Source organism: Trichosurus vulpecula, chromosome 8, assembly GCF_011100635.1.
Source record: "Trichosurus vulpecula isolate mTriVul1 chromosome 8, mTriVul1.pri, whole genome shotgun sequence".
Taxonomy (NCBI): Eukaryota; Metazoa; Chordata; class Mammalia; order Diprotodontia; family Phalangeridae; genus Trichosurus; species Trichosurus vulpecula.
In genome coordinates, this window is record NC_050580.1 from 41,087,788 (window position 1) to 41,159,876 (window position 72,089).

Sequence of the window (72,089 nt, forward strand, 5' to 3'; positions counted from 1 at the left end):
GGAGGGCAGATAGGGGGAGAAGGTAATCAAAGGCAGACACTTTCTAAAAGGGACAGGTTCAAGGGAGAAAATTGAATAAAGGAGGACTGGATAGGAGGCAGCAAAATATAGTTAGTCTTTCACAACATGATTATTATGGAAGGGTTTTACATAATGGTACACGTGTGACCTATGTTGAATTTTTTTGCCTTCTTAGGAGGGTGGGTGGGGAGGGAAGAGGAGAGAGAATTTGGAACTCAAAGTTTGAAAGCAGATGTTAAAAAAAGTTGTTATCGCATGCAACTGGGAAATAAGGTATACAGGCAAAGGGCAATAGAGATCTATTTCGCTCTACAAGAAAGTAAGGGAAAAGGGCATGAGGGGAGAGTGGGGTGACAGAAGACAGGGACGACTGGGGAATGGGGTAATCAGAATATTTGCCAGGTTAGAAATGGGGAGAAAATTTGTAACTCGAAATCATGTGAAAATCAATGCTGAAAACTAAAAATGTTAAATAAATAATAATAATTTAAAAAAGAAAAAGAAAAAAAAATGACTATTGTGGAAATAAGTTTAATGCAAAGGTATATGTAGAACCTATATTGGATTACATGCTGTCTTGCATGGGGGAGGGGCAGGAAAGGGAGGGGAGAAAATTTAGAACTCGAAAGCTTATTGAATTGATTGTTGTAAACTATAAATAAATAAATGTATAGATAGACAAATGAAAGAATCGATATTTTTTTCAAAAGAGGAATCTATCCAAACAAGCATATTAGTGAGAAAAAAATGATATGCCCCATTTCCACCTCTGAAACTGTAGACTTGGATGCCCTCATTTTGTTTCAGGAACTGTTTGTAAAAGCTCCTTGATGAATGGAGCTTCTATGTTCACAGATATCTTAACTCCTAAAATGAGTTTATCCACAATGTGCGCCTGGGCACAATGTCTCAGCCAAACTAGTTGATCTGTTGAGTGATTTCTTAGATTCTCCATTTCTAATCAGTTCCTCTGCTCAAATTGACTTACCAAACAGCATCTATAGTATACATCACTGAGAGATTTAAGTTCAGCTGATGAAGTTCTGAAATATTTCCATTTATCTCTTTCTATCAGTATTTTTTATGGATTCAGACTCTATAACCTCACTGCAAATGGTCCCACTTTAGCTTGAGATTAGGACTAATATCCCCATCATTTGTCTATGGTCAGGTAAATTCTATTTCTTCTATTTCATAGAAATGTTCTGCTATACATATTACTCCAGCATACCACTTCTTGGCACTTTCAAAATGAACAACTGTCTCAGAGCGCTGAATAAGAGTAACTATTACTTTTGAAATTTTGAACACACCTGTATACATACAAGTGAGTTTCAAGGTGTACTTAACTCAGCAGCAAATTGCTCCACATGAAAGAAGTGAAATTTGAAGGGATAGTATTATACATATGGATAGCATGCCTGCCAAATTTCTGCACAACAGTTATAATGTGTGGCTTTCCAATGCAGAAAAAGTACATTCTTGAGGAGGAATTTTCCGCTGGGGTAGGATTAAGGAGAGGTGAAGGGCATGTAAACAAAGCCTAGGCTTTGCCTAGAACTCCTCCCAGGCTCATCACTTTAACCAGAAAAGGATTTTGAATTGCCCAGAGGATGTTGGATGCCCAACTATCTTGCAAAATACCACCCAGGGCAGTGTCAACACCATTGGGAGACAAGACAAACTAGAATTATGCCTCTGTAATGAACCCAGTGGAGACTAAAATATACTCAAGGGGAATTTGATTAATCTATTAATGAAAGAAAAGAACTTCTAGCAACTAGAACTTTGATTTATCCACTTGACCACAGATATATTCAAAGCTTGACCCCACTTTCCCCTAAACTGTGTACCTCTTTGTAAGTTAGTTTGTCATAGATTTGCAGAATGCTGTGTATTTGATACAAACTACTCTTCTTGTGACACCTCAGTAAATACTCCTTTATAAATGCAATTTAAAAGTGGATGCTTTAATTGCTTTAAACTGATGATCTTAAGAGGAAGCACGGTGGTAGGATTTTGAGTCAATGGCATTACATAAAAATGCCTAACCACTCATGAATACCCCTAGAATCCTGAAGGGGATATAACTAGCTGAGATCTTGGGATCCAACTCATCAGTGGGGGATGGTGTTGGAAGAAGGATGTCTCAGTATTTGTACAGGCTAAATTTAAACCCATAGTTCACCACTACCTTGAGCCTAGGAGAAAGCCATCAATCTGTCGATCAGAACATTGCATTATTGGTGCAGAACTTGTCCATTTTCCTGACTTTAGAGATGAGTAATCTAAGCTTTAGGGAAGTGGTATGATTTCTCCAACTTTGTGGTTATTCAGTCATTTCATCTGTGTCAATCCCTTTGTGACCCCATTTGAGGTTTTCCTGGTAAAGATACTGGAATGGTTTGCCAATTTCTTCTCCAGTTCATTTTACAGATGAGGAAACTGAGGCAAATATGGTTAAGTAACTTGCCCAGGTTCAGAGAGCTGGTAAGTGTCTGGGAATGGATATGAACTCAGGTCTTCCTGACTCGGTGTTCTATCTCCTGCACCACCAAGTTGTCCAATTTTATACAGGTAGTTAAGATTCAAGTTAAAGTCATTTTTTTCTCTTTTATTCCTTAAAACAAAGTTTTTAGACCTCATACACTGTGCATAGCAGACATCGTGCTAGGCTCTGGGACTGCAAAGACTAATTTTAAATGGTCACTACAATCTTGAGATTTACATTCTATACCATGTGGTGGGGAGAGAGAAAGACAAATGTAATTTATAGAGATAACATATACATATAATAAATAAAATTATATTAAAAGCAAACATAAAACCATGGATATATGAATGTAATGGAATACTATTGTGTTATAAGAAATGTCGAGCAGGTGGACTTCAGAAAAAACTGGAAAGATGTATATGAACTGATGCTGAGTGAAGTAAGCAGAACCAGGAGAACATTGTACACAGTAACAGCCACGTTGTGTGATGACTCACTTTGATAGACTTGGCTCTTATCAGCAATGCAAGGTTATAAGACAATTCCAAAAGATTCATGATGGAAAATGCTATCCACATCCAGAGAAAGTATTACAGAGTCTGAATGCAGATCGAAGCATACCATTTGCTCTCTTTCTTTTTTGTTTTGTTTCTTCTGTCTCATAGTTCATTCCATTGCTTCTAATTCTTCTTTGAAACATGACTAATATGAAATATGTTGCTGTCAATGTATATGTAAAGCCTATATTGGATTGCATGCCATCTTGAGGAGGGGGAAGAAAGGGAGGAGAAGGAGGGAGAGAAAATTTGAAACTCAAAAGCTTGTGGAATTGAATGTTGTAAACTAAAAATAAATTAATTAAAATAAAAAAGAGAGAAAATAACAACAACAAAAAGTAAATACAAATTAATTTGGTTATGGGGATATTAACAACTTGGTTTCATTACAGATTTAAAGCTAGAAGGTATATTAGAGCCATCTATTCCAACTCCCTTATTTTAATGATGAGGAAATTGATACTGAGAGGCTAAATGCTTGAGTGACATATCACAACTAGTAATTATCCAAGATGAGCTTTCAAGACTAGTCTTCTAGATTTCAAGTCCCACAGTCTGTCTGTTATGCCATGTTTCCTTTCCAGATAGGAGAGGATTGATGCAAAAAGTAGCACTTGAGTCTTGAAGGGAGATAGAAGTTTCAAGAGGGAGAGGTGAAGAAGAAGACCATTCAAGGCCTATATAAAAACAGAAATAGAAGATGGAGTGGCATGTCTGGAGAAGAACTAGTTAAAAAGTTTGACTGGGGTGTAGAGCGCATGAGTAAAGAAACAGCAAGTGCCCTTCCTATTGTGCCATACTTTTCAATCTCTCAAGAAAAGATGGAGTCAAATTAACTTTTAAGCGCCCTAAACTTAGCTAGTTATGAACCAAGAAGCAAAATATGCAATAATCAAGTATTACCAAAGTGAGATATTATGAGTTAGGAGATGCAAGGTAAGCAACATTAGTAATTTTCTCAGGAACATGAATAATCTCTTCCATGTATTGTCCTGCTAGTCTAGTTTTCCTAACACCCTTTCCAATAACCATCCCTTTTTCCTTTTTACTGAGTTCCAGAGATTCACATTGTCACATCCCCATCCTCTCTCCCCCTGTCTTTTAAAGCTTGTCTTCTTTTAGATTCTTAGATTTTGTGCTATCTATTGTTATTATCCTTGTCTCTTAATCAATATATCCTAGATAGGAAGGGGTATGCCAAGCTCCACATACAAGGCTTGAGTCCCAACCAAATGCCACTCATACAAAGAAATATCATAAACAGAATAGAAATTGATATTTTTGTTCAAGCCAATAGCAAATGGAAATAAGAAAACTTGAATCAAATATGTGTGTAAAAATGCTTAGCACAGTGCCTGCCACATAGTAGGTACTATAAAAATGCTGTTGCCTATCTCCCTCCCCCAAAGTGTCTAACATGGTAAGCTGGCAGTATCAACATAATGAAGATGCTGGCTCATCTACATATCATCTTCTTCTTGCAGTCTTTAATTGTCTTTAAAGATCTTTTTGAATAAAATCTAGAACAATGTATCTTCCCTCTCAAAGCTGGAGCCAGAAGAAGGATTTCTCCTTTCCCAAGCTCTCACCACCTCCTCCTGTCATTCAAGCACAGAGTATGAAGTACTCAATCTCCACCAGTCTAATTCAAACTGACTTGAACCCCAGGTTATTCCACTTAATAGCTCATTAGCAATAAAGCACCACAAAGAGAATCTTAAAGTACCATTTCTATATATTAATTGGTAAAGACATTTCCTGAAAGGAGTTGCAAATTTGGACAAACATTTCTCTTATAGGTTTTCCCTTTTTTGAAGTTTCTGGTCATCCTAGATAGATTATGGATAAGAGCCAATATTTCAAATGAAAGAGTTTCCATTAGGCATTTATTATATGTAAGACACTGTCCTGCATGTCAAGGAGACAAAGATAAAGAGTGACATAATGTTACTTGTATGAAAGGATGTGATGTGCACAAATAAGTATAGTTAGTACAAGTTAAAGCAAGATGGGGGCAAACAATGATCCTAGACAAAGTTGGCAAAGAAATTTTAAATACAAAAAGAAGGCATTCCTCTGTCCAGCTGAAAGGGGAAGGGAGAGAAATCAGGGGAGGTTTCATAGAGGGAGGTAGCACCTGACTCAAGCAAAGGGGAAGATTTTGAGAAAAATAAACATTTAAAGAGTCAGCCTGCTGTAATGAAAAGACCAACCGATTTGTTGTCAGAGTGGCTAGGTTTGGGACTCCAGTCTACCATTAACTCTCTCTGTAATTTTGTGAGACATCCTTTTTTTTTTAAATGACAATCTCTAAGGTCTCTTTAACTACTAAACCATGTGGCATAGGAAGATGAGGAAGGGATCCATTCTATTATAAAGGATAGAATACGCAAATGTAGGGAGTCACAAGATGTCATAGAGAGTTTGGAAAATGGCCAGTAGTCTAATTTGGTGTTGAAAGGGGCACATAAAGGAAAGTAATGTGAACTTGCTAGAAGAGTAGGCTGGGGACAGATTGTTTTAGAATTTAAATGTTAGGAAAGACATATTTTAAAATTATCCTATAAATAATAAGTAATCCCTGAAAAAAAAATCAAGCAAGAGGGTGACATATTCCAGAATTAAAAACAAAAAAAAATAAATTAGAGTTGAAAAGAATTCAGCAGTGATTTAGCTCAACTCCTACCCCTAAAAGAATCTGCACAAGCAACAGGGCTAACAAGGAATCTTCCATACTCTGTCTGAAAACTTTCAGTGAGAGGAAACTCATTGCTTCTCAAAGAAAGCCTTTCCTCTTTGGGACAATTATGAGGAAGATTTTCCTAACATCCAGTCCAGATTTGCCTCTTTTTCAATTTTCTCCCACCACTTTGAAGGGAAGTACAGCAAGGAAAATGTTTCTTCCATATGATGGTATTTTAAATACCTACTGAGAGTTCCCATGTGCCTATTGAGTATTGACTTCTCCAGAATAAACATCTCCAGTTTCTCCAACTGATATTCTTACAACATAGACTCAAAGTCCTTCCCTGTTCTGGTTGTTTCCCTCTGGATACTTTCCAGCTTAGGTAGGAGGTCAAAACCATGCATTAGGAAGATTATTTTGGCAGTTGTATGAGGAATAAATCAGATAGGGGCACACTAAAGGAAACTAGTAGAGAAGCTATTACAATTTCCTGTAGAGTAATAATGAGGTCAACTTGAACAGGGTAGTGGCAGTATGTTTAGAGAGAAGATGATATGTGTTAACTATATTTCTGAGGTAGAATTTACAAAATTTGGCAACTGATTGAATGTGTAGGGAGGAGGGAAGAAAGGGAAAGAGTACATTTTTTCAGGGCTTCAACCTTGGTTTACTGGGAAGATGATGGTGCCAGCAACAACAATAGGGAAGTGAAGAGAAAGTGCAATTTTAGGAATGGAAAATGATTAGTTCAATTTTGAACATGTTTGCATTGAGATGGAGCAAAGGCACATAACTTTAAAGTAGAGCTATTTAGCATGAAGTTGTAGCTAGAGGGAGCAGACCGTAAGGGAGAAGTTGGAACAGGTTATATTTTATGGTCACTTTAAGCCATTTGGGCTACAGGTCAAATTCCTTTACTAGAGACTTCATAATGACCAAATCTCTGTGTGATAAAGCAAGTCTCATGCCCCCAGAATATGTTCTAGTTTCTCTAACAACACTTTAAAATATCAAAATAATTTGGTGATCCCTAGAAGAACATCATATTCAATGATGATAGGCTAGTGTGATTCATCACATACCATTGAAATTTTCATGGAAATCCAGCTGTGGTGTTTAGCTTGAAATGGGAAGCAATGAGTTTGAAAAAGGATGGGGACCAGAAAGTACAGGTATGAGTGATTTGGATTCTGCCCTTTTCCTAATTGGTTTATGGGGATAGAATCAGAATAAGGCATCTTTGGATGAGACTGAAATGCTTATTAACCTATGCCCCCTGCTGATCACCACTTAAATCTGAGTTATTAGCTGGACTGTAGTCACTTAGAACAAAGACAAATTTGGTCTCTGGCTCTAACCTCCACAGGCAGTCAAGAAGCATCTCCTATCATGTGTTGTGACAAACCATTTGGTACAAGCCTGAAACTGTGGCATGTGCTATTGTCAAACAAAATCTATGTAGTGCCCTCTTCTTCATGTTCTTGTTCAGTTACGTGATTTTCTGCCCTCAGGCGATCTGCTTCCACCAAAGACAGGGGCACCCATCTTCAGGGATCAAATGTCACTTTATTTATAAACTGACAAGAAGAGTATAATGGATCAAAACATTTCAGCACAGAAATGATTCACTGAATTTCCAAGCTATTCTGTCAGCAAGCAGCTGTGACAGGAGCAGTAGCAGCCTCCTTGAATACATAGGGCCATAGGAAGATTTAGAAACCACCAGTCCCTGAAGAGGCCAGACCTGGGAAGGGATTCTACTGATTTGGCACTGATCTTTATAATAGTTTATAGCTAAGGTATAAAGTAGCCTACCTCAGGGCTACCAGGAATAGCTCTACCAGGAAACAATATAGCTGAAATGTAACAATGAAGAGAGAAGGTTGTATTGATGAATCATCCCTAAATATGAGCATTTGATAATGGATTATAAGATTTCTAGAAGTTGCAAAAAAGGTTTCCTACTAATGTATGAGTTAGACTAGATTTCCTCTGATGGTTCATCCAATTGTGAAAGTCTGTGAAGTTGCCTCTGTTCTTATTTTTGAAGCAATTGAAAAACAACCCATATGTGCAACTGCAGGGAGTGGTCCACAGTGACGCCATGGTTCAATACTGGTAGTATTGAAGCAAAGATTAGATGATGACTCTGTAATTATATTATAGTAGACATTAGTTTGGACAATAAGGTCATCCAGGTGACTGGTAAGGTCTCTTCTAATTATAAAATTCTGTGATTCTGTTGTAAAGTGGATTTGATTTCAGGTACAGGCTGGACTAAATGGTCTTTGAGCTCACTTGCTACTAGTTTTGAAATTCTATGCATATGTGTTCTGAAGCTTGGAATGACCTACTAAGAGGATTGTACAACAAGGCATTTGCTCCAAGGTTAATTGCTTCTTTTTCATGCCAGATTTTTGACTCAGGACCTGAATGGAAAGAATCCAATGTCTATAAGAGAAGCCATGGCTTCAAATGACTAGAACATTCTAACCTCAAAAAACTTTCAATGTTATTTTATGATTGTCTCTACACACTAACATTAAGTGTTTATAAAACCCTCTCTAGACATTTACTGTATCTTTTCCCCTTTTTAATATTCTAAGCTATGTGGAGCCAAAATTTGGATTTTTTTAGGTAGTTACACAGAGAGGTATTTGCATGGACTATTTTCATAGATGTCAGCTTTATCAAAATACAAATAAGTACAACTGTGTTTTGGTCATTGTGTTTGAACTGTAGCTGTCCAAGGCAATCACTTCCTCCCTTCAACTCCATTGTTAGTCTCCTGTGAATTAGCTGTTGTGCTATTTCTGATTGTGGAACTGCAAGTGAATAACATCATAAGGTAGGAGAATATTTCATGTGCCTTCTTTGTCTTGCTACCTTATTGTTTAGTGAACTCAGCTACACACTTTTCTTACTAGTACTGAAAATCTTATAGATATTTAAATGGGGAAGAAGAAGAGGGGGATTTTTCCTTCCTCTTGCCAGTACATTAATTTGAATTGGAGGGAGGTACCTAAATACCCTACCCTAACTCTCCTCTACCCATACAGAGATGATGTGTAATGAGTAATAGGTTTGAGTAAATGGGTTTTCATCATAAACATGGGGAAAGGTTACATTGATTTAGTATTGTAGACATTTGAAGAGAGCAATACCTATCAGAAATGGATCTCTGTTCACTTAATAAAGGGTTGGAATCTCTTTATTGAGAATGGCTGCTGCCAAAGCCTTCACAGTGGAAAGTGTAAATGATCTAGAGCTCTAAGGGAACTCAGAGATGATATAGTCTAATTACTTCATTCTGGAGATGAAGAAACCAAGGCCCAGAGAATTGGAATGACATCTATAATCACTTGTAGAGGAAGTAAGTCAAAGAGCTGGCCTTCCTGCTGAGGGGTGTAGCTGAAGAGGAAAATTGACCAATGACCTAAGACTTTTTTTGACCAAATATAATAAAGTAATAGGAAAAGCTTTTGCTCCCTCTCTCATTTTTGTCTGCTTTTCTTCCTTCCTTCCTTCCTTCCTTCCTTCCTTCCTTCCTTCCTTCCTTCCTTTCTTTCTTTCACTCTCTCTCTCTTTCTCACTTTGTCTATCTCTCTCTATCTCTCTGTACCTTTCTTTCTGTTTTTCTGTCTGTCTCTCTTCCTCTGTATTTATCTTTCTTTCTCTGACTTTTACCTTTATTTCTAGAGGCTCAGGTGAGTTCTGGACCTCAAATATCCCCAGTTTTATTGAATACCCTAAATGTGTTCTGACCTGGATTTCAGTCAAAGACCAACTTTGAACTCCTTTTTTCTATTGCTTTTTTTGCACTCTCTGTGAGGAAAGTTTGTGTGATTGTATTTACAGCCAGCTGAGCCCATAAGAGGTAATCCAGATTAATGATTTTTCTTTATAAAAGCATTTTTTCCTTTTAGCATTTTATTGTTGATTTATTTTAATATTCTTTTCATTTTAAATTGTGATTTCCAAATTCCCCTTTCTCCTTCCCATTCATTTCCCCAACCACTGAGAAGGCAAACAATATGATATAAATTATATATATGAAAACATATTTCCATATTACCAAATATTACCAGCCAAAAACAACTGATAAGGTCAGCAAGAAAGGCCTGTAGCACCAGAGTGAGAGGAGAGCATGGTTCAGTGCAGGCCATGCAAGCCCACACTTGGTCCCAGCAAACAGTGAGTAGGCCTTGGGAGTGACTGAACCAGCAGCATCAGAGACTGTTTCCAGAGTTCTCAGCTCACAGATGGCAAAGGGAATTGAACCACTGGTTAGAAAGAGATTAGAGGGGTCTCTTTACTGGCACTGGGGGCAAGACTCTATTGTTTTGCCAATACACAAATCCTGGTAACAGTCATGGGTTGCAGTCTCAGAGCAAGAAGGAGCATTAGTATATCAGAGCTGTGGCAGCTGGAAAGTAGGAACTCTCCTCAGAGTTCCAGGGCAAGAAAGAGTGCTTGTGGTCATTAACAGACAAAAGTATAGGCCAGGAACTGAAAACATATAAGTCCCTAGAAGTGTCTCTGAAAACAGCTGCACAAAATCCCTGAAACTTGGGACAGTGTGACCTCCACCCTGAACACAGAACCCCACTATAACAAAGAGTTAAGAGTCAAGAAATAGGCTCAAAAATGAGCCAAGAATAGAAAAAAATTTTGACTATAGAAACGTATTATGATGACAAGGAAGATCAAAACACACACTCAGAAGGAGCTAGCAAAGTTAAAACTCCTATATCTAAAGGCTTAAATTAAAATACGAATGAATGTCAGGTCATGGAAGAAGTCAAAGAGTATTTAATATTCAAGTAAGAGAGATAAAGGAAAAAATGGGAAGAGAAATAAGAGCAGTATAAGAAAATAATGAAAAAATGATTTAACAGCTTGACAATGAAGGCATAAAAATATTGAAGAGAATAATGCTTTAAAAACAGACTAGGCCAAATGGTAAAAGACATACAAAAATCTAAAAAGGAGAAGAATGCCTTAAAAGGAGAACCAATCAAATAAAAAAAGAGGCACAAATATTCACTGAAGAGAACTCCTTAAAAGAAATAGAATTGAGCAAGTAGAAGATAACGACTCCATGAGATATCAAAAAAAAGTAAATCCCGGAGAGAGAATTTTAAAATTATATAACTTCCTGAAAGCCAAGAATAATAAAAAAGGGATAGACATTATTTTTCAAGAAATTATGTGTATTTTATTATGAATTTATATTAATCTTAAATACTAAAACTTAAATACACAATAACAAAGGAAAAAGATCCCTAATGAATATTGACACAAAAATTTTAAATAAAGTATTAGCAAAGAGATTACAGTAATTTATCATGAGGATAATACAGCATGAGCAGATTGCAATTTATACCAAGAGTACAGGGCTAGTTCAATATTAGGAAAACTGTGAGCATATTTGACCATATCAATAATAAAATTAGCAGAAATCATATGATTATCTCAGTAGACACAGAAAAAGTTATTGACAAACTACAGCACTCATTCCTATTTAAAACACTAGACAGTATAGGAGTAAATGGAATCTTGCTAAAAATGATAAGTAGCATCTATCTAAAACCATCAGTAAGCATTATATGTAATGGGGATAAACTAGAAGCCTTTCCAATAATATCAGACGTGAAAAAGGATGTCCATTATCACCCATTATTCAATATTGTACTAGAAATGCTATATTTAACAATGAGGAGAAAAAGAAATTGAAGGAATAATAATAGGCAATGAAGGCACAAAGCTATCACTCTGCAGATAATATGATAGTTATTTAGAGAATCCTAGATGGCATACTTAGCGAATCCTAGAGAATCGACTAAAAGACTACTTGAAATAATTAACAATTTTAACAAAGTTGCAGGTTATAAAATCACTCCGTATAAATCATTAGAATTTTTATACATTAACAAAAAAGCCCAGCAGCAAGAGATAGAAAGGGAAATTCCATTTAAAGTAACTGTAGACATTATAAAATATTTGGGAGTTTATCTGCTGAGACAAACACAGAAACTATATGAACACAATTACAAAACACTTTTCACACAAATAAAGTCAGATCTAAACAGTTGTAAAAACTTCAAGTGCTCATAGGTAAGCCAAGCTAATATAATAAAAATGACAATTCTACCTAAATTAATTTACTTATTCAGTGCCACACCAATCAAACTACCAAAAATATTTTGTAGAGCTAGAAAAAATAAAAACAAAATTAATCTGGAAGAACAAAATGTCCACAATATCAAGCGAGTGAATGAAAAGAAGTGCAAGGGAACGTGGCCTAGATATACCAGATCTTAAATTATAAAGCAGTAATCATCAAAACTACTTGGTAGTGGGTAAGAAATAGAGTGGTGGATCAGTGGAGTAGGTAAGGTGCACAAGACACAGTAGTCAATGACTATAGTAATCTACTGTTTGACAAACCCAAAGACTCCAACTTCTGGGATAAAAGCACACTATTTAACAAAAACTGCTGGGAAAACTGGAAAATAGCATGACAGAAACTATGCATAAATCAACATCTTACACCATATACCATGCTAAGGTCAAAATGGGTACATAATTTAACCATAAAGGGTACTACTATAAGCAAATTAGGAAATCAAGAAATAGTTTACTTGTCAGATCTATGGATAAGGGAAGAATTTATGACCAAACAAGAGATAGAGGACATTATGAAATTCAAAATAGATAATTTTGAGTATGTTAAATTAAAAAAAGGTTTTGCACAAATTAATCCCATGTAGTCAATTATAAGGGAAGCAGAAAGCTGGAAATAATTTTTAGAACCAGGGTCTCCAATAAAGGCCTAGTTTGTAAAATACATAGAGAACTGAGTGAAATTTCTAACAATACAAGTCATTCCGCAATTGATAAATGGTCAAATGATATGAACAGGCAGTTTTCAGATGAACAAATTAAAGCTATCTATAGTCATATAAAAAAGTGTCTAAATCACTATTGATCATAAAAATGTAAATTAAAACAACTCTGAAGTACCACATTACACCTATCAGGTTGGATTATATGACAAAACAGGAAAATGATAAATGTTTAAGAACATGTGGGAAATTTGGAACACTAATGCTTTGGTGGAGTTGTGAACTAATCCAAACATCCTGGAGAACAATTTTGACCTATACCCAAAGGGCTATACCCTTTGCATACCCTTTGATCCAGCAATACCAGTACTGGGTCTGTATCCCCAAGAGATCATAGAAAAGAGAAAAGGGACTCACGAGTACAAAACATTTATAGCACCTATTTTTATGTAAGCAAAGAATTGGAAATTGAGGGATGCCCATCAATTAGGGAATGGCTGAACAAGTTGTGGTACATGATTGTAATGGGATGCTACTGTTCTGTACAAAATGATGAGCAGGCAGATTTCAGAAAAACCTGGAAAGACTTACATGAACTGATGCTGAATGAAGTGAGCAGAACCAAGAGAGCATTTCCTCACCAAAATAAACATTGTGTGATGACTACCTTGATAGACTTAGCTCTTTTCAACAATGCAATGATCTAAGATAATTCCAAAAGATTTGTGATGAAAAATACTATCTACATGCAAAGAAAGAGCTATGGGGTATGAATGTAGATTTAAGCATACTATTTTCTCTATTTTTCTTTGTTTTATTGTTTCCCTTTTGTTCTGGTTCTTCTTTCACAACATGCCTAAGGTCGAAAGATGTGTAATATAATTACCTATATTACATCTGATTTATTATATATATAATATTATATTGTATATCATATAAGATATTATATATCATATTATTATTATAATTACATACACATCTGAAAATTATATCAGATTGCAGGCCATCTTGTAGATTGGGGAGTAGAGAGAGGGGGAAAATTCATAACTCAAAATCTTATAAAATTGAATGTTGAAAACTAAAAATAAATAAATTAATGAAAATCATCTAAATCTGGACAAATAAAATCAAAATTAAAAATAAACTTATTATAAACTTAAATATTAAAACTTAAATACAAAATAAAAAAGCATTTCCATGTGCATAGCAGAATGAGAGGGGATTTAAAATATATAGCAATAAATTTCCATAAATACTGTTCATTGTGTTCAGAACTGTCCATCTTTCCTTTGCTTCATTGAAAGTTTTCTTTTGTTCTCTGCTACACAGTTTTTTACTTTGTTCTTTTTTTCCCTTTTCTCCCCTATCTAAGAAGGCAACAATTAAATGTAGATATACACACACATTTACAAATGCACAAACACATATATACATGCATACATGCATAGGTGCGTGCACATATACATATATACACACAAACATATACATGCATACATACAAAGATGTATATGTGTGTACATATAATGCGTGTATATATATATATATATACATACACACACCTACACACATACATATACTTAGATATCTATGTTCATACTCATATATAGACACATGCATTCATATACATCTATGGAAGACCATACTATTCTTATTTGTTTCTATAAGGGCAGATGACTTCTTTCTTCATATGTCTGAGTCTTTCCATATTTTTCTAAGTCTACCAATTCATCATTTCCTAAGCCACAAAAGCATTCCAATCTTATACTGTTTAGTTATTTTAAATAGTCTAAAACTATATTGACTACTATGGCCAAAACATAGTGTAGTTTCCCTATTTTTCTCTTTTGATTAAGTGTATTTTAGCTTTAACTTTCTCTGAGGTCATTTTTACTACTCCTACTTTTCGTCCCTAATAAATTCAACTCCTGATCTTTATTTTATCTTTGTGTGTATCTCATATCCTATAACCCCTGACTCCTCTACTTTACTTCTACCTGCTACATTGCCCTCCATTACTTAATCTAGAGACCTCCTTTCATTATCTTCCCATTCCCATTAATCTAAAAAACATTCTATTTCCCCCTCATCTTATTCCCTCACCCTCCCTTCTAAAAATTCCTTCCTTCTCCTCTTCTCCCTCCGTATCCAATTAGCCTTTTTATTTTCTTCTGAATTTCAAAGACTTTTATACATAAATAAACATATACATATATGTGTATATATATATGTATATGCATACATATATATCTTTATATACACATTCTTCCCTTTTAAACCCATTTGTGATGAAAGTAGGGTTCCAGAACTATCATCCCTCCTCCCTCATCTAATTCCTGTGTCAGTTATTCTTCTCATACATCATTTGTATAAAATGATCATTCTTTTTACTGGTTACTACATGGATGTACTTTTTAAAATCATATCATACTAAGATCTACCCCAATCTTTCTTCAGAACTACCAAACTACTAACAACTACCAAAATACTAATAACAATCTTAGACATATGTTTTACATTTCCTCATATGAAAGGTAAACAGCTTGTCCTTATTGAGTTCCTTGTAATTAGTCTTTGATATGTATCTTATATTTCTCTCAGATCTTATATATCAATTCTTCTATTAAGTTCAGGTTTTTTAAACAAAATCCTCACAGTTTGATAAGTTGTTGAATATCCTTTTTTTCATTGAGGATCATGCTTAACTTTGCTGGGTATGATATTTTTGGTCACAACCCTAGTGCTTTTGCTCTTCAATATATACTTTTCCAAAGCCTGTGGTCTTTTAGTGTCACTGATGTTAGGTCTAATGCTATTTGAATGGTGGCACCACCATATTTAAATTGTTTTGTTTTTTCCCTGTTGGTTGTATTGTTTTATCCTTGTATTGGAGGTTTCATAATTTGACTGATATTCCTGTAGGTTTTCCTCATAAGTTATCTTTCAGGTGGTGATTGGTGGAATTTTTCCTATTGATACGTTCCCCTCTTATTCTCATGCTTCAGCATGGTTATCTTCAATTATTTCTTATATTAATGTATCAAGATTATTTTTTATCATAGTTGTCAGGTAGTCTCATTATTCTTATGATTCCTCTTCTTTATATCTTCTCCAGATCAGTTGTTTTTCTTTTGAGATGCTTCACTTTCTCTTCTATTTTTTTTTCATTCTTTATATTTTCTTTAATTATTTCTTGGTCTCTTATAATTCTGCTGGCTTCCCCCTGTCCAATTCTGATTTTCAAGGAATCATTTTTCTTCCTTAAGATTCTGTATCTCCTTTTCTAATTAGATGACTTTCTTTTAATAATTTTCTTGTTTTTCTTAGATTGTTTTTTTTTAATTTTTTCCTCAATCACTCTTATTTGATTTTTAAAGTCTTTTTAAAATTATTCTATCAATTCCTTTTGGGCAGGGAACTATTTGACATTACTCTTTGGGGTAGGAGGTGTATTTTTTGTTTTTGTTTTTAACTTCATTATCCTCATTTGAAGATGAACCCTGGTCTTCTTTATTCCCATAGCAATTTCTGTGGTTGTGTTCCTTCCCCATTGCCCACTCTTTTTTGTTAAATTTAGCAGATGATTTTTTGTAATCACCTCTAGTCCTGGGGCATGTGGGAGGGTGCTTCTGGCCTCAGATCCTCCTTCAGTTTTCCCCTCTACTCTGGAACCAAACCTAAGGACTCTGCCCTCCTGTAAGTGCCCACAGCCAGCTGTTTTCCTGCTCTACTGCTTCTGCACTCATCGGTAATGTGCTGGTTCCTTCTCACCCAGGGCCATGTCTCAACAGCACAGCTGGGTCTGAAACATTTTTTCAGCAGAGGTTCCCTCAATCTTCCCTAACTTAGATTTCTAAATCCCTATACAGTCTTGGACATTAAAGTTCCTGTGTCTTGGGCCAAGGATACTTCCCAATCCAGCTAGCCCCAGGGCTTTCCCCTTGATGTTTCAGTGAAACTAGCCTAGATGTGTTTATCCTTCACTAGGACCAAATCTCAGTCCTTGAATTTTTCTTCAGATCTTCTGTGATAGTCCTAGGAGGACCACTGTTCTGTCCCAACTCTTGTTTATTTTTACCACTCTATATTCACCATGAGGCACTATTTTATCTTCTTTGTGAGGGAAATCTGGAGAGCTTAGAATTTTCTGACCTACTCTGCCATACTTTCAAAATCCTCCCTCTTTCAGGAAATTGTTACAGAAAATTGTGCTTATATTCTAGAACCAGAGGGTAATATAGAAATTAAAAGAGTCCACCAATTACATCCTGAATATGATCCTAAAATGAAAACTCCAAAGAATAATATAGTCAAAGTCCAGCCAAATGTAGAAAAGAGGCACTCTTAAATTGACTTTTCCCAGACCATAATAAACTAAAAATTACATTCAACCTAAGTGCTATGGAAACATAAATTAAAAATAAATTGGAAACTAAATAATCTAATCTTAAAGGATGAATGGGTCAAAAAACAAATCATAGAAATAATAAATAAGTTCATTAAAGAGAATGTCAGCAAAGAGAGAATGTTCTAAAATTTGTGGGATGCAGCCAAAGCAGTACTTAGGGGAAAATTTACATCTCAAAATGTGTACCTCAATAAAAGAGAGAAACAGCAGATGAATGAATTGGACTGCAACTAAAAAAAAAGTAGGAAAAGAAAAAATAAAGCATCCCAATTTAAACACCAAAATGGAAATCCTGAAAACCAAAGATGAGCTTAAGAAAAAAAAATCTTTAAGAATGAGAAGAGTTTGCTATATTTTGTATGTCCCATAGCACTTCAAATAGGTCATGATGCCCAAGAAACATTAATTAACTGATCAAGTGACTGATTCAATCAAAACACACACAAACCCCTCCAAATCTCACATAGGACACTGAAAATTATTTTTTTTTCAACTTGACTTCCATATTTACTGTAAGGATTAATTAAATCTGTAGGTATCTTTGAGATCCACTGAAAGGAGCAAAGATCTAGGGAAATGTGGCTTCACTGGGAATACAGAAGAGGGTGATAGGGGATTGGGGGGGACATGGGCTTACACCTGCAGTTGACAATCATGAGTAAAGATGACTTTAGGAAAGGAGAGAGGAACCACATTCTCCTGGATACTGCTGATAAAGGAAGAAGTCCCTGGGCTGTAACTGAAGAGGCCAGTGGAGGGGTGCACTCATTTCCATTTCTAAAGAAACTGGGGAAGTGAGGAGAGGAATTGGCTTATTGGCAAGGACACATGTCAGTGAGCCTGGGGGCTTGTACAAGGAATCCTAGATATCTGTTTGAACTCCAATAAGGTGGAAAGTATGTCCTAGAATCATATCAAATCTGCCTTAAACATCTTTTCATAAATAATAGCATCATCTCCATTTGTCCTCTGCATATATATCCATTTAGATTGAATATTAACAAGATCTTCTGAGTGTCTCTGAGTACAAAAGGAAACACTTAGCTCTTGATCTCCCTTACACAAACACATTTGATTTCTGCCTAGTTAAGTCTAAACGCAAATTGATTAATATAAATTAGAGTTGGAATAGACCCCCCCAAAAGGATCCTATTCTTAGGCCTGGCAAAGCAATACCTCCTTTGATGTGGTTTCATTGAATTTGTAATGAATTATACTACTCAATGGTACCTATTGACCAAAAACTGAGTAACAAGATTTTAGTATAATTGAGATCCCATTAAGTAACCTTTCCTTTTCTTCCTGGAGAGCATACTTGTACAAATGACAAGGACTTTTCTCTATCTTTGGTTGTTTTTTAGTCATGCATTGGACATGATAGTCCAGGACATTTTATGCACAGCCAAATCTTGCAAATTTATTTTCTCAAACCTTATTCCTACAAAATTGTTTTATTTTGTAAGTCATTTTGTCCTACAGATTCTTTCAATCATCAGAGGTCTGTATGTATTTTTAATGGATTTTGTTCACATCTACCTAGGGGAAACTAGATGAAATAATGGATAGAGTGCTCAACCTGAAGTCAGATTAACCAAAGCTCAGTCTGGCTTCAGGTCCTTACCATGTGTCTCTAGGCAAACCACTTAATCTCTGTCTACCTTAGCTGTCTCATCTGTAAAATGGATATAATTATAGTACCTCACTCCCAGAATATTTATGAAGATAAAATCAGAAAATATTTGTGAAGTGCTTTGCAAAATTTATACCACTATATAAATGTTAACCATTACTATTACCAGAAAAATTAGTTTCAAATAGAGGATAACTTCTCCATTAAAAGCTGAGTGTGCAAAGATGAAATGGGAATGGACAAGCTGTTCCTAAATCTAGCTTCAAATTTCATTGAGGTCACAAGAGGTGTGCTAGTGTTAGTCTCCATTTTTTTAATAAATTGACACCAAAATCAACAATGTTAGGGGAAAGATACTTGTTAAAAAGTTGGACAAATATATGTCCTCTGCAAATAATGAAAGATGATCAGAAAAATACTATAAGCCACAGTATTTGATAATTTCCAGTTCTTTCTTCAAATTTTCTTGGCAGCACTTCCCAGTTGTTTTTTAGTCATCTGCTCATGTCTGACACACTGTGCTTCCATGGACCATAGTATGTCAGGCCATTCTATCTCCCAAATTTTGCCCTAATTTTCATTGCTTCCATGAGACCATTTATTTATTTCATTCTGTCACCCTCTTTCCTTTTTGCCTTAACTCTTTTCCCAAAGTAGGGCATTTTCCAATATTCCCTGTCTTCTTATGATGTGACCAAATTATTTAAGCTTCAAGTTCAGTATTTAACATTCCAGTGAATAGTTTGAGTTAATTTCTGTAAATATTGGCTGATTGGATCTCTTTGCTGTCCAAGAAACTCTCAAAACTCTTCTCCAGCACCACAATTTGAAAGCATTGATTCTGTCCTTATAATCCAGCTCTCATAGCCACACATTGCTACAAAAGCCTTTGATTATGCAGACCTTTGTCAACAAGGTGATGTCTCTGCCTTTCAGTATGATGTTCGGAGTTGTCTTAGCTTTCCTTCTAATGAGCTAGTGTTTAAATTTCATGGCTGAAGTCACCAACTGCAGTGATCTTTAATCCCAAGAATATAAAATCTGACAGTGCTCCCATTTCTTCTCCCTCTTTTTGCAGGAAGTGATGGAACCAGTTGCCATGATCTTATACATACATACATACATACTTTACACACACACACATATACATATGCATATACATGCATACATACACATGCACATATATGTTTATGTACATATATATGTACAGATACACACATATGTACATATACACCTACAAACATATACCTATATACATGTGTGTACACACATATATTAACATATGTGTGCATATGTGTGTGTACATATGTATTGTCTGTATAAATATATATGTATGTGTGCATGTATGCATGTTAAGCTTCAAACCAGATTTTACACTCTCTTCTTTCACATTCAGTTAGATGCTTCCTAATTCTTCTACTTTTCTGCCATCAGTGTGGTATCATCTGCATATCTGAAATTGTTGATATTTCTCTTGGGAACCTTAATTCTGGCTTTTGATTGGTCTAGACAGGCATTGCCTATAAATTACTCTGCATAAAAGTTAACTAAATAATGCAACGATATACAATCTTGTCATACACTCTTTCAATCATTTGTTCACATTTCATTCTGTTTCTTCTTGGCCTGCGTACTGGTGTCTTGGGAGAAAAGTAAGATGATCTGTCTCTTTGAAGATTTGGCACATTTTGTTGTGATTCACACAGCCAAGGCATCAACGTAGTCAATGAAGCAGTAGATTTTTTTTTTCTGGAATGTCCTTGCATTGTTTATAATCCAGTGAATGTTGGCAATTTGGTCTCTAGTTCCTCTGCCTCTTTGAAAACCATCCTGCACTTCTGGTAATTTTCAGTTGATATATTGCTGAAGCTTAGTTTGCAGAATCTTAAGTGTAACCTTGCTGGCATGTAAAATGACCATAATTGTTTAATAATTTAAACATTTTTTCTCATTGTCCTCCTTCAGGATTGAGAAATAAACTGATATGTTCCAATTCAGTGGCCACTGTTGAGTTTCACAGATTTGCTGGCATACTGAGTGCTTTACCAGCACCATCTTTTATGGTTTTAAATAGATCAGCTGGAATTCTGAAATCTCCATTAGCCTTATTCTTATCAATGCTTCCCAAGATCCATTGATTTCCTTCTCCAGTATATTTGGTTCTTCATTAAAAAACACTATCATGATTTTGATGATTATTTCTTTCTTTATACTTCTATATATTTTTTATTACCTCTTCTTAATCTCTTCTGCTTCTCTTAAATTTATACCACTGTTGTCTTTTATCATGCCCATTTTTGCATGGAACTTTCCCTGAATATCTCTAATTTTCTTTAAGAAATCCTTTACCTTTCCCATTCTAATGTTTCCTTCTACTTCTCTGCACTTCTCATTTAAGAAACACTTATGTCTTCTTCATAATTTCTGTTACTCTTTTTTTTAAATTTTAATTTATTTATTTAATATATTTCATTTTCAGCGTTGATTTTCACAAGAGATTGATTAACAAATTTTCCCCCCATTTCTACCCTCCCCCCCACTCCAAGATGGCATATATTCTGGTTGCCCTTTTCCCCGTCAGCCCTCCCTTCTGTCACCCCACTCCCTTCCCATCCCCTTTCCCCTTCCTTTCTTGTAGGGCAAGATAAATTTCTATGCCCCATTGCCTGTGTATCTTATTTTCTAGTTGCATGCAAAAACATTTTTTTTTGTTTTTGAACATCTGTTTTTAAAACTTTGAGCTCCAAATTCTCTCCCCTCTTCCCTTCCCACACACCCTCCCTAAGAAGTCAAGCAATTCAACATAGGCCACATGTGTATCATTATGTATAACCCTTCCACAATACTCATGTTGTGAAAGACTAACTATATTTTGCTCCTTCCCAACCCATCCCCCTTTATTGAATTTTCTCCCTTGACCCTGTCCCCTTTCGAAAGTGTTTGTTTTTGATTACCTCCACCCCCATCTGTCCTCCCCTCCATCATCCCCCATTTTTTTACCCTCTTCCGTCTTCTTTCCTGTGGGGTAAGACACCCAATTGAGTATGTATCGTATTCCCTCCTCAGGCCAAATATGATGAGAGGAAGATTCACTCATTCCCCCTTACCTTACCTCTCCCCTCCTCCCACAGAACTGCTTCTTCTTGCCACCTTTATGCGAGATAATCCACCCTGTTCTATCTCTCCCTATCTCCCTCACTCAATTCTTGATATATTCCTCTCTCATCCCTTAATTTGATTTTATTTCTTTAGATATGTTCCCTTCATCTTCAACTCACCCTATGTCTGCTCTCTCTCTCTCTCTCTCTCTGTCTCTCTCTCTCTGTCTCTGTCTCTGTCTCTCTGTCTCTCTCTCTCTCTCTCTCTCTCTCTCTCTATATATATATATATATATATATATATATGTATATATATATATAGATAGATAGATAGATAGACACACATACATACATACACACATACACATTCACTTATATATATGTGTATATATATATATACACATAAACATATATATATATATATGCATATTCCCTTTAGCTACCCTAATACTGAGATCTCATGAATCATACACATCATCTTTCCATGTAGGAATGTCAACAAAACAGTTCAACTTTAGTAAGTCCCTTGCAATTTCTTTTTCTTGTTCTTTTTCTTGTTTATCTTTTTATGCTTCTCTTGATTCTTGTGTTTGAAACTCAAATTTTCTATTCAGCTCTGGTCTTTTCACTAAGAAAGCTTGAAAGTCCTCTATTTTATTGAAAACCCATATTTTGCCTTGGAGCATGATACTCAGTTTTTCTGGGTAGGTGATTCTTGGTTTTAATCCTAGCTCCATTGACCTCTGGAATATCGTATTCCAAGCCCTTTGATCTCTTAATGTAGAAGCTGCCAGATCTTAGGTTATTCTGATTGTGTTTCCATAATACTCAAATTGTTTCTTTCTAGCTGCTTGCAGTATTTTCTCCTTGATCTGGTAGCTCTGGAATGTGGTGACAATATTCCTAGGAGATTTCTTTTTGGGATCTATTTGAGGAGGCAATCGATGGATTCTTTCAATTTCTATTTTGCCCTGTGGCTCTGGAATATCAGGGCAGTTCTCTTTGATACTTTCTTGAAAGATGATATCTAGGCTCATTTTTTTTTGGTCATGACTTTCAGGTAGTCCAATACTGTTTAAATTATCTCTCCTGGATCTATTTTCTAGGTCAGTGGTTTTTCCAATGAGATATTAAGCATTGTCTTCTGTTTTTCATTCCTTTGGTTCTGTTTTATAATACCTTGATTTCTCATCAAGTCACTACCTTCCACTTGCTCCAGTCTCATTTTTAAGGTAATATTTTCTTCAGTGGTCTTTTGAACCTCCTTTTCCACTTGGCTAATTCTGCCTTTCAAGGCATTCTTCTCCTCATTGGCTTTTTGGAGCTCTTTTACCTTTTGAGTTAGTCTATTTTTTAAGGTGTTGTTTTCTTCAGTATATTTTTCAGTATTTTTTTGAGTCTCCTTTAGCAAGTCATTGACTTGTTTTTCATGGTTTTCTCGCATCCTTCTCATTTCTCTTCCCAATTTTTCCTCTATTTTTCTAACCTGCCTCTCCAAATCCTTTTTGAGCTCTTCCATGACCTGGGATAAGTTCATGTTTTTCTTGGAGGCTTTTGTTGTAGGCTCTTTGACTTTGTTAACTTCTTCTGTTTGTGTGTTTTGGTCTTCTTTGTCACCAAAGAAAGAATCCAAAGTCTGAGACTGAATCTGGGTGCATTTTCGCTGCCTGGCCATATTCCCAGCCAACTAACTTGACCCTTGAGTTTTTCAGTGGGATATGACTGCTTGTGGAGTTAAGAGAACTGTGTTCCAAGCTTGGGGGGGATGCACCAGCTCTGCCACACCTGCACTCCTCCTTCCCCAAGAACCCCCAACCCTGACTAGACTTAGATCTTCAGTAGGCTCTTCACTCCTGCTCTGATCTGCCACTTAACTCCTCCCACCAGGTGGGCCTGGGGCTGGAATCAACTACAGCTGTAGTTCTGTAGCTGCCCCACCTCCGCTGCCCCTGGGGCAGTAGCCAAACTTCGAACTCCTTCCACTCTCTCAGCTTTTCCCACTAACCTTCTCTGTTGTCTTTGTTATTTATGGGTTGAGAAGTCTGGTAACTGCTGTTGCTCACTGATTCAGGGCGCTGGGCCCCCTCTTCCAGGCTCCTGGTCTGGTTGGTCTGCGCTGCTCACACTGGGCTGTGCTCCGCTCTGCTCTGCTCTGCTTCCAGCTCTGTGTGGGATAGACCTCACCCAGAGACCATTCAGGCTGTCCTGGGCTGGAGCCCTGCTTCCCTCCACTGTTTTGTGGGTTCTGCAGTTTTAGAATTTGTTCAGAGCCATTTTTTATAGGTTTTTGGAGGGACTCGGCAGGGAGCTCATGCTAGTCCCTGCTTTCCAGCCACCCTCTTGGCTCCCTCATTTTCTGCTATTCTACGTGCAGTTGTGTATATCTTTCACTTTATCCTTTCCCTTTCCTTCTTTTTTCAACAATTTGTAAAACCTCATCAGGCAGCCATTTTGCTCTCTTGCTCTTTTTTTCTTTGGAATGTTTTGGTTGCTGAATCCCATGTAATATTATGAACAATTATCCATAGTTCTTCAGGCACTTTATCTATCATATCTAACCCCTTAAATCCATTTATTACATATACTTTATATTCATAAGGTATGCTATTTCAGCCATATTTCTCAAGGTCTTCACTACTTACTTCAATTTGGTTATTAAATTTACACTAAATTCATGATCTGAGCCACAGTCAGGTCCTGGTCTTGTTTTAATGGGTTATATAGAGTTTCTCTACTTTTGGCTGCAAAATAAATAATCAGTTTCATTTTGATATTGACCATCTGGTTATGTCCATGTGTAGAGTTACATTTTGAGTTGTTGAAAAAGAGTGCTAGCTATTACTAGTGAGTTGCCTTGATATTCCTGTTAGTCTCTCCCCTGATTTATTGTGTACTTCAAGGCCAAACTTATCTATTATTCCAATGATTTTTTGATTCCTCTTAATCATCCCCTATGATAAATGTGACATCTTGTGTGTGTGTGTGTGTGTGTGTGTATGTGTGTGTGTGTGTATGTGTTTGTGAGTGTAATTTTCTACAAGATGTTGAAGGTCTTCATAGAATTAATCAATTTTGGCCTCTTCATCCTCAGTGTTTGGAGGCTAATTTTCTATTACTGTGATGCTGAATGATTTGACTTGGATTCAAATAGATATTATGCTGTTATTTTTGAGATAGTAACTTAGCCCTACCTTTTCAACCTTCTATTACCTCTGAAGATTATTCTGGTTTTTTTCCTAAGAGATTCTTTCCACAATGGCATAACTAGTGATCATCTGGATGAAATACACCCATTTAAATTTACTGACACCCAAGAACTTGATGTCCATCTCCTGTTTGACCACATCTAGCTTACCTTGGTTCATAGTTCTTACATTCCAGGTTCCTATGAAATATTGTTCCTTTCAGCTTTGGCCCAGATGTTTCATTAGTACTGGAGTTGTCCTCTGCTCCTCATAAGTAGAAGTTGGATATCTTCTGACCTCAGGAGCTCATCTTCCATAGTAGTATCTTATCATTTTAATATCATCAATAGGTTTTTCCTGACAAAAATAATGTAATGGTTTGTCATTTCTTCTCCAGTGAATCACATTTTGTCACAACTCACCACTCTGATTCGTCCATATTGGGTAACTCTGCATGGCATAACTCATAGTTTCATAGAGCTACACAAGCCTTTTTGCCATGACAAGGCAGTGATACAGGATGAGGCTTTATCCAATAGCTGAACATACAACTAGATTGTAGTTAATGTGAGGTCAAAGGGAAATTCAATTTTAATGTAAATCCTTTTAAAAAAGGTCACATTTAATGTGAACCAAAAGTCACTTAAGGATTTTATCACACTGTTATGTACTCAGTCAGCTCTTCCTTCAAATGGAATGAGATATGCTATTGCATACCATATTAATACAAGTTGCATTGTTTTTGTTTAAAAGATTGCTAAACAAAATGGACAAAACAAGGAATACTTCATACGGAAACACTATCAATGGAAGGAAAAGAGACTTGCTATAATGTTAGAACAAATATATGATGCAATTGAATGACATGGACATGGTTATAGTAACTCTAAAATGGGATGACATGTTTGAATACCTAAATCTATGGTATGAAATATCATAAAACAAGAAAATAAAAATGCAAGGTTATATCATCATTTGGTGGTTTGCAAAGAACAAAGAAGTGTTTTAACGATAAGAAAGCTGTCTCTTTTCACTACTTGGATTGAAGATTTAAATAACAAATATTCCTTTTAACAGAAAAGCCATCCAAGTTTATTTAAGGCAGTGAAAGGAACTATAAATAAAGATGATAGTGGAGAAACATTTACTGAAACTTCATTTGGCTTCATCATTTTAAAAACTGAGTTCAATTGCATAATTTTAAGTTTATGGACAGGTAGCTAGTGTAGATAAGGATGTGGCAGCTTAAGATCCTGATCACTTTAAGAAAATATTTGAAAAAGTGGATATACAGATCAAAAATATTTAATGTGGAAGAAATAGGATTATTCTGAGACAGGATGTCTTCTAGAACTTATCTTTCTAAATTAAAAAAAATCATTTTGGTTTTAAAATATTTAAATATTGCCAGATACAGTTAGTGGGAAGTAACGCAAAAAGCAATGCTGGATTAAAACCAATGCTTGTTTATCACTCTCAAAATCCTCACTTTCTTACAGGCTACAATCATTAACTACCTTCAGTTCTTTGGTAATCAATTCAAAAAGCATGGATGTTTAAAGCTGTTTTTGGACACTGACTTTTCAGTGACTGTAGCTGTTGAAAATCTTGCAAGGGCAATATCACATATGAAATATTACTGATTTTAGATATTGTTACACATAATCCAACTACACTTGGTTCACAATGTGGGATTATAATAATTATTTTGGGTTTTGTCACCAAAAATATCTTTACTGCAGCTCATAGAACAAGGAACCATTGCAATATGCAAGACATTTACTATCTAGACAACCTTTTGAATAGCCAGTTGGCAAAAGTATAGGCAATGATGTAATTTTCTTAACTGATTTTCAGGGAAAAATATAGTGTGAAAGATGCAATCAAAATATTCACAATTTTTGCAATAAATATCCACATGCAACATGTCTAGTGAGGAAGTGAATATTGCCATATTGTACAAAAACAATTCTGAGAATTTTCCCTGTGAAAAAATAGATTTTAATAAAATAACAAAATTGAAAGAAAATTTCATTTTGATTCACTAAAAAATATGGTATCCAGCATTTGCTAGATGTACACATGGAAAAATTGACTGATAATAATCTTCTTAATTTAGATCGAAAGCAAATGTTTAAAGAAACCAGGAATAATGATAAAGAAGAAAGTAACAGGAAAATGAAGGAGTTGATTCTCAAAGAATTCAAAGATATCTTTTGAGCCATCGAAGTCATGAAGGAAAATAAAAACATCATGGATGTTGACTCTAACATAGATAAAAACATGCAAATTTGCCAAATGGATAAATTTTTCTGGATCTACCAACATAACTATGACATTTGTTTAAGAAGAAAATAGTTAATTCTATGCTGCTAAAATATTTTAAACAACAATAACAATATTTCCATTTTATTGTCAGAATGGGCTTCTATTTAGGTACAATGTTTATTTCCCATTTTTAAAAATTTGTCGCTCTAGGTGGGTGGAGCCAAGATGGCACTGTGAAAGAAACAGACTACCGGAGCTGTCTCACAAATTATGTCAGATACTTATAAAACAGTGTATCTAAGCAGATTTGAGAGAGTTAAGAAGCCACTAGTAAGCTGAGAGGGGCAAGAGTGCCGGGCACACACAAGGGCACCAGACCAAACCAACTGGGAACAGCAGAGGAATCCAGCCAGCACACTGGTCGAGGAGGTGGCTGGGTGAATGAAACACCAGAGCAGGAACAGGCCCAGGGCAGAAGCACCTGCTACAGCCTAGATCAAGCCTCAGGCCTCTTAACTCAGGATGGGAGTCTCTTGGAGCCCAGAGCCTGCAACTGCGGGAGCAGATAGCCCAGAGGCATCCAACACACAGTCTAAAGGTTTGAAACTCTCCTTCTTGAACTTCCAGCAGCCATGATGGCCGGGTAAAATGGCTCTCATCACTTTCTTGAATAAACCCAGAGAATACTACTTCAGGAAAAACAGAAAGGCCAGAAGGGGGCTTCGGTAGAGAGAGAAGATGGTGAGAGGGCCCTTCTTGTGGTGGCAGAAGGAGACTTGTGCAGGAAGACAGGTGTCCCAACAGCCCCCACCTCATGAGAACAACTAGAGTAACTAAGCCCCAGGGGGGTATAGCTAACAAACATCAATGCCAGGCCCCCAGACATGGCTTTGCACAGCCAGGGGTAGTGGCAGACATCAGCACAAACAACAGCTGAGACCACCTATTCTGTACAGCAGTCCTGGAGAAGAGGAGACTCCCAGAAGCCAGAACCCCTGTCTCCTACACCTCACAAAACCAGAGGCCATAGAACATAAAGCTAGATCCCAACACAAGAAACTTGAGACAGAGGCCCCTGTCCTCTATAAGCAGAGATCCACTTTAGAAGCCAGGAGGGAAAAAAAAAACACCATGAAAAACCATGCTAAAAAGCCAAAGACAATTGATTCATATTATGGAGACAGGGAAGATTAAAACACCAATTCAGAAGAGGACAGCATGGACACTACACCCACATCTGAAACCTCAAAAGGGAAAGTGAACTAGACTCCAGACCAAAAAGCATTTCTGGAAGAACTGAAGGAGGAATTTAAAAACCAAATTAGGTAGATAAAAGAAAAAATAGAAAAATGGAAAAAAAATCAATGAGGAAAACAAATATTTAACAGGTAAAACCAGTGAAATGGTTGAGGAAAATCAGAATACAAATGGAGAAAATGTCTCACTGAAAAGTAAAATCAACCAAATGGAAAAGGAGATAGAGAAGATAAAACAAGAAAGTAATATATTAAAAATTAGAATTGCACAAGTAGAAGCTAATAACTCTATGAGACATCAAGAATCAGTCAAACAAAACCTAAAGAATTAAAAAATAGAAGAAACTGTTAAATATCTGATTGGAAAAACATGTGACCTGGAAAATAGATCCAAGAGAGACAATCTAAGAATTATTGGTCTATCTGAAAATGATGATGAAAAAAAAGAGCCTGGACAGTATCTCCCATGAAATCCTTAAGGAAAATTGCCCGGAGGTCCTAGAACCAGAGGGTAAAATTATCATCAAAAGAATCAATCGATCAACCCCTGAAATAGATTCCAAATTGAAAACTCCAAGAAATATCGTAGCCAAACTCCAGGACTAACAGGTCAAGGAGAAAATTCTGCAGACAGCTAGAAAGAAACAATTCAAATGTCACAGAACTACAGTCAGGAACATGCAGGATCTTTCAGCTACTACATTAAATGAAAGCAGAAATTAGAATATGATATTTTGACATGCAAAGGAGCTTGGACTACAACCAAGGATCAACTACCCAGCAAAACTGAGCATAACTTTCCAGGCGAGGAGATGGACATTCAAAGAAATAAGGGAATTCCAGACCTTCCTGATGAAAATGCCAGAGTTCAATGGAAAATTTGATCTCCAACTACAAAACTCAAGAGAGACAGGAGAAGGCAAAGAAGGCGAAAAAACCCTAGTTAATCAATAAGGTTAGTTAATTACATGCTTATATAGGATTATTTTGTTTTATATTTGATTGATATATATATATATACATATATTATATGTCAATCTTGAGAATAGTATATTCATTATGACAATTGAAAGGGATATTCATAGACAGTGGGTATCAGTATAAAATAACTGATATAATGATAAAAATAAAATTAAGAGATATGAAGGGATGATTCTGAGTGAAGAGGTAAGGAGAGAGTAGTGAAGGATAAATTACATCACATGAAGAGGCACAAAAACATATTGTAGTAGAGGGAAAGAAGGGAGGGAGAAGAGCAGTATATGAGCTTTATTCTCATTGGATTTGGTTCAAGAATGGAATAACATACTCTAATAAGTACAGAAGTCAAACTTGTTCTACAGGCAGTAGGAGGGAATAGAGAAAAAAAGGGAAGGGGTGGTAAGAAGGGAGGGAGGAAGTAGCAAGGGGAAAAAGGTAAGAAAAGGGAGGGGAAACAAGAGGGAGGGTAAATTGAGGAAGGTGGTAGTCAAAAGCAAAACTCTGTTGAGGAGTGGAAGGGAAAAGAGAGAAAAAAAAAGCATAAACAGGGGGAAATAGGATGGAGAAAAAGACACAGATAGTAATCATAACTGTGAATTTGAATGGGATGAACTCTCCCATAAAATGGATTCAAAACCATAATCCTACAATATGCTGTTTACAAAAAACACATTTGAAACAGGGGAATATACACAGGGTAAAGGTAAAAGGCTGGAGTAGAATATATTGTGCCTCAGGTAAAGTAAATAAAGCAGGGGTAGCAATGCTAAACTCAGGCAAAGCGAAAGCAAAGATAGATTTAATTAAAAGAGATAAGGAAGGACACTACATCCTGCTAAAAGGCACCATAAACAATAAAGCAATATCATTATTTAACATATATACACCAAGTAGTATAGCATGCAAATTATTAGAGGAGAGTTTAAGGGAGTTACAGGAAGAAATAGACAGCAAAACTGTAATAATGTTCTCCTCAAGCTCCCCCTCTCTGAACTTGATAAATCTAACCTCAAAAAAAAGAAAGAAGTTAAGGAGATGAACAGAATTTTAGAAAAAGCAGATATGATAGACATATGGAGAAAACACGGCACATACTCAAAAATTGACCATGTACTAGGACACAAAAACCTCACAATCCAGTGCAGAAAGGCAGAAGTAGTAAAGGCATCCTTTTCACATCATGATGCAATAAAAATTATTTGTAATAAAGAACCATGGAAAAATAAGCTAAAAATTAATTGGAAACTAAATAATCTAATTCTAAAGAATGAGTGGGTAAAGAACGGGTGGGTAAAGAACAAGCCATAGAAACAATGAATAACTTCATTCAAGAGAATGACAATAATGAGACAACATACCAAAAACTTATGGGATGTGGCAAAAGCACTTCTTAGGGGAAGTTTCATATCTCTAAATGCTTACATGAATAAAATAGAGAAAAAGGAGATCGATGAATTGGGAATGCAACTAAAAAGCTAGAAAAAGAACAAATTGAAAATCCCCAATTAAATACCAAATTAGAAATACTAAAAATCAACGAAGAGATTAATCAAATTGCAATTCAAAAAAACTATTAAATTAATAAATAAAACCAAGAACAGGTTTTATGAAAAAAAACAATAAAATTGATAAATCTTTTGTCAATTTGAGTAAAAATAGAAAGAAGAAAACCAAATTACCAGTATCAGAAAATTAAAGGGTGAACTCACCTCCAATGAAGAGGAAATTAAAAAAAATAATTAGGAATTATTTTGCCCAATGGTATGCCCATAAATCTGACAAACTTTGGGATGTGGATGAATACCTACAAAAATATAAATTGCCCAGCTTAACAGAAGAGAAAGTAAAATTGCTAATGATCCCATCTCAGAAAAAGAAACTGAGCAAGCCATCAATGAACTCCCTAGGAAAATATCTCCAGGGAAAGATGGTTTTACATGTGAATTTCATTAAACATTTAAAGAACAATTAATTCCTGTAGTTTATAGACTATTTTGGGAAAACAGGTGAAAAAGGAGTCTTCCAAATTATTTTTCTGTCGTGAATATTGTACTGATACCCAAAACAGAATCAGTAAAACAGAGAAAGAAAATTATAGATCAATTTCCCTAATGAACGTTGACGCAAAAATTTTAAATAAAATATTAGCAAAAAAAGATTGCAGCAACTTATCACAAGAATAATACACTATGACCAGGTAGGATTTATTCCAGGAATTCAACCCTGGTTCAACATTAGGCAAAGTATCAGCATAAATTATCATATCAACAACAAAGCTAGCAGACACCATATGATCATGTCATGTTTGCTGCAAGAATACACCCACAAATTTTTACTGCATTTAGGTAAATGGAAGACAGTGATGGTGATGAAAAGGTGATGAGATGCACAAGTTTTCTATGGTAAGTGACCATTGCTGTAGCTATTTCCAACTCCATTACTCATAAGAATTCCCTGCCATGTCTGGCATTCTGAGCCTACTCTAGCATTAAAGTCACACAGAATTATAAGCTTGTCCTCTTTTGGTACATTGATGATAAGGGTCTCCAGGTCTTCATACAATTTTTCTTTTACCTCATCAGGGTGTCTCATGGCAAGAGCATAGGCACTGATTGTGGTGGCATGACATTTTCTTGAAAGTGGCAATAGCATTGTCATGAGCCTGTCATTCACTCCTTTTGGTACACAGCGAAGGTTGTTGACTCAACTTCACATCATTCTCCTTCACTGTGGCCACTCCAGAACAAAAATGTGTATCCAGCTCCAATTTCAATAAGTTGGCCATTATTTGCCAGTTTTGTTTCACTCAGTGCTGTTCTTTGGATGTGATACCTGCTGAGTTCTTTCACAACAAGAGCTATTCATCTTTCAGGAATACTAGATTCTCTGTTATCTATAAGTGTTATCTATATAGTGTTATCTATTGCATGTATCAATGGTGGGTGGAATCATCTTAGCAGTTTTTGTATATTTGTGTGTGTGTGTGTTTATGTGTCTCTGTGTGTGTGTGTGTGTGTGTGTGTGTGTATTTTGACCATAATGTGGGATCCTCCCTTGCTGTGGTAAACAAGACAGCACTGGATAAGGAGACAATTTTAGGGCACCTTTTCTAGCCCATTCCTCATGTCAGGAAGAGTGCAGTGTGGTCCTTAAATAGCTGCTTAGGCTCCTAGGGGGTTTCCATCCCACTGCTGCTTCCAGTGAGAAGATGACTCTATGGGCTCCCTGTATGCAGGGTTGTGACTACAGCTTCCATTGTATCCCCACCTGTTGTTTCATCACTTGTCTCTTGCTATAGGACTTTTAGACAGGAAAAGTGCTAAAATGGTATGGGTGATATCTTCTGATTCATGCATAAATTGGATTTAAGTGAAGTAGAGTAGCACGAAGTCATTGGCCTCATCCTCTCTCCCAGAATCATCATGGTCCAGTGGCAAGATAGAGTCAAGATGACTGGTGATAGCTCAAGATGCAGTGGATGACCCTAAAATCTTTGATATCTAAGCAAGTTATAAGTGCTTCACATTACCTGCTTCAGGTGCCGTCATGGTAATTGGAACAAATTGTTCTCATCTACCCATTCCACCAGAGGAAGACTTTACATGCTTGGGGTAGACACCCCCGCTCCAGTTCACTAACAGGTTTGAGACCTCTCAGTTATTGTCAACCTGGATTAGTCCATCTTCAAAAATGGTTTGCTAGGTATGTCCACTGCACATGCTATAGTTCCTTGGAGTCACAAGTGAGAGTTAGGTGGATCTGATAGACCAAAAATGGGAAGCAACCCTGGAAAAGGCTCATCAAACCTCACACCAGAGGTAGTAGTCTTCCCTGAATACATCCTACATCTCCTAATTAGATGCTGGATTTGAACCCAGGTCATCTTACTCCAGAGATAGCTTTCTTTTCACTAACTTAACAGAATTTTGGAATACTCTACTATAGTTATTATAGGTATTGGGGTTAGAAATATATAAATCATATAGTCCTTGCCCTCAAGGAACTTACATTTGACAAGGAAGTAAGAACATGTGCACAGGTAAGTAGATCCACAATATAGACAATGTAGAATGATTGGTTCAGAATTAGGAGAATACTCCAACTGGGAAATGAAATCCTGCAAGGCATCCTTTATTATGTGACACTTGGCTCATGCTTTGAATGAAGTTAGGGATTCTACAGGGCAGCTTGGTAGCATAGTGGAGAGAGTGCCAGACATGGTGTCAGGAAGATTCATCTTCTTGGGTTCAAATCTGGCCTCAGATACTATGTCACCCTGGACAAGTCACTTAACCCTATTTCTCTCAGTTTCCTCATCTGTAAAATAACCTGGAGAAGGAAATGGTGAACCACTCCAGTAACTTTGCCAAGAAAACCGCAATTGGGGTCACAAAGAGTTGGACATGAAATGATAACTGAAAATAACAGAAAAAATAACTAAACAATAACAACAGGGATTCTACAAGGTAGAAATGAGTAGGAACAATATTCTAGAAATAGGAGTGGTTACATCCTTTGCAAAAGGTTTGTTAAGTAAAGTAACAGGAAAGGTCTCTAGGAGGTAACAGGCATATTACACATGACTACTTGTCAACAATGAGATAGAAGGGATTCCCATTCAGGTTCAAGTTGGCCAAGATGGCGTCTGTTATTGTATAACTGGATGGACTTCATTGTCCATTAGAGCTCTAAGTTCCATGATCCTGGGGTAATTAATCTCCATGAATTGGGAATCTTTTCAAAATAATTCTTGCCAAATTCCATGTATTCTGGAAATCATCATGATAGGATAACATATATGACATGAAATGCAATATAGCTGAGGTGTCTTCATCAATACTGAGTGCTGGCTCTGAGGCAAAGAAAACTTGCAATGAACATAGTCACAGTAATAAGTTATAATAATTGTTCCCCAATTCCTATTTGTTCACCCATTGCACTTCTGTGCTTTTTCAACAATTAAATTTTCTTCAGTTTTTCAGGCCCTTCGATCTCCTTCAGAAATAACAGTCAAGTCAGCTTTGCCTTGAAAGTCTTCCCCTACTGCCACCTTCCCCTCAATCTTGAGTCTTTTGATGAAGTGAGAAGTCTCAGAAAGTGTTATTCATTGTGTAAATTAACTGAAGGCCAGAGGTCCTTGTTGGTAGTATAAGCCATGAAGGATGGGTGGCTGTTCCAAGACACTACTGAAGAGTGCGAAGTTCATGTACATGCTCCCCTAAAACAATTAATATGAGCAATTTGATTTCAAATACCTCCTTTCTTGTGCACTGCTGGATCATTAACCTTAAAAATGTCAACATGTCAATGCCAATTTGAAATGAGTTACTATCTCAGGCAACACTGTAAAATACATTTGGATTATTGATGTACCAGAGTGCAGTGTTCTGTGGTTAGCTTAAGGGCACTTGGCATGAACACCAAGATTCTTTGTTGGAGCAAGATCAGAAGGAAAGACAAGGAGATGGCTAGGGCACATGCTATTATACCTGATAATTCTGGCTGCATCTCACCTTGGGGTGGAGGAGAATCACAAAATTCATATGAGAGTACCAAGAGAAAGTCCTTTTTTCATCTTCCTCCTTATTTTCTTTACTGAAGATTTCTTGTTTGCCAGAGGTGTGGCAACAAGAGCAATAGGTTTGGACACAGAAGGTCTATGTCCTCCTTTTTAGTCCTGGCTCAGACAATTATTCTCCATATAACATCCATAACATTGGATGATGCCATCTACCAAAGCCATTACCCATCCTTGGAATACACTTTCTCATCATCTATGCTTGTCAGAAAACTTATCATTGTTCAAGGGTCATTTATAGTGATTCCTCTTTAGTGAAGTTTTCCATGAAGGACCCCGGCCCATCTAAAATATTGTCTAGTCCTCTATCCTTATTCAAATCACCTTATCTTATGTGTAACAGGAAGAGGCAGCATGGCATTATGGCTGAGGGATGCTGGCCTTGGAATCTAGAAAACCTAACGCCAAGTCCTATTTCTGAGCTATGGTAATCATGTGACCATGGGCAAGACAACTCTCAAGAGGCAAAAGAGTGTAGCATATGAAGTTATGACTCTAAGTTATAACTAAGAGTCAGGGAGCCCTGAGATCAAATGCTACCTCAATTAGATTTGTGATTCCTTCCTTTCGATTTTAGGCCTTCCATTTCCTGTTTCACCATTCATCAAGGGGAAAAAGGAGGAGAAAAGTTGATTGGGAACGTGACTTCTTTCTCCTGCCATTCAAGTTCAACTTCTATTTCCAGCTGTGTTCATTTTCTGCCTATTCTCTAGTCTTTGGACTGAATTGTGAAGCATGTTCTTCCGTCTGACCATCTGACCATGTGCATCCCATATCATATTGTCTTTGTCTCCAGTCTAATCTCCAACATCCAAGAGGAAAGGCACTGACCACTCAGTGTTGAACATTCTTCCATCTATAATAGATTGCACATCTCAGTAATTTTGAACTCCTGTGAACATCATTCAAACCTTATTCTCCATCTCTCATACCCAGATTCCTCATTTCTATCCCTCCTCAACACTCCCACCTCAAAGTTCCAACCAAACTCCTTCTGACCTTATACCCTACCCTCTGAAATACTTGTTTCATAGGCAATAAATCTCCCTTCATGTTAAATATTTTTCCTGTACCACTCCTTTCATTTAGGAGCCATTACTGAAATACAACTCCCCATTGTGAGGTCTTTATGATACATTGCTCTACACTCCTTGAAATTATTTTATATAACCTTTTTACATTGATACTTATTAAGAAAATTGGTCTACAGTTTTTTCTCTATTTTTTTCTCACTGGTTTAGGTATCAAAACAATATTTATGTCATAAAATGAATTTGGTAGGACTACTTCACCTATTTTTTTCAAATAGTTCATGTATTACTGTGCTTGATTGTTAGAATTTACTTGTAAATCTCTCTGGTCCTAGAGATTTTTATTTAGAGATCTCATTTGTAGCTTGTTCAGTTTTCTTTCTCTAAGACAGAGTTATTTAGGTATTCTATTTCCTCTTCTGTTTATCTGAGCAATTTATATGTTTGTAAATACTTATCCACTTCACTTAGATTGTCAGTTTTGCTGGCTTATAACTTCTAATAATTGTTTTCACCTTCATTGGTGGTCCATTCACTCTTTGCATTTTTATACTGATAATTTGGTTTTCTGCTTTTAAATCAAATTAATCAATGGTTTATTTTTTATTATTTTTCATAAAACCAGACTTTAGTTTTATGTATTACTTCAATCTTTTTTTCTTTCAAATTTCCTAATCTCTCTTTTGATTTTTAGGATTTCCATTTTGTTGGTAAATGGGGGTGCTTAATTTGTTCTTTCTCTAGTTTGTTTTTTAATTGTATGCCAAATTCATTTAACTCCTCTTTGATGCACATATTTAGACGTACTTTTTTTTCACTAAGTACTGCTTCAGTTGTATCTCACAAATTTTGAAATGTCATGTCATTGTCATTCTCATTAATGAGATTATTGATAGTTTCTATGATTTGTTCTTTGACTCAATCCTTCTTTAGGATTTGATTGTTTAGTTACAAATTAATTTTTTTATCTATGCTTCCACAGTCCTTTATTAAATGTAATTTTTATTGCAGTATGACATTCAAAGTATGCAATTAGTAGTTCTGCTTTTGTACATTTGGTTGTGATGTTTTATGCCCTAATACAGTCATTTTTGAATTAAAGTTCTATTTACAGCTAAGAAAAAGCTATACTCCTTTCTTTTCCCAATCAGCTTTCTCCAGAGGTCTATCATACCTAACTTTTTAAAAATCCCATTCATTTTATTAAGGTCATTCTTATTTACTTTATGCTTATCGTTAACTATCTCTGAGAGGGGAAAGTTGAGGTCCCTCACTAGTATGCTTTTGCTGTCTTTTTCTTGTAATTTATCTTTGATTTTCTTTGAGAATTTGCAGGCTATGCCATTTGGTGCATATATGTTTGGTATTAATATTTCTTCCTTGTCTACAGTTCCTTTGAGAAAGATGCAGATTTCCTCCTTGTCCCTATTATTTTGCTTTTGCTTCATCTGAGGGCATGTTTACTACTCCTGACTTTTTTACATCAACTAAAGTATAACAGATTCTGCTCCAGCATCCCCCCCAACACACACATTTTTTTTTTTACCTCTGTGGGTGTCTCTCTTCTTGTAAACACCATATTGTTGGATTCTGATTTCTAATCTATTTTCTATTCATTTTCTTTTTTTTTTTTTGTAATTGTACTTTATTTTATTTTTAATTTATGGAATAGAAGAAGCATTTCCATAACATAGTACAATAAAAAAGATGATTGCACATGAAACTGCAAATCTACTGTGCACAACGATGCAACTCCTTTTAAATATGTCACAAAATTTATCATGTAAATTTCTTTTCCCCTTTTTTTCTTCCCTCCTCCCCCCACCCTAGAGATGGCTATCATTAGACAAATATAGGTATCTATCTATCTGTATGTAGGTATATATATATATATATATCTATATATATATATATATATATATATATATATATATACTCACACATATATACATCCACATATGTACATGCACATATACACAAATATATGTAAAATTATTCTATACATACCCTATTTACCAGTCCTTTCTCTGAATGCAGATAGCATCTTTCTTCATATATTCTCTATAGTTAATTTGGGTATTAATAATAGTCAAAATAATGTATTCATTCAAAATCATCCTTAAGGCAATACTGCTGTTACTATATACAATCTTCTCTTGGTTCTGCTCATTTCCTCCTTCATCATTTCGTGCAAGTCTTTCCATGTTTTTTCTAAAATCATAGAACATAAACTTCTTGAGGGCAGGGACTATTTTTTCTTCTTTTTTAACTTCAGAGCCTAGCACAGTGCCTGGCATATGACAACAATAATTCATTAATGAAGTATTAAGTTGATGAATTTGAGTTAATGAATTTTTTTTAATGCAATTTATTTATTTAACATATTTGGTTTTCAGCATTGATTTTCACAACAGTTTGGATTACAAATTTTCTCCCCATTTCTGCCCTCCCCCCCCACTCCAAGATGGCGTATATTCTGGTTGCCCTGTTCCCCAGTCAGCCCTCCCCTCTATCACCCCCCTCCCCTCTCATCCCCTTTTCCCTTCCTTTCTTGTAGGGCAAGATAAATTTCTACGCCCCATTGCCTGTGTATCTTATTTTTTAGTTGCATACAAAAAGTTTTTTTGTTTTTGAACATCTGATTTTAAAACTTTGAGTTCCAAATTCCCTTCCCTCTTCCCTTCCCACCCACCCTCCCTAAGAAGTTGAGCAATTCAACCTAGGCCACATATGTATTATTATGTATAACCCTTCCACAATATTCATGTTGTGAAAGGCTAACTACATTTTGCTCCTTCCCAACCCATCCCGCTTTATTGAATTTTCTTCCTTGACCCTGTCCCCTTTCCAAAGTGTTTGTTTTGATTACCTCCACCCCCAGTCAGCCCTCCACTCCATCATCCCCCTGCCTTTTATTTTTTTTTTTTATCTTCCTCCCTCTTCTTTCCTGTGGGGTAAGATACCCAACTGAGTATGTATGGTATTCCCCCTCAGGCCAAATCTGATGAGAGCAAGGTTCACTCATTCCCCCCTCACCTGCCCACTCCCCTCCTCTCCTAGAACTGCTTCCTCTTGCCACCTTTATGGGAGATAATCCACCCCATTCTATCTCTCCCTATCTCCCTCTCTCAGTAAGTTACTCTCTCATCCCTTAATTTCATTTTATTTCTTTTAGCTATCTTCCCTTCATCCTCAACTCACCCTGTGTCTGCTCTCTCTCTTTTACATATATATATATATACACATACATACACATACATACATATACACATAGATACATGCATACATACACATTCACTTATATATATACATAAACATATATATATGCATATATATATATGCATATTCCCTTCAACTACCCTAATACTGAGGTCTCATGAATCATACTCATCATCTTTCCATGTAGGAATATAAACAAAACAGTTCAACTTTAGTAAGTCCCTTGCAATTTCCGTTTCTTGATTACCTTTTCATGCTTCTCTTGATTCTTGTGTTTGGAAGTCAAATTTTCTATTCAGTTCTGGTCTTTTCACTGAGAAAGCTTGAAAGTCCTCCATTTTATTGAAAGTCCATATTTTGCCTTGGAACATGATACTTAGTTTTGCTGGGTAGGTGATTCTAGGTTTTAATCCTAGCTCCATTGACCTCCGGAATATCGCATTCCAAGCCCTTCGATCTCTTAATGTAGAAGCTGCCAGATCTTGGGTTATTCTGATTGGGTTTCCACAATATTCAAATTGTTTCTTTCTGGCTGCTTGCACTATTTTCTCCTTGATTTGGGAGCTCTGGAATTTGGCAACAATATTCCTAGGAGATTTCTTTTTGGGATCTATTTGCGGAGGCGATCGATGGATTCTTTCAATTTCTATTTTGCCCTGTGGCTCTAGAATATCAGGGCAGTTCTCCTTGATAATTTCCTGAAAGATGGTATCTAGGCTCTTTTTTTGAACATGGCTTTCAGGTAGTCCAATAATTTTTAAATTATCTCTCCTGGATCTATTTTCCAGGTCAGTGGTTTTTCCAAGGAGATATTTCACATTGTCTTCCATTTTTTCATTCCTCTGGTTCTGTTTTATAATATCCTGATTTCTCATAAAGTCACTAGCTTCCACTTGCTCCAATCTAATTTTTAAAGTAGTATTTTCTTCAGTGGTCTTTTGGACCTCCTTTTCCATTTGGCTAATTCTGCCTTTCAAGGAATTCTTCTCCTCATTGGCTTTTTGGAGCTCTTTTGCCATTTGAGTTAGTCTATTTTGTAAGGTGTTGTTTTCTTCAGTGTCTTTTTCAGTATTTTTTTGGGTCTCCTTTAGCAAGTCATTGACTTGTTTTTCATGGTTTTCTCGCATCCTTCTTATTTCTCTTCCCAATTTTTCCTCTACTTCTCTAACTTGCTTTTCCAAATCCTTTTTGAGTTCTTCTATGGTCTGGGGCCAGTTCATGTTTTTCTTGGAGGCTTTGGTTGTAGGCTCTATGACTTTGCTGTCTTCTTTAGGCTGTATGTTTTGGTCTTCTTTGTCACCAAAGAAAGAATCCAAAGTCTGAGACTGAATCTGGGCGCGTTTTCGCGTCCTGGCCATATTCCCAACCAACTAACTTGACCCTTGAGTTTTTCAGTGGGGTATGACTGCTTGTAGATTACAGAGTTCTATGTTCTACGTTTGGGGGGGAGGTACCAGCTCTGTCAGAGCCGCACTCCTCCTTCCCCAAGGACCCCCAGTCCAGACTGGGCTCAGATCTTCGGCAGGCTGTGCACCCCTGCTGTGATCCGCCACTTAATTCCCCCCACCAGGTGGGCCTGGAGCCGGAAGTAACAACAGCTGTAGCTGCCCCACCTCTGCTGCCCCAGGGGCTGGAAGCCGAACCGCGAACTCCTTCCACTCCTGCAGCTTTTCCCACTAACCTTCTCCGCAGTCTTTGGTGTTTGTGGGTCGAGGGGTCTGGTAACTGCTCACGTATTCAGGGCGCTAGGGCCCCCTCCGCCCGGCTTCTGGACTGGATCGTCCACGCCGCTCAGGCTGGGCTCTGCTCCACTCCGTTCCCAGCTCCCAGCTCCCAGCTCCCAGCTCCGTGTGGAATAGAGCTCACCCAGAGACTATCCGGGCTGTCCTGGGCTGGAGCCCTGCTTCCCTCTGCTGTTCTGTGGGTTCTGCCGTTCTAGAATTGGTTCAGAGCCATTTTTATAGGTTTTTGGAGGGACTCGGGTACGGAGCTCACTCTAGTCCGTGCTTACCAGCCGCCATCTTGGCTCCGCCCCCCTTCTATTCATTTTCTGTTTCATGGTTGAATTTGTTCCATTCACATTCATCTTCAGGTAATTACTATTAACTATCCATTTCCCTTCATCCTATTTTCGTTTTTTATCCTTCTTTCTCTTAGTAATAGCCATGGCTTTCCCAAAGGTGTAAGCATAAGAGATAAATTAACAGATTTTCTTCTCCTTTTCCTTGCCATCACACATGGTGGGTATTTCTTTATGAGTACATAGTCAAACAAAATAGCTTCATTATCAGAGGAAGATGGGAGCATAATTAACAAGAGAATTAATTGTTTCGCAAAAGTTTGTCAAAGAAACTTTCCTCATAAACATTATTTTTCCTGATGTCCATTTTCACTATATCAGTATTTAGTTCAAGAAGCTAAATAACTTGAACTTGATTTAAGGAGAAATGGTGATATTGATTTTACCATGATTCTGAAAGATATTAATGTTAAAGGATCCCAAGTCACCCCCTTGTCCTTATTTTTACTTTATTTTATTTCTAATTAAATTATATTGATGTTTATTTTTTTTTACATTACAGTCATTTCTAACTGTCCCCACTCCCATCCCTTAAATGAGCCTTTTTGTATAAGAAATAGTTAAGCAAAACCAACCATAAAGGAACCAGCATATATCCTAACTCTCCACCTCTATAAGACAAGAAGTAGTTACATTTTCTCTTCGCTGAGGCCAAGATTGGTTTTTACAATTACATAGCATATTTATGAGTTTTATTGGGGTTTTAATATTTGCATTATTGTAGTCAATGTGAATATTATTTTCCTGGTTCTGCTTACTTCCCTCTGTCTTACTTCATAGATGTCTGCCCATGTTTCCCTGAATTCCTAATATCTGCCATTTTTAATGGTGTAATTATATCTCTCCAAGGTGGTAAGAGCCAGATGAAAATGTTCCAAATCACTAATAATTAGAGAAAAGCAAATGCAAAGAACTCTGTGGTTTTGCCTTGAATAAACCTACCAGGTTGGCAAGGATGACAAAATAAGAAAATGAAAGCTGTTGGCAGGACTTTGGTATCAGTGGATTACTAGTGTATGTTGGTGTAACTATGAATTGGTCCAGCTATTCTGGACCAATTCACAGTTACTAAAGGTGTACAGTTACTAAAATATTCATACTCTTTGACCAGATATATCACTACCAGGCCCATAACACAAAGTGATCAAAGGGAGAATGTGCAAAAATATTTATAGTGGTTCTTTTCATAGTAGCCAAAATCTGGAAACTAAAGGGTTGCTTGCCTATTGGAAATAGCAAAAAATAGTATATAAATATCATGGAATATTATACTGTAAGAAATGAAAAAAGAATGGATTGATTCACAGGAAACTCAAAATACCTCTGGAAGCTGATGTGAGGTGAAGTGATAAAGACAAGAACAATTTATAAAATGACTGTTTTGAAAGACTTTAGAACTATGATGAATGCAAGGATAAACTATGAATCCAAAAAACAACTAAAAAACAAACATGACCCTTAACCCTTCACAAAGAGATGATAGACACAAATTCCAAATGAAGTATATATTTGTGGAGGTGATTGGGGTATTTTCTTTGCTTGACAATGCATATTTATTCTTTTTTTGCTCTTCACTTAAGGAGCAGTGGGAGGTGATTTTTTTAAAGAAACAAAATTCCACTATATTCTTATGTCATTATTTATTTATTCATTCCTTGATCAATGAGAAGCCATTTTGTTTTCAATTGTTTGCTACCACAAAAAGTTTTGGCCTCATTTGAATTACCCAGACTTCTTCAGGATATGGTAAAGTTCCACAGGGCCATGACAAAACTATTTAGACAGTCATCACTGGAGGCAGAATCTATTAACTTGGGTCAGGATCCCAGATATTCTACTTCCTAGGTATGTGATCTTGGAAAGGTCCCTTGAACTCTTTGTGTCACATTACACTCATCTACTGAAACAGAGGGATGGGCAAGATAATCTTTAAGAATCCTCTCAGTTCTAAACCCTGTGATAATGCCTATACTACTACATCTAAACAAGGTCTCTAGATTGAAGATCTTGTTAAGATTCATGGCGATGTAAGCTCACAAAAAGATGTCTCAATCCCACAATTATACGTGCATAATGAATGACATTCCCAAATAGTAAATCAATCTCAGACCAAAATGTACCATGTGATTCAACATTCAGAGGTACATAATTATCAGTTTTTATTTAAAGACCTCACCTTTTGGACCCTAGCATACAGTTCCCCTTTATTATTTCCTTCTACTTACTGGCTTCTTGGTTATCTATTTGTAGAAATTTCTAGCATTTCTTTCAAGATCAATAAGTATATAGACATGCAGAATATTGCTGTGGAAAAACACTCTCTCTCTCTCTCTCTCTCTCTCTCTCTCTCTCTCTCTCTCTCTCCTCTGTTTCTCTCTCTTTACCTTCCTCCCTCCTTCATTCTGTTTTTCTCTACTTCTTTCTCTTGTCCCTTCATTTTCTCACTTTCTGGGAGATTTTTAATAAAACTTCATCAACTGCAAAAGACTCAAGGGAATCAATAAAGAAAGGAGATAAAAAGAATAGAACAAATTAAAAATAAAACCAGAGCATAATCTAACAGCAAATGAGATTTCAAAGGATCATCACAGAGTACCTTAAATGTTTAGCAGACTTTCCTCAAAAACATGACCACTTTCACCACAGAACAGTGTTTCCGTACATTTTTTCCCCTAGAGATCATCCTACAGGTATTGTATTGGCCTTCATTTATCTTCCCTGTTCTTCCCTGCAGTAGAAAGTCTATTTGCTGAATTATTGCTGCCTTACAGAAAAGGCCAGCCCCACATCTTAATGTTTCTAAAACTCTTTGAAGATGAAAGGCACTGCGCAAACATTTAACAGTCTTATTACTGAGTTGGCCAGGAGAGGAATGGATTTTAGAAAAGAGATGGGCTAATTAAAGGATATGGCTTGCCACATTTGGAAGCAAAGGTCATTTATATTTATATTTAGTCCTGCCATGCATTGGGTCCACCTCAACATCTATGAAGCCCTGTCCTAGGTGCTGAAAAACATAGAATAAAAAATGAGATAAGAGATCACCAACTTTATGCATAACAAAAGATCATAGAATTTAGAGTTAGAAGGAAACTTTGAGAACATTTCCATCCCCATCATTTTCCAGATGATGAAATAGGCTCAAAGAATGCAATGACTTGTCCAATTTGATATGAGTAAATTGTGGAATAAAACTGGAATTCTAATCTTGAGAATTTTATTCCAAATTCAGCCCTATTTCTATTACACTATACAAATATATGCACATATGTTAGTATCCATGTTTATTTCTGAACGCACATATGAGTATAAAAATAATGATAGAAAGTCAGAGTTGAATGGTTCCTGAGAGATAATCTAGTCTAACCTCTAACTCAGCAGAGGAATCTTAAAAAAAAAAAAAAAAAAAAAAAAAAACTTTCCTCTAACATACTCATCCAGGATCTTCTTGCAATTATCTAGTAAGGGAGAACCTCTTCACTCCATAAAAGCCCATTCTTTTTGTGGGAAGTTTTAATTGTTAGAAGACCTTCCTTACATAGAGCTTAAATGTACTTCATAGAAATTTCCTCATTCTGCCTTCTGGTCTGGAGCTAGCAGAACAAATCTAATCTCTCTTTTATGTGACAGCCCCATAAAATTCCTGAAATCAACTATGTCCCCTAAGTCCTTTCTTTGACAGGTAAAACTTCCCTTGTCAGAGAGAGACAGACAAAAAGACAAAAATGCAAAAAGAAACACAGAGACAGAGATAGAGAGAGACAGATACAGAGAGACAGATTGTTGGACAGAGACAGACAAAAAGGCACAGACCTAGGGAGACAGAGGCAGATGGAAACATAAATGTACCCATCCATAGACAGAAATAGTGAGAAAGACACAAAAAAACAAGGATAGACAGAGAGAGAGACAAAGACAAAGACAGAAAAAATAGGTAGACAGGCAGAACCACATGGATAGGAAACATTCTGAGAGATACAAACCTACAGGAATAATTGAAGGTGAAACCTACTTAAAATTTAGTTAAAACAGAGGGAATTGGGCTAAAATGATAGCTGTTCTAGAGTATTTGAAGTACCGTCACATGAAAGAGGGATTAGATTCATTCTGCTTGTCCTCAGAGAGTAAAACTAGGAACAACAATGAAAGTTTTAGAAATACAGGGAAGCAGATTTTGGTTAGAGATAAGGAAAAGCATCCTAATTATTTTGTTGTTATTGGGTAGGACCTATAAATTCATTGGTATATGTAATCAAAAATGAAGAAATTTTAGAATAATGACTGGAACAATGAGAGCTTAAGTTACTTGTCCAGTGCACCAAGCAGTGTGTCAGAAAGAAAATTTTAACTTAAGTCTTTATAATTCTATCTATCCATTATGCCATACTTCCATTCAGAGCTAAACAAGATAAAATAAAATGCCTGTCACAGTAGTCCATTCCCTTTCTCTGAAGGTCTTAAAACAAACATGTCATGGACTTGCATGTCAAGCATTTTGCATGAGGGTTTATATTCAGGTATATAAAAACTAAATGACCCCTGATTCCTCTACTCATTCTGAAATCCTGTGATTCTGTGACTAACTCCAAAGAGAATTTCTTAGAGTTGCTCTTGATCACACAGGTTGTATAATCATCAGTGGAAAAATAGCTTGAGCTGTTCCAAAGTGTAAGAGAAGGAGGGGAAAACTGAAAAGGAAACCATCATGAGTCATAAGTGGGTTAGTGGCAAAGAAGGTCACTGCTATTTTGACTGGCTAGGAATAACTGATTCAAAGTACTTCTCTGGGAAAAGAGGTTGCATAATTTTCTGCTATCTGCCTGCCACAGAGATTAGGGTCTACTCTGGAGTAGGGGCCATTGGGGTAGGAGCAAAGCCTACTAAATCTCTAACCCTTTGTGATACTAATGTTCTTAAAGTCAGCATTGGTATGATTAAGAAAATCTTTACACAGAGGCTTCCTCCCCCACTTTAATGAAATACGCTGTTATTCATTTAAACAATTGGCATTCTCATCTTTAATGGCCCCAGCCAGTGACTTCTATACATGTTATATGATTTTTAGAACACTGGTAAAATTTTAATTGGGGTTTCAAACATAGTGGCTGGGAGACCACAACTGGTTACTGTCTTTAAAAGGTGGATATTTGGGATAAGAACACCAGTGATCCTTTTGAAACACAGTTCTGTTATATTTACATACTTCATACAATGCAATAATAGGTTATATTACTAAAATAAGAAATCTATATACACTTGTGAGAAAATTATTTATTGAAAAGCAAAACAAGTATTGAAAAACCTTTTCAGAAATGTAAAGAAATGCATACTCTTTATTCAGTAATTATTGAAAAAACTGTCCAAAATATCATTTATAATTGCTGCTTTTGTTAATTATCACAAAGGCTCATACATTGTTCCTTACTTATGGTTTATTATATATTTATTATATGTGTATATATACAAATGCATATATGTATGTATATGTGTATATATGTTTAATATATAAAATTTTCAAAATATATTTACAATACTAGAATCATTGATGTACACAGGAAAAATCATTCTCTTTTGAAAACACACTACCAACAAAATAAAATCAAGAAGAATTATCATGGAAGTGGCATGTAACAGGAATAAAATTTAGTGACGTTAGGCTTTTACCTAATCATACACAACTTATATGTCCTAAATAGAATTTAGTATAGCTTCCAAGCTAAGGGAGCCCAAACAAAATATCACACTTAGCTATTGGTTATTTATGCATGATATAAATCTAATGACAGCCTCAAATAAATAGAGTCTTCATCATTTATTCAATTAATCAATAAGCTTCAATTAGTCACCTACTATGTGCCAGGTACTGTGAATAAAATTAATATATCATTTGTCCCATGTATAAAACCTAAAAGTTATAAAATTACCAATGTAGTTCAAGGAACAATTGAGGCCAAATAATTCAATATTGTATCTGGAAGCCACATTCAACCAATGGATCAGGTCAATACTTTAAAATACTTTGATATCTTCCAGAAAAGACACAACAAGCATAGAGATAACAAGATGGGGGAAGGAGAATAAGCAGTTACATATCACCTATTATGTGTCAGGCACTTTGCTTGGCACTTTTTACAAATATTTTCTCCTTTGAACCTCACAATCTGAAAGATACACACTATTATTATCCCCATTTTACAGTTAATGAAAGTGAGGCCAAAAGGAGCTAATTGACTTTCTTGGTGTGAGACAGCCAGGAAGTAACTGAATCCAGGGTTAGACTCAAGACTTCCCGACTCCAGGCCCAGAACTGTATCCACTGTGCCATTGAGGATTTGTGTTGACAATTTAGGTCCAGGTCATTGCCATCAAATACTATAGAAGGATTATTGAATTAGTGATCAACCAACTATTCTGGGGAGCAATTTGGAACTATGCCCAAAGGGCTATAAAACTGGGCATACCCTTTGAGCCAGCAATGCCACTTCTAGGGCTATATCCCAAAGAGATCACACAAGTGGGAAAAGGACCCATATGTATAAAAATATTTATAGCTGCTCTTTTTGTGGTGGCAAAGAATAGGAAATTGTGGGGATGGCCATCAGTTGGGAAATGGCTGAACAAGTTGTGGTATGTGAACGGAATGGAACACTATTTCACTATAAGAAATGATGAGCAGGCAAACTAGAAAAACCTCTAAAGACTTATATGAATTGATGCTGAGTGAAGTGAGGAGAACCAGGAGAACATTGTATAGAGTAAAAGCAACATTGTGTGATGACTAACTTAGATACACTTAGTTTTTTCTCAGAAAGGTAAGCATCTCAGACAACTCCAAAAGACTCATGGTGAAAAATGCTGTCCATATCCAAAGAAAGAAATATGGAGTCTGAATGCAGATTGGAGCATACTATTTGCTCTCTTTTGTTGTTGTTGTTTTGTTTTGTTTCTTCTTTCTCATGGTTCCTCCCATTTGGTTCTAATTCTTTACAACATGACTCATGTGAAAATATGAATGCATATGTAGAGTCTTTATCAGATTGCACACTGTCTTGGGGAGCTGGAGGGAAGGGAGGGGGAGAAAATTTAAAACTCAAACGCTTATGGAATGAATGTTGAAAACTAAAACTAAATTTAAAAAAAGTAAAAAGAATTAGTGATCAAAATAAAATGCACAACGTAAGAGTGGATACTGTGCTACATATTACTACAAGTTGAAAAAGTTTAGCACCCACTAAATGCTTAGCAATATATCACCAAAAACATAGTGGTAGCTAAAACTATACATCAGAATTCATTATATTTCTGGTGTTATGATATGGTGATGATAAATTCCCACATGACAAACACTGGCCTCAAAATGTTGTGAGAAATTCAATGAAAAAAAAGTACTTCAACCAAAGCATTATGATAGACCAAACTCTTTTCCATAATTTCCCAGACATCACATTCATACTTGAGAACAATATTTGCAACATATTGTGATCCCAAATACACATAATCTTCAAGGTACATGGAACAATGTCTTTCAAATTTTCAAAGTATTGCAACCTAGCTGAGTTGAAAATCATGTAGTTATAGAATAAGGTACCCACCATACCTGGCAAGCAATCTGCTACTGAGAGTGTAATGAGGAGGCTTTTGTACTTTCAGTAAGTCTAGTGTAAAAGCTACATCTTAACATTTCTATTCAAATACAAAGAACAGGGATTTTTATCAACTTGTGGAATGTTTTGTATAATATTGAATATAGAGTGTTCTGAAAATCTTATGGCAGCACTAAGATTTTTCTGAAAGTCTTCTGGCAGCAGTAAGATTTTTGGGACACACTGTATGAAAGAATAATAGGAGAGCAACCTGTCCCAGAATGATTTCTGTCTGAACTACATCAAAAAGATGAGAAGAAAGGAAAAATCATAACAGTATAAAAAGAGGAGGGGCAAAGAACAGGATGGAGAGGAGAAAAAAGAGAAAGAGGATGAGGAGAAGAAAAGGAGGAGGAGCATGACAAGGAAAAAGAAAAGGAGAACTTTATGGGTGAGGAAACTGGGACTCTGGGAATTCAAGCAATTTGTTCATATTCATAAAGTTAGTAAATATCTTGGGTGGGATTCAAAGCTAAGTCTTCTGACTCCAATCCAATAATATTCCTACTAAGATATGATGAAAATTTGTGTCCTGTATCTGAATCCGTGTATTGTTCCTTACTACCAAAGAGATGTTGAATGTCACTTCATCCCTCTATGGGTCAGTTTTCTCATTTTCAAATAAAGATTTTTAAGGTATATTCTAACTGTAAATCTTATAATATCAAATTAAATGAAGGAATTTTTTCGTTCAAAATTATTTCCTGGTAATAAAAGTCATCTCAAATACAATGGACTTTCATGAGAGGTGGTGGGTTTGCCATCTTTAGAGGTATTCAAGCAGAATCTACATGGTCACTTATTATGACTGTTGAAGTAAGGATTCATCCATTGGTCAGGGAATTGAACTGGATGACCTTTCAATTCCCATCCAGTTCTAGGAGTCTACAGTTCAAAATTCATTGGTTCCAAATGTAAAGATGGTGGAAGTAATGAAAATAAATAAAATTAAAAAATACCTCTCCCAAGGTATCTATTAACTTTTGAGGTGGCACATACATTTTCCAAGAAGAATGTTTATGACCTGGTTAAGGAAGAGTTTTTAAAGACTTTGATACTATGACTGAGAACACACATGGATGCTGCTGTATTAGGAAAACTGATATATACAAATAAGAAGGATTGCCGGCTTCCTCATGTTAATGGACTAACACCCTATTTCCAAAATTTTAAAGTAGAAACCCCCCCCCAAGAATTTCATTCAACAAATTTATGATTTCACTAATTGCTGCCATCTCAGACAGCAAGAATCTCCAGGGACTTTTGTTTTCTTCTATGTGCTTATGCAGCATAGAGGGGGAGAAACAAATGCTAAATATTCTGCAGTATTTATGAAATGTCAAAAGTGCTTTCCAGGGTAATTACATGCATATTGAATAGCCTCGATGAGATTTACAACACCGTGGAATGGATGTTTGAAACCTGATAATGAGGTTTCTTCTTGCCAAATCCACTCTTGTTGTCAGCTAAGAAATCTTGGTAAAAGGGATCTGGATAGGCCTGAACTGATGAGATGCTTTAATTGGCACTGAAAAAGCTAAGCCCAATCCAAATTTGACTACAGATGCCATCGCAGTTGGGGAGAATTGGCCCTCCATAAGTAATTGATCAATTGCCGAGTAGGCATCTAACCTAGGCAGGTTTGGGTAGTATACTGAGGCTATGTCAAGACTGGACAGTGATTAAATGTCCCATAGTAATTCTGAAAGTAATAAAATTGGGATGTGGCATATTTTTTGAGTATTCTGAGATTACCCATGAAGGTGAAAAAGAAAGGAATCAGCAATAATATTGCACCTACTACATGGCAGGCATTGTGCTAAGCACTTTACAAATATCATGTAATTTATTTTATTTTTAAATTAATTAATATTTTTAGTTTTCAGCATTGATTTCCACAAGAGTTTGAAATACATATTTTCTCCCCATTTTTACCCTCCCCCCCCATTCCAAGATGGCATATATTCTGATTGCCCCATTCTCCAGTCAGTCCTCTCTTCTGTCACCCCACTTCTCCCAACCCCTTTTCCCTTACTTTCTTACAGGGCAAGACAGATTTCTATGCCCCATTGCCTGTATATGTTATTTCCTAGTTGCACACAAATTTTTTTTTGAACATCTGCTTTTAAAACTTTGACTTCCAAATTCACTCCCATCTTCTCTCCCCACCCACCCTCCCTAAAAAGGCAAGCAATTCAACATAGGCCACATGTGTACCATTATGCAAAACCCTTCCATAGTACTCAAGTTGTGAAAGACTAACTATACTTTGCTCCTTCCTATCCTATCCCCCTTTACTTAATTTTCTCCCTTGACCCTGTCCTTTTTCAAAAGTGTTTGCTTTTGTTTACCTCCTCCCCCTATCTGCCCTCCCTTCTCTCGCCCCCCCCCCCCCCATTTCACTTCTTTCTTCCTTCTTTCCTGAGTGTGTGTGTTATTCTCTCCTCAGGTCAAATCCCATGAGAGCAAGATTCACTCATTCCCCCTCACCTGTCCCCTCTTCCCTTCCAATGAACTGCTTTTTCTTGCCACTTTTATTCAAGATAGTTCACTCCATTCTATCTCTCCCTTTTTCCCTCTTGCAATATATTCCTCTCTCATCCCTTAATTTGATTTTATTTTTTTAGATATCATTGCTTCATATGCAACTCCCCCTGTGCCCTTTGTCTACATAAATATATGTATATTCCCTTCAGCTACCATGATACTGAAGTCTCATGAATTATACACATCATCTTTCCATGTAGGAATGTAAACAAAACATTTCAACTTTAGCAAGTCCCTTATGATTTCTCTTTCTTGTTTACCTTTTCATGCTTCTCTTGATTCTTATGTTTGAAAGTCAAATTTTCTATTCAGCTCTGGTCTTTTCACTGAGAAAGCTTGAAAATCCTCTATTTTATGGAAAGTCCATATTTTGCCTTGGAGCATGATACTCAGTCTTGCTGGGTAGATCATTCTTGGTTTTAATCCTAGCTCCATTGACCTCTGGAATATCATATTCCAAGCCCTTCGATCCCTTAACATAGAAGCTGCTAGATCTCATGGTATGCTGATACTGTTTCCACATTACTGAAACTGTTTATTTCTGACTGCCTGCAGTACTTTCTCCTTGATCTGGGAGCTCTAGAATTTGGAGGCAATATTCCTAGGAGTTTTCTTTTTGGGATCTTTTTGAGGAGGCGATCTGTGGATTCTTTCAATTTCTATTTTACCCTCTGGTTCTAGAATACCAGGGCAGTTTTCCTTGATAATTTCTTGAAAGATGAGATCTAAGCTCTTTTTTGATCATAGCTTTCAGGTAGTCCAATAATTTTTCAATTATCTCTCCTGGATCTATTTTCCAAGTCAGTGGTTTTTCCAATGAGATATTTCACATTGTCTTCCATTTTTCATTACTTTGGTTCTTTTTTACAATATCTTGGTTTCTCATAAAGTCACTAGCTTCCACTTGCTCCAATCTAATTTTTAAGGTAGTATTTTCTTCAGTGGTCTTTTGGACTTCCTTTTCCATTCGGCTAATTCTGCCTTTCAAGGCATTCCTCTCCTCATTGGCTTTTTGGAGCTTCAGTGAGTTCAGGATGTTGTCTTTCTCATATGAGACAAAATAATCTGTGCAGAAGAAAGGCAGCTAAGAAGTCATCTCAGCCCAGAGGTTTGAGGTTCTTTGGTCACGCGTGTCCCCTGTATGTATGTTTGTCTACAACTGTTCTCTTTGCATATGCTTGGCAATCAAGAGATGCCCTCTACCATCTGGATGCAGCCTCCTTTTACAAGTTTCTCTTACCATATTCCCCTTCACATACTGTTTCCTTTAGCAAAATTGGAACAAACTACCATCTAGGTGTCTCCTCTCCTTCTTCCTGGTGCCATGTTTTTTCCATCCTGTTTACCATACATAGAATCCACTCCTTCTCTTCTGGATGAATGCTGACATATTTTTTTCACATTCACTTCAAATACAATTTCTTTCATGTCATTCTCCCCCCATAAAAATCTTTTTTCCCCTTCATATCATATATAACTCTATTTACAATTCTCTGAGGCAGTATTTAAGTAACATAATTTTTTATTTTTTTTAAATTAATATTTTTTATTTTTAGTTTACAGCACTCAGTTCTGCATGATTTTGAGTTCCAGATTTTCTTCCCCCCATCCACAAGACAGCATGGAATCTGATATATCTTTTACATGCAAATTCGCATTAAACTTATTTACACAACAGTCAAGTTGTAAAAAAAAAGAATTATGACCAATGGAATGAATCATGAGAAAGAAACAAAATTTCCAAAAAAAAGGAGAAAAACAGGAAAAAGAGAGAGCAAATAGTGTGCCTCAATCTGCATTCAGACTCCATAGCTCTTTGCTGGATGTAGATAGCTCTCTTCATCATGAGTCCATTGGAGTTGTCTTTGAACGTTGTATTGCTGAGAAAAGCCAAGTCTATCAAGGTTAGTCATCATAGAATCAATATATCTGTGGTTGTGTATAATGTTCTCCTAGTTCTGTTCCATTCACTCAGCATTATATCGTGTAGGTTGTTCCAGGTTATTATGAAGTCTGTATCTTCCCCTTTTCTTATAGTACTATAGTGTTCCATTACATTCATATAAAACAACTTGTTCAGTCGTTCCCCAATTGATGGGCATCCCCTTGATTTCCAATTCTTTGCTACTACAAAAAGAACCTCTATAAATATTTTTGTACATATGGGACATTTTCCCACTTGTGTGACATCTTTGGGATACGGGCCTAGAAGTGGTATTGCTGGGTGAAAGGGTATGAACATTTTTATAGCCCTTTGGGCATAGTTCCAAATTGCTCTCCAAAATGGCTGGATCAGTTCACAACTCCACTAGCAATGTAACAATATTCCAATTTTCTCACATCCTCTCCAGCATTTATCATTTTCTTGTTTTGTTATTTTAGCCAATCTGACAGGAGAGATGTGGTATCTAAGAGTTGTTTTGATTTGCATTTCTCTACTCAGTAATGATTTCAAGCATTTTTTCATATGCCTATAGATATCTTTAATCTCTTCTTATGAAAACTGCCTGTTCATATATTTGACCATTTCTCAATTGGGGAATGCTTGTATTCCTATAAATTTGGCTGAGTTCCCCGTATATTTTAGAGATGAGGCCTTTATCAGAGATACTAGTTGTAAAGATTTTCTCCCAATTTTCTGTTTCTCTCCTAATCTTTGTTGCATTGGCTTTTTTATACAAAACTTTTCAATTTAACATAATCAAAATTATCCATTTTGCATTTGTAATGCTCTCTATCTCTTGTTGGGTCATGAATTCTTTGCTTTCCCATAAATCAGTTAGGTAAACTATTGCTTGCTCTCCTAAATTGCTTAAAGTATCAGTCTTTATTCCTAATTCATGAACCTATTTTGACTTTATTTCGGTGTATGGTGTAAAATACTGGTTGATGCCCAGTTTCTGCCCTACCATTTTCCAATTTTCCCAGTAGTTTTTGTGAAATAGAGAATTCTTAGCCCAGAAGGTGTATTCTTCGGGTTTATCAAAGAGTACATTGCTGTAATCGTTCACTACTACATCTTGTGTACATAACCTATTCCACTGATCCGCGACTCTGTTTCTTAGCCAGTACAAGGTAGTTTTCATGACTGCTCCTTTATAGTACAGTTTAATATCTGGTATTGCTAGGCCACCTTCCCTAGCATTTCTTTTCATTAATTCCCTAGATACTCTACACCTTTTGTTCTTCCAGATGAATTTTGTTATTATTTTATCCAGCTCTGTAAAATAAAATAATTTGGTAGTTCAACTGGTATGGTGCTGAATAAATCAATTAATTTAGGTAAAATTGTCATTTTTATTATATTAGCTCAGCCTAACCATGAGCAACTTATATTTTTCCATTTATTTAGATCTGACTTTATTTGTGTGAAAAGTGTTTCATGGTTATGTTCATATAGGCCCTGGGTTTGTCTTGGCAGGTAGTCTCCCAAATATTTTATAGTGTCTACAGTAACTTTAAATGGAATTTTTATTTCTGTCTCTTGCTGTTGGGCTTTGTTACTAATGTATAGGAATGCTGAGGATTTATGTGGGTTTATTTTATATCCTGCCACTTTGCTAAAGTTGTTTATTATTTAAAATAATTTTTACTTGATTCTCTAGGATTCTCTAAGTAGTTTCTTCTTTGCCTGTTCTAATTCCTTCAATTTATTTTTGTTCTCTTATTGTTACAGCTATCATTTCTACTACCAGATTGAATCATAGGGGTGATAATGGAGATCTTTGTTTCACCCCTGATCTTATTGGGAATGCATCTCGCTTATCCTCATTACAAATAATGCTTGTTGATGGTTTTAGGTAGATGCTATTCCTAATTTTAAGGAAAGCTCCGTTTATTCCTATGCTTTCTAGTGTTTTTAATAGGAATGGGTGTTGTATTTTGTCAAAGACTTTTTCTGCATCTATCGAGATGATGTATGGTTTCTGTTAGTGTTGTTGTTGATACGATCGATTATGCTGATAGTTTTCCTAATATTGAACAAGTCTTGCATTACTGGAATAAATCCTGCCTGGTTGTAGTGTATTATTCTCATGATAAGTTTCTGCAATCTTTTTCCTAATATTTTATTTAAAATTTTTGCATCAATATTCATCAGGGAAATTGGTCTATAATTTTCTTCCTCTCTTTTGACTCTTCCTGGTTTCAGTATTAGTACAATTATTGTATCATAGAAAGAATTTGGAAGACTCCTTTTTCACCTATTTTCCCAAATAGTCTATAAGGTATGGAAATTAATTGTTCTTTAAATGTTTGATAGAATTCACATGTAAAACCATCTGGCTCTGGAGAGTTTTTCCTAGGGAGTTCATTGATGGCTCGCTCAATTTCTTTTTCTGACATGGGGTATTTAGGTATTATACTTTCTCTTCTGTTAAACTGGGCAATTTATATTTTTGCAAATATTCATCCATATCCCTTAGATTATCAAATTTATGGGCATATAATTGGGCAAAATAATTCCTAATTATTGTTTTAATTTCCTCTTCATTGGAGGTGAATTCACCCTTTTCATTTTTGATACTGGCAATTTGATATTCTTCTTTCTTTTTTTCATCAAATTGACCAAAGATTAATCAATTTTATTGTTTTGTTTCTCATAAAACCATCTGTAGGTTTTATTTATTTACTTAATAGTTTTCTTCATTTCAATTTTATTAAACTGTCCTTTGATTTTCAGTATTTCTAATTTGGTATTTAATTGGGGATTTTCAATTTGTTCTTTTTCTAGCTTTTCCAGTTCCTTGCCCAATTCGTTGATCTCATTTCTCTCTATTTTATTCATGTAAGCATTTAGAGATATAAAACTTCCCATAAGAAGTGCTTGTGCTACATCCCATAAGTTTTGGTGTGTTGTCTCATTATTGTCATTCTCCTGAATGAAGTTATTAATTGTTTCTATGATTTGTTTTTTTGGCTAATTCATTCTTTAGAATTAGATTATTTAGTTTCCAATCAACTTTTAGCTTATTTTTCCATGGTTCTTTATTACAAATAATTTTCATTGCATCATGATCTGAAAAGGATGCTTAGACTACTTCTGCCTTTCTGCACCGGATTGTGAGGTTTTAATGCCCTAGTACATAGTGAATTTTTGAGTATGTGCTATGTGCCACTGAATAAAAAGCATATTCCTTTTTATCCCCATTCTGTTTTCTCCATAGGTGTATCATATCTGCCTTTTCTAAAATTCAATTCACTTCCTTAACATCTCTCTTGTTTATTTTGAAGTTAGATTTATCAAGTTCAGACAGGGGGAGGTTGAAGTCCCCCATGATTATAGTTTTGTTATTTCTTCCTGTTACTCCTTTAACCCCTCCTCTCAGAATTTACATGCTATACCACTTGGTGAATATATGTTAAATATATTTCTTCATTTTTAAGGTGTCTTTTGGAAGGATATAGTGTCCTTCCTTATCTCTTTTAATTAGATCTATCTTTGCTTTTGCTTTGTCTGAGATTAGGATTGCTACCACTGCTATTTTTTTTTTTACTTTAGCTGAAGCACAGTGTATTCTACTCCAGCCTTTTACCTTTACTCTTTGTGTATCCCTCTGTTTCAAATGCATTTCATGTAAACAGCATATTGTAGGATTATGGTTTTTAATCCATTCTGCTATCTGCTTCCATTTTATGGGAGAATTCATCCCATTCATATTCACAGTTTTACTATCTGTGTGTTTTTCTTCATCCTGTATCCCTCTAATTTATGTTTTTATTTCTCCTTTTTCCCTTCCACTCCTCGAAAGAGTTTTGCTTTTGACCTCCACCTTCCTCAGTTTACCCTCCCTCTTGATTCCCCTGCCTTATCTTACGTTTTTCCAGTTGCTACTTCTTCCCTCCCTTCTGACAACCCCCTCCCTTTTCTTTTCCCTTTCCCTTCCTACTGCCTGTAGGACAAATTTGACTTCTATACTTATCAGTGTATGTTATTCCTTCCTTGAACCAAATCCGAGGAGAGTAAAGCTCAAACACTGCTCCTCTCGCTCTCTTCTTTCTCTCCTATAATGTTTTTGTGCCTCTTCATGTGTTGTAATTTGCCCTGTTCTACTACCTCCTTCCCTCTTCTCCCAGAACCATCCATTTATAGATCTTATTTGTATTTTTATCACTATATTGGTTATTTCATGCTGACCCCCACAGTCTATGAATATCCCTTTCAATTGTCATAATAACTATACTACTGTCAAGATTGACATATATAAAACATATACAAAACAAAATAATTCTATATAAGGAGGTAACTAATTTGCCTTATTGATTAACTAGGGTTTTTCCCCCTTTTACCTTCTTATGTCTCTTTCGAGTTTTGTATTTGGAGATTAAATTTTCCATTGTTCTCTGGCCTTTTCATCAGGAACGTCTGGAATTCTTTTATTTCATTGAATGTCCATCTCCTTGCCTGGAAAATTATGCTAGTTTTGCTGGGTAGTTGATCCTTGGTTGGAGTCCAAGCTCCTTTGCCTTTTGGAATACAATATTCCAATTTCTCCTGTCATTTAATGTAGAAGCTGACAGATTCTGCATGATCCTAACTGTAGTTCCTTGATGTTTGAATTGTATCTTTCTAGCTGCTTGGAGTAATTTCTCCTTGACCTGGTAGTTCTGGAATTTGGCTGTCATATTTCTTGGAGTTTTAAATTTGGGGTCTCTTTCAGTGAGTGATCAGTGGATTCTTTTGGTTACAATTTTACCCTCTGCTTCTAGGACCTCTGGGCAATTTTCCTTAAGGATTTTATGGAAGATTCCATCCAGGCTCTTTTATTCTTCATAGCTTTCAGGTAGAACAATAATTCTTAGATTGTCTCTCCTGGATCTATTTTCCAGGTCAGTTATTTTTCCAATCAGATATTTCATGTTTTCTTCTATTTTTTTCATTCTTTAGATTTTGTTTGACTGATTCTTTTTTTTTTTAGTTTACCACGCACGGTTCTACATAGTTTTGAGTTCCAGTTTTTCTCCCCTCCCTCCCCCCTCCCTCCCCAAGACAGCATGAAGTCTCATATAACTGTCATGTATAACTTCGCATTGAATTAATTTATGCACTAGTCAAGTCGTGGAGAAGAATTTTGACCAATGGAATGAATCATGAGAAAGAAGAAACAGAACCAAAAAAAAAAACCCAAAAACAAAAACAAAAGAGAAGCAGAAAAGGCGAGCATGTAGTGTGCCTCAGTCTGTATTCAAACTTCTCAGTTCTTTGTCTCGATGAAGATAGCATTCTCCATCGTGAGTCCCCTGGAGTTGTCCTTGCCCCTTAGGTTGCTGAGAAAAGCGCAGTTTGTCAGGGTTGGTCTGTTTGACTGATTCTTGATGTCTCATAGAGTCATTATCTTCTACTTGCCCAATTCTAATTTTTAATATACTGTTTTCTTCCTTTAGCTTCTCTATCTTCTTTTTCCATTTGGTTGATTTTACTTTTCTATGAGACATTTTCCCCATTTATATTCTGATTCTTCTTAACCATTTCACTGATTTTACTTTTTATAGATTTTTTTTCCTCAGTGATTTTTTTCCATTTTTCCCATTTTTTTTTATCTCCCTGATTTTTTTTTTAACGTCCTCCTTGAGTTCTTCCAGGAATGCTTTTTGGTCTGGAGACCAGTTCACTTTCCTTTTTGAGGTTTCAGATACGGGTACAGTGTCTATCCTGTCCTCTTCTAAATTGGTATTTTGATCTTCCCTGTCTCCATAATATGAATCAATGGTTTTTGGCTTTTTAGTGTGTTCTTTCATGGTGTTTTTTTTTTCCTCCTGGCTTCTAAAGTGGCTCTCTGTTTCTGATGCTCAGGGGACTCTGTCCCAAGTTTCTTGTGGGCCTGTTCACTGGCTTTATGTTCTGTGGCCTCTGGTTTTGTGAGGTGTGGGGGAGGGGTGGTCTGGCTGCTGGGAATCTCCTCTTCCCCAGAACTGTTCTACAGCCCAGGTGGTCTCAGCTGTTGTCTGTGTTGGTGTCTACCACTTCCCCTCGTTGTGCAAATTTTCATCTGGGTTCCTGGCAGTAACGTTTGTTAGCTCCACCCTCTGGTGCTCAGTTACTTCCATTGTTCTGCTGAGGTAGGGGCTGCTGGGATACCTCTCTTCCTGCACTAGTCTCCATCCCCTTCCCCAGGAAGGGCCTTCTCCCCAACTTCTCTGGCTACTGGAGCCCTGCTTCTGGCTCCTCTTTTTCTCCTGTGGAAGTATTCTCTGGGTTTATTCAAAGGAAGGATGAGAGCCATTTTACCTGAACATCATGGCTCCTGGAAGTTCAAGAAGGAGAGTTTCAAACCTTCAGACTGTGGGTTGGATGCTTCCAGGCTAGCTGCTCCCGTGGGCATAGGCTCTGTGCTCCAACAGACTCCTGTCCTGGGCTGAGAGGCCTGAGGCGTGATCGCAGCCATAGCCGGTACTTCTGCCCTGAGCATGTGCCTTTGCTCACCCAGCAACCTCCCAGACTGGCATGCTGGCTGGATTCCTCTGGTGTTCCTGGTTGGTTTGGTCTGGTGCCATTGGGTGTGCCCAGCGCTCCTACCCCTCTAAGCCTACTAGTGACTTCTAACTCTCTCACATCTACTCAGAGTTACTTTTTCAGACTTATCTGACACAATTTGTGAGAGAGCCCCGGTAGTTCCTTCCTTTCACAAAGCCATCTTGGTTCCATCCTATAATTGTGTCTTATGCACAGATTAGATTATAAATCCATCAGGGAGTGGTTTTTGTCTTATTTAAATTTTATATCTTTCCAAGCACTTAACACAAAAAAATGCATGCACATAAGAGATGTTTACTAAATCTTTCCTGAATGAGTAAATGAATTTTTGAGAAGATTAACAAGATAAAAGATAAGTTGGAAAGATCACTGGATGTGGATTCAGAGGATCTAGATTCAAATTTTGACTCTGACACTAACTGCCCTATGTGACATTGGTTACGTAGCCTCTGTAGCCCTCCATTTCATCATCAGTGAAGTAATTGGACCATATCTGAGGCTTTTCCCAGTTCTAATTTGTGATCCTTAGATGGATTACAAATGTGCTTAAAAATAGTGACAAATGAATAAAACGTCTTTATGTAAAGTGAAATTAATATTTCAAATACTTTATTTATGAATTCATATTTTATTTTATTTTATTTAGTGTTTTATGTTTCCCCAGTCACATGTAAAAAACAACTTCACATTCATTTTTAAAACTTTAGTTCCAAATTCTCCCCCCCCCCCCAAATTGAGAATGAGAGAAACTCAGTAGAGGCTATACATGTGTAGTCATGCAAAACATTTCCGTAATAGTCATGTTGTGAAAGAACACACACACACACACACACACACACACGCACGCACGCACACACACAACTCAAGAAAAATAAAGTAAAAAAATGTATGCTTCAATCTGCATTTAGATGCCCCCCCCACCAGTTACTTCTCTGGGAATGGATAACATCATTCATCATAAGTCCTTCAGAGCTTCCTTGGATTATTGCATTGATGCAAATAGCCAAATCATTCACAGCCAATCATCCCAGAATATTGCTGTTGCTTTGTACATGGTACATTTCACTTTGCATCAGCTCATGTAATTCTTTCTGGGTTTTTCTGAGAGCATCCTGCTCATCACTTTTTACAGTACTGCAGTACTAATGTGCATTCCATCAAAATTACATGCTGCAATTTGTTCAGTCATTTCCTAATTGATGGGTACTCCTTAATTTCCAATTATTTGCTGCCAGAAAAGAGCTGCCATAAATATTTTTCTACATATTGGTCCTTTTCCTTTTTGTTTTTTATCTCTTTTTTAGATACACGCCTGGTAGTGATATCGCTAGATCAAAAAGTATTTTGTTTTATAACCCTTTTAACATAGTTCCAAATTGCTTTATATAATGGTTGAATCAGTTCACAACTCCACCAACAGCATATTAATGTTGTGTTTTCCCCAGATTCCCTACACAATCCATCACTTTCTTTTTCTCTCCTATTAGCCAATCTAATAGGTATGAGGTAGTACTTCAGAATCATTTTAATTTGCATTTCTCCAAACAATAGTGGGCTAGAGTATTGTTATGTCTATAGATAGCTTTGATAACTTCATCTGAAAACTGTTCATATCCTTTGATCATTTATCAATTAGTGAATGGCTCTAATTTTTATAATTTTGACTCAGTTCTCTACATTTTTGAGAAATGAGGCCTTTATCAGAGAATCTTGCTTCATTTTTTCAGTTACTGGTGTTAAATATATTTACCTCCAATGTGTTCACCCTGTTTATTCAATTCTCTCTCTCCTTTCATCCTTTCCTTCCTCAAAAGTGTTTTGCTTCTGACTATGGCCTTCCCCAATCTGCGGTCCCTTCTATCACCTCCCCCTTCTCTTACTCCCATCCCCTCCTACTTTCCTTTTAGGATCAGATAGATTTCTATACTCAACTGAGTGTGTATGCTATTCCCTCTTTGGGCCAATTCTGATTGGAATAAGGTTCACTCACTCCCTTTTAACTCCCCTTTCTTCCCCTCCACTGTAAAAGATTTTTTTTCATTTTATTTGAGATGATTTACACCATTCTACCTCCCCCTTTCCTTTTTTTCCCAGTATATTCCTATCTCACCCCTTGATTTTGTGTTTCTAGATATCATCCCTTCATATTCAACTCACACCTGTGGTAAGTACATGTGCATACACACATATGTGTGTGAGTATGTATGTGTACGTATATATGTATATATACCTGTGTATGTATTGTGCATTTGCATGTATATATGTGTATATTTATGTGTATTTCTTCTATCTATCCTAATAAAGAAAAAAGTTCCTATGAGTTACACGTATCGTCTTCCCATGCAGGAATGCAAAAAGTTAAATCTTATTAAGTCCCTTACGAATTCCCTTGTTTATCTTTTTATGCTTCTGTTGAGTCTTCTATGTGCAGTTCAGATTTCCTATTCAGCTATGATCTTTTAGAATGCTTGAAAGCCTTCTATTTCATTGACTGTCTATTCCACCCCACCCCCCAGGCCAAATGATTATCCTCAGTTTTACTGGGTAGGTGATTCTTGATTGTAATCCTAGCTCCTTTGCCCTCTGGAATGTCATTTCTGAAGCCTTCCTGTCTTTTATAGTAGTTTGTAGGCTGAGAACTCGAGAACCAGCTGCTGCCACAGTATCTCCCAAGGACTGATCCTAGTTTGTTGTGGCTGGGGTTGTGCGTGACCTACACTGGACTGTATTCTACTCTCAGCTTGATGAATCTTCCTTGCTGACCTTCTAATTTGTCTCTGGAATCTGTTGGCTGAGAGGTCTGGAAACCATCACTGCTGCCAGTGATTCAGTAACTCCAAGGCCTGCTCTAGGTTTCCTGGGGCCACACTGGCACAACCTGCATTGAACTGTGCTCCTTTCTCACCCTGGTGTAACAGACCTTTCTTCCTTACCTTCTAAGTTGTCTTGGGCTGTCAAATTATTTCACTCCATCTTTTTTTGTGGGTTCTGCTGCTCTAGAATTTGTTTAGAGACATTATCTAAAAGTATTTGGAGGGGTTTGGAGGACAGCTCAGGCAAGGTTCTGCCTTTACTCTGCCATCTTGGCTCTGCCTCCTTGAATTCCTATTTATATTGTAATTTTATATAATTATTTTCAGTGTATACCAGAATAATTGTGTTTTTTCACCTTTTATACTCACTAGCTTCCTTCAAATTTCAATTCAGTTACCACCTCTTCTGTGAGGCCTTTTCTGATTCACACAACTATGACCACGTCTCATATTATTTTGGATACATTTTATGTATTTATGTAGCTGTATACTCACTGTTTCCCCAAGTAAAATTTAATCCCATTGCTTTCAAATACAGCTGAATCTTTTTATAGCTTCACCAACAATATATTAGCTTGCTTATCTTTGGCAACTTTTCCCACATTGACTATTGCCATCATTTATCATCATTGCCAATCTACTAAGTGCAAGATGAAATCTCACACAGAGTAGGCCCTTTGGAATCAGTCAATGACTTCCTTATAGAGTTGTTGTCTATACTTAGGAGGTGGCTTAAATTTGGATCATTTTAATATGAAGTTTTTTCAGTTTTATTTCACTTTTCTGGTGAATGGTCATTGATACATGTTATATTGTGTAATTTTATTAAGTGTTCTGTTCTCCAAAATAAAACTACATTTCTCTTTAAAAATCCATATGTTTCACCAACTCAGACTAGCCTCAATATCTTGTTACAGCATTAGGATAACACTTGGCTATAGGAGAGGTGATATAACTCCCAAACCTAAACACTTTTTTCTGTTTTATCCTTTATTCAATATTTTAGTTTTCAACACTGATTTCCACAAGATTTTGAGTTACCGATTTTCTCCCCATTTCTACCCTCTCCCCCATTGTAAGATGGCATATATTCTGATTGCCTTGTTCCCCAGTCAACCTTCCCTTCTGTCACCCCACTCCTCTCCCCATCCCCTTTCCCCTTACTTTCTTGTAGGGCAGGATGGATTTCTATGCCCCATTCCCTTAATATCTTGCTTCCCAGCTGCATGCAAAAACAACTTTTTTTGAGCATCTGCTTTTAAAAATTTGAGTTCCAAATTCTCTCTCATCTTCCTTTCCCACTCACCTTCCCTAGGAAGGCAAGCAATTCAATGTAAGTCACACATATATCATGTAAAACACTTCCACAATACTCATGTTGTGAAAGACTGTATTTCCTTCCATCCTATCCCACCTCCCTTTATTCAATTTTCTCCTTTCACGCTGACCCTTTTCAAAAGTGTTTGCTTTTGATTACCTCCTCCCCCTATCTACCTTCCCTTCTATCATCCCCCCTTTTTATCCCTATTACTTTCCTGTGGAGTAAGATACCCAATTGAGTGTGCATATTATTCCCTCCTCAAGTCAAGTCCAATGAGAACAAGATTCACTCATTCCCCCTCACATGCCCCCTCTTCCCATGCAACAGAACTGCTTTTTCTTGCCACTTTTATGCAAGATAATTTACCCCATTCTATCTCTCCCTTTCTGTCTGTCTAAATATATTCCTCTCTCACCACTTAATTTTATTTTTTTTGTATATCATTCCTTCATATTCAACTCACCTTATGTTCTCTCTCTCTCTCTCTCTCCATATATATATATATATATATATATATATATATATATAGATAGATAGATATAGATATAGATATAGATATAGATATAGATATAGATATATACATATACACATATATACACACACACACATATACATACATATATGTATATATATATACGTATATATGTATGAATGTATATATGTGTATTCCCTTCAACTACACTAATACTGAGAAATACTGAGAAAGGTATCATGAATTACACACAACACTTTGCCATGTAGGAATGTAAAAAAAAACACTTCAATTTTAATAAGTCCCTTATGATTTCTCTTTCTTGTTTACCTTTTCATGCTTCTCTTGGTTATTGTGTTTGAAAGTCAAATTTTCTATTCAGCTCTGGTCTTTTCATTGAGCAAGCTTGAAATTCCTCTATTTTATTGAAAATCCATATTTTGCCTTGGAGCATTATACTCAGTTTTGCTGGGTAGGTGATTCTTGCTTTCAATCCTAACTCCTTTGACCTCTGGAATATCATATTCCAAGCCCTTCAATTCCTTAATGTAGAAGCTGCTACATCTTGTGTTATCCTGATTGTATTTCCACAATATTCAAATTGTTTTTTTTTTTTGATCATCAAAACTGTTATCTTTTATTTTATGCTGCAGTTTAATTGTTGACCTTGCACAAGGATCTTTTATTCATCAGCCCCAAGGCTTGCTCCAGCTGGCTGATTCTGGGTCTGGTCTGTCCCAGCATGGCCCAATCTGGACTGCTCTCCACTCTCAGCACCCTGCGATAGACCCTTCCCGGTGATCATCCAGGCTCTCCTGGCCTGGAGACCTGTTTCCCTCTGCTATTTCATGGATTCTGCAGGTCTAGAATTTGTTCAGAGCTGTTTTTATAGGTATGTGGAGGGATTTGGGGGAGAGCTTTAAAAAGTCCCTGCTTTCCAGCCACCATTGTGGCTCTGCCTCCCCGCCCCCAAACCCAAACTCTTGTCAGCACTTTTAATCACTGTGATTAGTTTAGGAGAAATGATGGTGGATGGAACCACTCTTGTTCTTAATCATTTAGGTTAATCAATCATTAACCTTAAAGGTATTGATGAGTTTTCACCATGCATTTAAAATAGATTAATAAACTGCTTGGAAGTGGAAAGCTCCTTCCACAGAAATGATGGATTCCTGAACTATTGGTCTCATTTAAATACAATAATGTCAAAAAATATGGCCAGGGATTTATGAACTGGTTACAATATGGCTGAGACAGGGAAAGACAGAGTCATCAAGACCCAGTAATTATATCTCCTGCACCTTAGAGGATATATTTGTGAAGTGGAATACCAAGTCCAAATAGTGTAAAAGGCATTCAGGAAGGATTAGCACCTCTGGTGTGAGGGCTTGCTGAGCCCTTTTCAGCACTGCTAATCCACCTTTAGTATTCTCTCGTCACCCAACTTTCACCTGTAACTCCAAGAAGCTTTAGGAGGTCAGGTAGAATTGCCTCAGCAGATGGGCTAAACCAGATTGTGGGTAACCAACAGGCCTCAAACCTGTTGGTGACTTAGAGGGATGTCTACTCCATGCATGTGAATATTTCCCTTGGAAGAATGGACTGATGAGAATGTATTTTCCTATGGCCATGAAGGCAGCTGAAACAGGTGTTGCAGAGCATTCAGAGCTTGGTTAGGCATGAAAGATGCCAAGCTGCTATCAGGAGTCATCTTGACTTTTGTCTTGCCACTGGACTTTGATGACTCTGGAAGAGACAATGCGTCTTACAACTTGGTGCTGCTCTTCCTTACTTATATCCAGTCCATGCATAAGTCAAGATATCACTCTGGTATGTCATTGGTCCTTTTTGATAATGGAAGATGAACAATAACAACCCAGTCTGAATGCCTAGATGATAGTATGTGTCTGGTCTGGTCTGGTATGAAGATACTCCTTGACATGTATCTTATATGCATACCTCTGAGGTAAAGAAAAATAATGGGGCAAATTGTAGCAAGGAAAAGAAAGAAGGAATATTTATGACCTTTTGATAATGCTTTCTAGACAATTTGTATCAGAAAACTTGTTCCTGTCTCTGAGACATTCTTGGGCAAGCACTCTAAGAGTAACTGAAGCCATACTACATCACAAGGAGATTTATGTTGTGATCTGATTTTCATGACTAACTCACTCTCAGTATCCTTAGGCAGGTTGAGGCTAATAGGATTCCTCCCCAGAGATTCTCACTCTCCTAGAGCTACAAAGTCAGGAATAACTCTCAACCCTACCCTAGCTCAGCATCAAAGAGATGGAAGCCCTAAAAAGGTGAGCCAGTCATGAAGTGAGAAAGAGCTTATATGTTTCATTGGTACTTTTATTAATGTTAAAAGCCCTAAAGAAAGGCCCCTTTCCCCCATGAAAGAACATGGGGAAGAGTCACACAGTCTGAGAAGGCATGGAGGACTTGTGATCTTCACCTCTAGAGAGATGCACATCAAAGAGATCACTGATCCACTGAAAATATGAATTATATGAAGACCCAACTACCAGTATTCTTTTCCTCCTAATGTTAAGAGCAGTTGCAATGACAAAGGAAGGGATTATAATGGTTGGTTGTTGTTGTTTAGTCATTTCAGTCATGTCTGACTCTATTTTCTTTATGACCCCATTCGGGGCATTCTTGGCAAATATACCAGAGTGGTGTCCCATTTACTTCTCCAGTTCATTTTTACAAAACAGGAAACTGAGGCAAAGAGGGTTAGGTGACTTGCCCAGAGTCACACAGCTAGTAAGTGCCCGAGGCTGGATTTGAACTCAGGTCTTTCTGACTCCAGGCTTGTCACTCTAACCATTTAGCTGTAATGGGTCACCCATTACCAAACACTACTATGGTGCCTTCACCATCCTTAAGTCATGACTATCGCCTGCCACTTAGCAGCTGGCCAATTGTTTTGACTTTTACATGTCTTGGTGTTATAATGCTCCATGAATGATGTTAAGTATATATATACCCCATTTGCTCCTAATAGCAAGAATAGAAAGAGTAAAGGCAAGAGAACTGGTGAGTTATATGAAATCCTTGAGAAAGAATATAGGCAGTACTCCAAAGAGTCATAGAGTCCAATTATTCAAAACATCTACAGGGTGACCATTTCTACAGAAACTAAGTCTAGATGGGTTAGAGGGCTGGAAGAGGACCCTCACTAAACATATCTCAGAAAATTAGCCATTCAGTTGCTAGTGATCCTGGAAAGAAATCTGACCAGATGGTTCAGCTGGTAAAAAAAAAAATTGATCTGGTTTTCTAGGAGTGTATCAACCCATTTAACTCTTAGCAACAAATAGTTAGCAATGTAGCAGGCCACGAAAACACCCATGTGATGAATCCTAAGATATACATAGATGTAGGCTTAACACAAAGAAGAATGTCTGCTGCAAATTAGGCTGGAGCCCCCATATTACTGATGATCCACCACAGAGACAACTGTTGAAAAATGCTCTGTTATTTTCAGCTCTTCCTATCTCTCTATCACTTATTCCTTTTTATGTAAATTTGTGCCTTGAAGGACACATCTGTCATTTTCCCAAGTGCTTCTTAAGCTTCCCTGGGAGGAGACATGTGGTAAACATGCATACATCCTTTTAGTCCAGGCTGAGAATACAGAGACCCATGGAAGAGTTTGCCCTGGGCAGAAGCCCATTTAAAGCCTACAGCACTGAATGCACCATCTTCATTTCAAACATATTTTATTTGGTCTGTGTGTATAATCCAGATATTTAAAGAAATATTATTGGGAGTGAGAAGATGATCTCCTTGCAGAAAAGGGCCAGGGAAAGTCAATGTCTAACATGGAAAATGAGTGGCGGATGCTGTCATAAGTCCCCCAAGGGCAGAAGTGGTGTTTTCTAATAGGACTGATGCTGGCATTCTATTGCACATGCTCCCTCACTGGCACACATGGATCCAGGTTCACATACAACAGGCACTTTCAAGCTGGTGTATTGTGAAATGTCGCCTCAGGGGCTCACATTTACCCCCATCAAAGCCAATGGATGGCACATACACAATCATTCAGTTCAAATACATACTGGCTGCTGTTCCTTCTAATGACACATTTGGAAACTTGCCTCCCAGTGTTGGAGGAACACATTTTTTTTCAGGAATAACAATTCATGCTAAAACAAAGATAGTTTAAAAAAATAGAAAAAAAATCCTTTGGTGTCTGTAAGTTCAGTTCTCTTTTGAATTGGAAACAGCTAGTGTTTTATTCTGACAAGTCAAAGGATTTCTTTGAAGGAGAAGTAGGTTTGAAGTTGGCAGTCCTGCTAAGGAAGCTTCAATGAGAATGACAGCAAGAACAGACAACTTTGTAGGCTAAAGAAGAGGAATGGAGAAAACCCACTGAGGAGTGGCTATGAGCTCAGCCAACACAAAGACCTATGTTGAGATACCCCTAAAAATGCATCACCTACCTCAGGCAAGGAAAAGCAGAAACCTAAGAACATAGTGGTCCACTTGGGTCACAGATATATGAATAAGCCAGATGCATCCTTCTCAGTTTCTTTTGTAAGATCATCAGCCATGCCCTGCAGCCTTTACCTCCAGGATTATCCTATGGTCTTCCTCTCTTCTCTGCCTACAGAACTCTGCTTCTTGTACTTCTCATGAACTTTCATTGAGTCAATTATCATTTCTGCATGAATGCAAAAAATCTACATATCCAGCCCTCATTTGTCTCTTAAGTTCCCAATCTATTTGTCCAGCTGTCACCTGGACATCTCCATGTGGATGTCCCAATGGAACCTCAAACTCAGCACTTCAAAATAGAAATCATTCTTCCCACCCACCCCAAGCCCATTCCTCCTCTTGATTTCTGAGTTTTAGCTGTGCCACCACTATTCTTTCAGTCCCCTTGGTTTTTAAACTGGGACTTAACCTTGAATCTTCAGTATCACTATCTCCCCATATGCAATCAGATGGGAAGTTTCCTCAGTTCAGCCTCCTTAACATCTCACGCGTACATCCCTTTCCTCCCAGCTCACATTACAACTGCCCTAATCCAGGGCATTACCTCTCACTGATGCTCTTTCAAAAGTCTCCTAATTCATCTCCCTTTATTTATTATTTCCTTTCTCTAAACTATTTCACACAGAGAGCTATCACAGTGATTTTCTTAAATCCTAAGCCTAGCCATGACATTCTTCTTCTTAAGAAGTTATAGTAATTCCCCATTTCCTTTAGAAGAAAAAACAAACTTGTTTGCCTGGCATTTAATGATTTTTCACTATCTGGCCCCATCATGTTACTCTCACCCACACACCAACTCTAGCTAGACTGGATCATTTGTTGTTCCCTGTATACAACTCTCCACCCCCTGCCGCCATAGAATACTCTCCAATTCTCAACTCCCCATCTTGGAATCTCTAATTCCCTTCTAGGTTTACCTCCTGGAAGAAACCTTTTCTGATTCCCATTCCCCTCACCCCCAGTGGCTGATGTTCCTGCTCTCACTCCATACAAGTTACTAAGATTTCTGTACACGCACGCACACACACACACGCGCACACACACACACATACACAGATGTATGTATGTACCCAGAATTTACTAATCTTTAAATGTTATTTCTTACCAGGACAGTGCTGCTGTTGCTGCTAATGTTGTTGTTGTTGCTAATATAAGACTTACTATGTGCCAGGCACTGTGCTAAGCACTTTCCAAATATTATCTCACTTGATCCTCACAACAAATCTTGGAGGTAGATGCTATTTTATTACCATTTTAAGTTGATGAAACTGAGACAGAGGTTAAGTGACTTGCCCAAGGTCATACAGCTAGTAAATATCTGAGGCAAGATTTAAACTCAGGTCTGTATTGGTAAGAAGTATGGGACTTTTTTACTATTTTCTTTTTTTTTTGGAATTCTAAGGTAATAAAGTACCCTTTAAGTCTTGCCTTTCAAATATAATGGAAAGCAAAGTGGGACTTTTTGCTGTTTTCTTTGTGTGTTTCTCAACACTGAGGTAATCAAGAGCCTTTAATGAGTCTTACCTTTGTTTCTTTGATTGACTCAAGAGTCTTTGATGACCTGCTTAAGAAACAAGAAAGCCTAGTTCACATGTGTTTCAGTCTCATGGTTGTGATGCCCTCTGACCCTGAGAAAGGTATAAGACCCGAGATTGGTGTTTTGTTTTGGGGGTTTCACTCATTGGAAGAGTGTTGGTGATTTAGCAAGAGGAGACTCTGGGTAGCCATAAAGAGCCCCCCACCCCCTGCCCCAGCTTTGAAAACCCAGATGTTGATGCTTCTTTCTCTGGCAACTGTATGTATTGCTATAGTTACATGGTTAGAAACCTGTCTACTGGTTTGTTTGCTCTGTTTATATAATGTATGCTTATAATTTTTGTTTGTATACTGTCTGAAGTCCACGGTGCTGGCTTTTTCCCCTGAACTAAGGGAATGATATATGTATGCTTAATTAAAGTAAGATTAAAGTTGCTTTCCTTAGAAAAGCAGATCAAAGAACCTGTGCTAGCAGCACTGCTGTATGCTGGTGTTATTGACCTTACACCTTCACAGCAGCTGCAAGCAACATTGTTTTTACAAGGTCTTACTACAAGTCCCGGACACTATGCATCACTTAGATGACTCAATAAGCTCCTTTAGAGCAAAAACTATCTCCCTTTTATATTTGTATGTCTTGTATTTAGAACAGCATGTGATACATTGGTTCAGTATTAAATGTGTTTTGAATGATTAACCACAAAATTTAATTTGATCCAGAATGCCACAGTGGAAAGAATCATGGATCTGAAATCATGAGGCACATCTCTGACACTGAATATCTATGTGACATCAGACAAATCTGGGCCTCAGTTTCCTCATTTGTAAAAAGGAAAGAATTGAACTTGATGACCTTGGAATTCCATTCCATCATCTCTTCAGTAAAATCTGTAATTCTTAGCTCATTGAGTTGTAAGAATCATAGGAAATGATGCACATAAAGTGTTTTGCAAACCTTAGAGTATTCTACAAATATTAGTCATTATTCACCCAGGAAGAAGTTTTCTGCTGAATTTTGCTCACTATTTGGTGCACCTCACTCAGGTCTTGATGAGTCAATCAGGTAACTCCAACATCATTATAAGTGCGTGTTTATTGAACAGGAGTCCACAAGTCCAGAGTTACAGAAGTAGCTTTGTACATCCTTGTTGACTGATAAAAAGACAAGTCAAACTGCTCCATTAGGCAATGGAGTCCAGTTAAAATGAAGATGGCAATATACAGTACCTGAACATTAATAAAGTTTGATCCACTTCCTCAAAGTTAAATTGATGAAATCATAATCTAAACTTCTAATAGAATAGTCTGCACTTGAACTCCCTGTAGGTTGCAGTCCCTTAATGTGACAATTTATGGTCACCTCCCTGTAAAATTTCCTCAGTAGTGAAGTAGAGTAGCTTTCTAGCTTATGTGCAGGCACTATCGGTTTGCTCAAATG